Here is a 72,089-nt window from a genome sequence, read left to right as displayed (position 1 = left end):
CTTAATGTCTGGAACCATCTGCAGCCCTTATCAGAAAGGCAAAAAGCTTTAGCAGAGCAGGCAGCAAAGAAATAAAGGCAAAAGGGTCTAACATGGATCAACACCCATCAGGAGACAACATACCTTCTTGCCATAGAACTGTTTTGGAATGACTTAAGTCTAATTTATGTACTTTCCTCTGCAGTAAGACAATTAGTGATGTGACCCACTGAATTTCCCAGTGAGGTTTCAGGCACTGGCTGCACACTTCAAAACTTACTTTGGATTCATGGGGGCTGGACTCTTGTTTTAAAAATATAGTATTAAGTAAAAGGTAAGTGACAGAGTTAGCTTAAAATGTTCTGTATGTATGTTTGGGTAAAATCACCAAATGGATGGAGGAAGTTTATTAAATACCAAGGTGAATAACTTTTTAGTAGTTAATGATCACTCTCAACACTGGTAGATAGTGAAGGTCACTGTGGGTGGAACAATTACGTAACTGTGTCATACACTTGTTTGTACTTATGGGAAACTATCTTTCTTCAGCTCCCTTTAGCTATTTTAGAACCTTCATTATAGTTTGCGTGTGTTTCTCATCTGTACATGGTAGAAGCCTAGACCACTAATTTTTGGCTGTTGCGGTTAGAGGAGACTTTGGATCCAACACAGAAAGACACTGAATCCCTGCATGCATCCTTGGTTATGTATCTCTGTTTTAAGTTGCTCCTGTGCTTGCTTTTTCACCCCCTCTTTCTTAATTGAAAAATGAGCGATGTGAGAACAAACAGGCTTTTCCCCTAAATAATACCTTCTATTGAGCTGGGCTTCAGACGCATATTGCCACTGGATCTTGGCCATGCTATATAGACCATCTGGAGGATGTGAAGTCAGGAAAACCTAAATAGAGATTTTTTTTCCCTATAGATAAAGGGAAGCAGAGCAGCTGCCTAACAAATAATTAATACAGCATTGATTATTACAGGATATGGTGGTGGCACCTCTCTTAACGTAGCTGTAAAGGTCAGGTAAGTTTCAGAAGTTCCAGCAATAAAGCTCTAGGGATTTTCCAAGTATAGAGGCAATCCATCTCAGAATGCTATTTTTATCCTGCCATGTGTGTGTGTACACTCTCTTCTCTCTCCTGTGGGTGGTATGTGTCCTCTTCAATCTCAGATCCTCCACCAACCTGAGGTCTGAAAGTTTGAGAGTTCTGGTAAGTATCTTAGCTGTTCTTGCAAGCTTTTGGGCAGAGAGCTCTGATGTCATTCCAGGGATCTGTTGGAGTCACTCTTACCACAACCCAAAGTGTCTCTAACATCATTGGGACCACTTTGGCCTTTATTTTTATTTATTTATTTATTTGATTTGTCAATTGCTTACAAGATAATAGGTATAAGTATATACATAGTTATGAATACATGAAATGGGTACATATAAGAAAAATAAAAGAAAAAATAGGACAGGGACGGTAGGCACGTTGGTGCGCTTATGCACACCCCCTACAGACCTCTTAGGAAAGGGGTGAGGTCAATAGTAGACAGTCTAAGGTTAAAGTTTTTGGGGTTTGGGGAAGAAACTACAGAGTCAGGTAGAGTATTCCAGACATTGACCACTCTGTTGCTGAAGTCGTATTTCCTGCAATCAAGTTTGGTGCAGTTAACCTTGAGTTTGCATCTGTTGTGTGCTCTTGTGTTGTTATGGTTGAAGCTGAAGTATTCATTGACAGGTAGGACATTGCAATGTATGATTTTATATACCATACTTAGATCAGACCGAAGACGGTATAGTTCTAGGTTTTCTAGGTCTAGAATTTCAAGTCTGGTGGCATAAGGTATTCTGCAATGAGTAGAGAAGTGTAGAACTCTTCTTGTGAAATATTTCTGGACTTTCTCAACTATGTTAATATCAAATACGTAATGTGGGTTCCAGATTGATGAGCTGTATTCGAGTATTGGTCTAGCAAATGTTTTGTATGCTCTAGTTAGTATTGTGATATTACCAGAGAAAAAGCTACATAGGATTAGGTTAACAACTCTTAATGCCTTTTTGGCTGTGTAGTTACAGTGGGCTCTAGCACTTAGATCATTAGAGATGAGTATTCCATCTCTATTTACTTTCTACATCCTCTCTAGTTCTTTCTTCAGGCTGTGGTATTTCTCCAGTTTCTCCCTGTCCTCCTGTCTGTCCAGATCTGGAAGTCCCACAGTATCTTAACCCTCTTATTCTCCACAACCTTCTGTGGAATCTCCCATCTGGACTTGGGAATGTCTATCTCATACATTCTACAGATGTTCCTGTACACAATGGTAGCTACTTGGTTGTATCGTTCAGTGTACGCTGTTCCTGCCTGCATCTTACACCTGCCACTCTGTGTTGGACTGTCTCTGGGGCCTTTCTGCATGGTCTGCATCTCGGGCCCTATCTCGAGTGGTAGATGCCTGCTCTTCTGTGGATCTGGTTCCTGATGTCTTTTCTTGTGCTGCTATGATCAGTACCTAAGTGCTTTTTAATCTAGCCCTTCTCAGCCACTGATTTCAATGCCTACCATCTCAGCTATCTGTCAATGATACAAATCATGCAGGGTCTTATACTGTAAAGGTGCTTACTGTGCTTGATTTTTCTCCCATGAGTGCTGCTGCCCTAGGCATTTTCTCAGCAGCTCATGTACCATCTTACTGATGTTCTCCAGGATGCTTTTGGTTTTTGTTAGTGTTTGGGGATTAACCCCTAGCAGAGTATTGCAGCAGTAGTCAAGCCAGGAAGGGCCCCAGAGTATACACACACTGAACACAAACACTGTTTGTAGTTTAAATAGTTTTTAATCCATTTAGAGTTTAAAGCATTGTCATTCAGTCCATTAAGTCATTCACAGTATTTCCATCCAGTAAGACTCACTAGTATAGTCCAAGTTAAGAGTCCTTACAATATCTTTATCAGCCGATAAAGATATCTTCTCCTCCTCCCGGTGCCTCTCTCCAGAGGGACAAACGCTGGATATTCAGCAAGAAGTTCAAACAGTAGAACAGTAGAATTACGCAGTAAATCAGCAAACAGTAGCAGACAGGAACATCTCAGTCACAGGCACAGTCACAGTAACACAGAGGCAGTCGCAGTAAGACACAGTTAGTCGCAGTAAGACACAGTTAGTCGCATAAGCTTTCCAGCTTCTAATGCTTCCTTATATTGTAACTTCTAACCGCACCCTTAATCGGCTAATTGCCTGCAGCATTGTGCTTAAAGTGATAAGCACTTAAACCATGATATCTAAGTTTTATATATTTATTCACCCAAACCATATTTGGTATCAATGTTATACCTAACAGTTTTATTCATGACAGTGGATTTAACAGTCAACAGACTCTGCCCTCCCTCTTTCCAACTAATGGACAGCCTCTGAATTTTGGACTTGGGATGGAAATCTCCATTCATTATAAGGAGCTTCTGGGTCTTCATATTGGCAGCTGGTCTTTCTTTAACCAGCTCACTATATCGTCAGGGTATCTGATGACTGGAAGGCATATATATGTTCAGGGGATGGTTCTTCCCTGATGATACCTGTCTTATTCTTTGGTGGTACTTGGACATTACTATTTTTCTTGTGTCCTTATTATGGTTCCCATGTGACTTTGGGATATCAAGGTATTTATAAGTGGTCAGTGTGCTTGCTCTGTGGTCCACAGTAGTTCCACCCCATCAATCTTAACTGCCTTAACAGATAATCAGAGTTGGAAGGGACTTTGTAGGTCATCTACTCCAACCCCCATCCAAGCAGGAGACCCTACACCATTTCTGACAGATGGGACTCCAATCTCTTCTTGAAAGTCTCAAGTGATGGCACTCCCACAACTTCCGAGGGCAAGCTGTTCCATTGGTTGATTGTTCTCACTGTCAGAAAGTTTCTCCTTATTTCCAGGTTAAATCTCTTCTTGTTCAGTTTCCATCCATTATTCCTTGTCTGGCCTTTGGGTGCTCTAGAAAATAGGTTGACCCCTTCCTCCCTGTGGCATCCCCTCAAATATTGGAAGACCGCTATCATGTCTCCCATGGTAACTCTACAGTCTTCACTAGACTAACCATGCCCAGTTCCTGTAACTGTTCTTCATATGTTTTGGACTCCAGTCCCCTAATCATCCTGGCTGCTCTTCTCTGTACTTTTTCTAGAGTCTCAACATCTTTTTTAAAGTGTGGTGACCAAAACTGGATGCTGTACTCTAGGTGTGGTCTTACTTCCCTCACTTGACCTTTCTCACTTGACTATCATCCAGCTGTCCTTCGGTCCAAATCACACACACACACCCCACTACCACCACCAGTTTGGTCTAGTGGTTAAGGCACCAGACTACAAACCAGGAGATTGTGAGTTTTAATCCCATCTTGGGCACAAAGCAAGCTGGATAACCTTGGGCCAGTTCCTCTTTCTTAGCCCTTGGAAGGAGGCAATGGCAAAGCACTTCTGGAAAAAAGGTAACCTGTCAGAATTAGCTATGCTTAAATGAAAGAGAGGAAAAATACATTTATACTCTCCCACCACACGCACACAAATGTACACACACACACACACACTCTCGAGGCATGAATTTACGTAATATTCTTGCCTCCTATTTTCTCCACAATGAACTGTGAGCTGGGTTGGGTTGAATAACTGGCCCAGATTCATCCAGCTTTCAAGCCTAACGCAAGTCTAGAAGTCATAGTCTCCTAATCTCTAGGCCAGAACTGCACCAAATGTTTTCTCCTATGGTCCTTAGCCACCATAGAAAACATATTTGTTAATATAATGTTTTCTAACTACTTAATTGTAGTTAAAATATGAGGAATACATGTAGGGAAGTGAAATGGTGCATTTAATTATAAAACTGTACAAGGCCTACTTAGGTGGTTGCTAAGAGTCAACACTGATTTGATGGTACATAATCAAAATAACTGAAATGTGTGGCAGAAAGTATGAATAATATAAGGATATGTAGAGCTGACCTTGGGGACAGAGAAGAAACGAGAGAGCTGCTAAAGGAGAACTTTGAGAAAGTCTTGAGAAAAAGGAGTTGAGTGTTATGTTCTGGGCATGGGCGCAAGGAACGGAGACGAGGCAGTGAACAGTGAATTTCAACTCTTTATTAACGATCAGGAACAGAGCAAAACCCTGGGCAGCAGCAGCTCTTTTATAGGGCTGGCTGCTGTCCCATTACCCAATGACTTACGTTAAAATGTTTAAATTGTACCCAATGAGAGACGTTCCGCTAATAGCCAATCAGGTTGCTCCGTAAGGACCAATCCCAGCTCGCTATCTATGGGCCAATCAAAAGTGCAGGATTACGAGCCTGCTTTTCTATTAAGGTTGTCAAGCTTTATTAAAATACATTTATGTTAGTTCATAACACCCCTCCCCCCTAGTTTCCGTTTGAGGGATGTGGTGATATAATCGCGTAGATATGCAGGTCGTTTCACCTGCCTGTTTGATTTTCGCTGTTCCACCGGTTCCTGTCTGCAGTCTGATTCCGGTGGAATGCTTCTAAGTTTCTCTGGTACGGGTGGTTCCGTTTCGGTGCAGGAGGACTCGGCGCGGCTGCCATTGTTGTTATCCCAGTCCCCAAGGGTTACTTCCGGGTTCCGTGGGCTTGCCTCTCTCGTGGTATTTCCCCGCGGCGAAGCTACCCCGCTTCCTGATTCTTCTTCAGTTGGCGCGCTTCTTTGGGTTGGTTGCTGGGTTTCCCTGATTACATCATTATCTATTTCGTTTTCGGTTCCCTCGATATCCCCTCCCCCCTCAGTTTGCGAATAAGGGGAGTCGCAGGAAATGGGTGGCAATCTGGAGCGAAGCTGATCTATATGGCGTTTCCAAAGTCTCCCGTCATTAGTCTGTAGGCGGTAGGATCTTGGGCCGGTGGGTTGGGTAATGGTTGCAGGGACCCACAATGGGTCGCCGGAGAAGTTCTTAGCAAACACCAAATCGCCTACCTTGAATTCGCGGCACTTCCCGCTAGACCCGAAGGGTTTTTCTGGTGAATAAGAAGGATGTAGACGGTCAAGGTAGGAGCGAAGTCTCCGTCCCATTAACAGTTCGGCAGCCGTTTTATTCGTGACGCTGTGTGGGGTGATGTGTTGAAGAAGCAGGATTCGGTTCAGCTTGTCGTCGATGTCTCCAGAATCCATTTTTTGTAGTGTTTTTTTGACGAATTGGACCATTCGCTCCGCCCGTCCGTTGGCCGCAGGGTGCGCCGGCGAGGTTAGCGCATGGCGGATGCCCCGGTCTGCTAGCTACTGTTCAAATGCCAGGGCAGTGAACTGGGGCCCGTTATCAGAAACTAAAACGTCTGGTAACCCATGCGTTGCGAACAATTTGTTCAGTTTGTTAATGACTGACTCAGTTGTGGTTGTCTTCATTTTATGTATTTCTAGCCAGTTGGAATAGGCATCCACTGTTAGTAGAAAAGTGTGTCCTTTGGTGGGTCCCGCAAAATCAATGTGGATGCGGGACCACGGACCCCGAGGGGTTTCCCACTCGGTTGGTGTCGCTTTAGGTGGGGCGTTGCTGACGTCTTGGCACTTCCGACACGTGGTTACCCAGGCTTCGATCTGTTTGTCGATGCCCGGCCACCACGCGTAGCTCCTTGCGAGCGCCTTCATGCGCACAATGCCAGGGTGTCCATCGTGCAGTACTTATAAAACTGTCTGTTGTAGCCTCTCTGGGACGATGACTCTATCTCCCCAGAGAATGCAGCCCTTCTGAGAGAAAAGTTCTGTCTGCCGGTTTTTGAACGGCGCGAAGTTGTCGTGGAGTTGGTCGAGTGGCCACCCTCGTTCGACCCAGCTGAGAACTCGTGTTAGGACAGGATCCCGTTTAGTCTCGATGGCGATGTCTCTCGCCGTTAGCGGCGGCGAGTGCAGCGTTACAATTTGGAGCGTCGTGAGGGTTGGAGCTGGGTCGTCAACGGCTTCCGGAAGTGGGGAACGGCTTAAAGCGTCAGCGTGGGGAATGGCTTTCCCTGGGCGATGTTGCAGTAGATAATTGTAGGCAGCTAGGAACTCTGACCAGCGAGTCATTCTTGGCGATAATATATAGGGGGTTGGTTTGTCTCCCGCTATAATACCAAGCAATGGCTTGTGATCCGTAATTATAGTAAATGGTCGTCCATACACGTATTCATTAAAACGCTTTACAGGCGATACAACAGCAAGAGCCTCTTTATCAAGTTGGCTATAGTTCCTTTCGGCCCTTGATAATGTACGTGAGAAAAACGCAATAGGTGCTTCATTTCCGTTTGGTAATACATGACTTAAAACTTCTCCTACTCCAAACGGTGAAGCGTCGCATGTAATAGTCAAAGGTAAAGTCTTGTTATACTGCATCAATACAGCGTCGGAGGTTAGTAAGTCTTTCACTTGTCGGAAAGCGCGTTCCTCTCGATGTCCCCAGACCCAGGTTGCTCTTTTGTCGAGAAGTCTGTGTAGGGGCTCAGCTACGGTCGCCTTCTGGGGCAAGAAGATGTTGTAAAAGTTAATGAGCCCCAGAAAGGCTTGGAGGTCTCTTCTATTCTTAGGTGTTGGGGCGTTTTTAATTGCTTTTAGCTTGTTATCAGAGGGATGGATTCCTTGACTATCGAGAAGGTATCCAAGGAATTCCACCCTCTCGGTACACAGTTGACATTTATTTTTTTTAACCTTGAGGCCGGCGTCTTTGAATTTCTGGAGAACCATTCTGAGACGCCTTTCTAAAACTTCTCTATTTGGGGCGGCAATTAACACATCATCAAAATATGGCACGACTCCTTTTATGCCTTGTAAAAGTCTCTCCATCAGACTTTGAAAAATTCCCGGGGCTACGCTCACTCCGAATTGGAGTCTATTGCATTTAAAGGCGCCTCTGTGCGTAACGATAGTTTGTGCTTCCGCAGTTTCCGCATCTACGGGTAACTGTTGGTATGCCTGCGCTAAATCCAATTTTGCAAATATTTTCCCGCCACCCAGAGAATGGAGAAGATGTTGAACCACCGGCACCGGGTAAGCACTCTGCTGAAGTGCGTGGTTCAGGGTGGCCCGATAATCCCCACAAATTCTCAACGACCCATCCGGTTTGATGGGTGTTACTATTGGGGTTTCCCAACGGTCGTGGTCGGTTGGTTCTAAAACACCCTGGGCTATTAATTTATTGAGCTGCTCGTCAATCTTTGGTTTGAGTGCAAAAGGCACCCGACGAGGCTTAAGGCGGATGGGAGCTATTTCAGGATTAAGGCTAAACGATATTGGGGTCCCCTTGTACTTGCCTAGCTCTTCTGAAAAAACATCCTGGAATTCTTGGACGAGAGACTCCTCCCAGTTGTCGCTCTCGGCTCGGTGAACGCCGGCTACCTCGATCCCGAGCGGGGCGAACCATTGTAGGCCTAACAAACTAGGCCGGTCATGATCGACGACGGTCAGCGGTAGTGATGCGGTACGGTTTTTGAAGGAGACTTGGACTTGGCTGGAGCCGACGACTGGGATTCTGTTGCCCTGGTAATCTTTGAGTATGATTCTTTGGGGGCTGAGATCCTGATGACGGATGGCCGGAATTAGTTGTTGGAGGGTCTTCCAGGATACCATTGAGAGAGACGATCCTGAGTCGACTTCCATTATGCAAGGTTGGTTCTCAATGGCGACCCTTACTCGGATCTTTCTCGCATCTAGGGATGATGCGTGACCGATGGTGATAGTCTGGTGTGTTTCTTCCTGTCTAGTTGAGGCGGTAAGTGCTTTATTTCTGTAGTAGTGGTTGTTCCATTGGTGGTTCTGGCGATCTCGGCTCACAGGAGGATTTCCTGTAGACTGGCAGTAGTTATTTTCCTTCTGAATTGGGCTGGAACCTTGCTTGCTTCTACAGACCTTTGCGATGTGGCCTCTCTTTCCACAGGAACGGCAGAGTGCGTCGAGGAATTTGCAATCAGATCGTGGGTGGTTTGCCCCACAACCCGCGCATTGACGCGGGAATCGTTGGTTTCGTTGGTCTCGTTCTGACCGGAGTCAGTTGACCTCTTCCTCATCACTTTCTGATGGGGATTGTAGGTCCTCATGGTGCGCCGTTGTTGAGTGCCTCTCTGGACGAGGCGAAGTATCATTTGCGAGTTGACGGAGCGGTGCGTTGGTGTGGCGCATTTGAGCGGCCGACTTTCTGGTTGCTTCTGCTGCAGTAGCAAGATCAATGGCATCTCCAAGATCAATGTCCCCTTTGGCCATGATTTTGCTCTGCGTTGTGTGGTCATCTAATCCCAGAACTATGCGGTCTCGTAAGGCTTCCTCGAGGTTTGAAAACCCAGAGGCCACCCAAGTTCCAGAGGTCAGCGATGAAGTCTGCAAGGCTTTCGCTTTTCCATTGGTCCCTCTGGTAAAACTCGTGTCTCCAGACAAGCGTTGGCACTGCGGGTGCATAGTGGGCCCGTAGAAGGGGCGCGAGGGTGTCCCAATCCAGCATTTTCACCTCAGCCGGTTTTGCGAGTGCTTTTGCCATCTTAAAGACGGCAGGTCTGCAATGGGTCAGGAACACTGCTCATTTTTTGCCGGTCGTAGCGTCCTTTAAGTTGTTGGTCTCCAGGAACATCTGAAACCTGTCCATATACGAGTCCCAGTCTTCGTTAGCCGGGTCAAATGGAGCGGGTGGTATGGCACCGCTGGACATCTTGCTGTTGTAGGTGCTCCTTCAGCCACGTGCTCTGTTTGTTGCTCTGTAAGTGTTCAGTCAGCTCTGATGTCTCCGCATCCCACCTTCGTCGCCAGTGTTATGTTCTGGGCATGGGCGCAAGGAACAGAGATGAGGCAGTGAACAGTGAACTTCAACTCTTTATTAACGATCAGGAACAGAGCAAAACCCTGGGCAGCAGCAGCTATTTTATAGGGCTGGCTGCTGTCCCATTACCCAATGACTTACGTTAAAACGTTTAAATTGTACCCAATGAGAGACGTTCCGCTAATAGCCAATCATGTTGCTCCGTAAGGACCAATCCCAGCTTGCTATCCACGGGCCAATCAAAAGTGCAGGATTACGAGCCTGCTTTTCTATCAAGGTTGTCAAGCTTTATTAAAATACGTTTATGTTAGTTCATAACATTGAGAAAGAAACTCAGAATAGTTTTTTTAAAATAATGAAATGGGACAAAGAAAAACTTGGGCAGGTATTTTTCCAAATGTGCTTTTTCTGGAGGCAACTGGACTTACTTGTTTTTTTTTTTGAAGACGTTTCATTGGATGACTGAGAATCTCTACAGACTTGAGCAGGCTTTGTTTGTTATTCTACCATGCTACAATAAAGAATACTCATAGAATCCTTCATGTCCCTGGTTCTGGATCTATCCCGAAGGGCTAACATAAAAGCTTTTTTTTCCCCACATAATTATCTTTGTGCACTCGTCAGCCTTGAAAATACTGTCAAAATTGCAAACAATGTTTGGATGGATTTGTTCAGTATTCTACTAGTATTATCATCAGGAAACGTGCCTTGCTATGTTTTGTCCAGATGGTAATCTATTCAGGCTTGTAGTTATAGGGACCAGTTGGATGACTTTAAAAGCAGGTTGAGCCATTTCGTGAAAGATAAGTCCACCCACCTTGATGACTATAAACTACCTTCAGGTTGAGTTACTAAGTGTTGGAGATATAATCCTCATCTTCAGAATTATTACTTGAATGATGCAGAATAGAGAATAGTCCCGTTTTCCATCTCTATTCTGCCATTGGGTATAAAAAAAAAGATTAAGGCTGGAATAATCAAAGGGCCTGTCCTTTCTAAAAATCCATATATTGTTTCCAATGGCTCTGGAAAGTTGTATGTACATATAGAAATATATATAAATTCTTGCTTGTTTTTTTGTATCTCCCTGTGCTTTATCCTGTTTTGATAGTGAACTCTTTTTAATATTTGCTGATGGTTAATAAATAAACATCAATCTATATTTTTGCTAGCTGATAAGAATTTTGTTTGTATGTGTGTGTGTGTGTGTGTGTGTGTGTGTGTGTGTGTGTGTGATTACTCTGATTTGGAGATAGTGTATTTGTTCTGTCTCACTTGTAGCCACAAGGTGAGAGTCCAAATTCCCAAAGGAAAATACTTAAACAGACAGAAACAGGAACGACAGAGTTAACTTCCTTTGGCTGAATTTGTCTTTGGCAGTTTTCCCAGAAGCTGCCTACCAAGTCCGATAACGAGCAAAGCAATAAATCAGAAGCGACCGCCACACAGAATAATTCATCCGAACTGCTAACTCCAATAGACAATTTGACCCGAACAGGGATTCAGAGCTAACACGCCTCCTTATATTCCCTGAGGGGTGTGTCAGTCTCTTTTCTTTTTACGTTGTATGTCACGTTCCTGCCTGCGTCTTTGCCTTGCATCAGACCAGCATTTCTCAGCTTGATCTTGAGCTAATGACTCCGGCACGCTCTCCTGATTATCTGCCGACACCTGAGGCACAATCAGGGAGGAAGTTTCTGGAGAGGAAGACGACTCCGAAACTTCCAGCAAAGCAGGCTCAAATCTCAGAGCCAAGTCCTCCTCTTCCTCCTAACTCCCGTCTATTTCACTCAACAAGGCAGGCTCAAACCTTAATGCCAGATCTTCCTCATCACTCGAGCCTATGTCTTCTGACAGAGCAGGTTCAAACCTCCGAGTCACAACATGTATTGGTACAAGCTAAAATAGAAATTACCCAGTGTAATTCTCCAGTATTCGGATCCATGCCTAATGCAGTCTTGGTTTGGTTTGTAGTGCTGTGGGGTTCCCAGAACCCTCTGGTTTGCCATTGTGGGCACAGAATGGTACACTAAAGAGGGCTTTGGTTTGATGCAGTGCACCATTTCTGCTGCTATCAATTTCTCTGAATTTGCAGGCAAAAGAGATGGTCATGTAAGTGTTGCAAGAAGACAATTGGGCTTTTCCTCATTAACTAGCTGTATCACAGTGCAGATATTTTTCATGTTGAAACATGGTTTTATTAAACCCTTTTATAAATCCACTATAATCACTGAGGTTTCAAAAGTACTACTGATTTTCTTATCCATCGTGGCAGAAAAACAAAATTTCCAGGAAGATTACAGCTGCTATCCTCGGTGAAAGCATTCTGCAGTGGTTGATAATGGCTGGCTTTCCAACAAATATGTTGGTGTTCTAATGTCTATAATTAATCTTTAAATTCATAGCCTGTTCAATCCTGAAAGCCCTGGGCAGGTTAACAGTACATTAATGCATCCATCAACCAGCCAATTTAAACTTACAAAGCAGAACAAAATGTTAAACTGCTGCCAGCAGCAGAAACAGCTCAGCAATCATTGCATAAATTCCGATTCTGGTAAAGATGAGCCAGTTACTCATTACTCTCTCTATTATTACCCCAGAATTCAGGGTCACACAGTTATAATTGAATAGAAAATGCAGGATGTCATGGGGCTTCTTCAGAATTTGAGGCTATTCAGTTCATTGGTTTTGAGAGCAGATGAGTTCAATTTGTCAGACCAAACCCTTTGCTGATAGTTTTAAATCTCTTATGTTCAAGAGCAGTATAGTCTCTGGCCCTAGTCATATGTTTTTAAGTATATATATTTAAGCATATACCGGTATGTAAGAAGTTTTGAAAACTCACTTCTGCATTCCACTGAAGTTATTTTTCTTAGAAACAGAAAGCACGGCCTTGCATAACTGTTTTTTAGCTTGGAAGAGATTATTCCTTCCAGAACACTTGTCAAAAATATATCTTGCAGGGACATTTCCTTTCTTAACTTGCTGGATCTCCAATTTCTCACCTTTCACCCAAGAACAAAGAGTCCAAAGATAGCCCTTGATTCAAGTGAAATTAACGTTGTGATAAAATGCACCAGTAACAACTAAGAAAATGTGAGTTTTACACTGTGAGCCTTGAAACCAGCCAGTTACCTTTGGTCAGTCATCCACTCTTATCCCTAAGAAGGCAGTAACAGAAACTGCTTCTGAGATTATAGTCACAAAAACTATGTGGGCTTGTCCAGATAGTTGCCAGAAGGCACACACCCAAAAATGATTCAAGTTAAGGCTTAAGTTCTCTACTATGACAAAGATATTTCTCTGTACAAACAACAAAAGGCTTTGGAGAGGCTAATAATTGTTGTAAATAAGTGAAGGACATATTAAAAACACGAACGGATAATGGCAAAGGAGAACTAGATTTTGGGAAAACCTTTTTCCATACAGTTCTGATTGCCAATGATTCTCCAATTTTGGCTAAACAATACCAGGGATTGAACCTGGATGTTTTCACATATAAGCATGGTTTGTTTATTTTGCCATTGCACAACTATCCCTTTCTATCAGTCCTACAGCCTTCTTATTTGTTTGTTTGTTTGTTTGTAAAATTTATTAGCTATCCATCTTGTCACATGGCAAATCTGGATGGTGTACAATATTAAAAGATAAAACTGTATAATTTATAATAATATAAATATATAAATATAATACTATGAAATCAACCTAGCTAAAAAGATGAGGAGGTGAGGGAATATGAAGAGAAGGGGAGAGGATGGGATCTGTTGCTAATCTACCAGCAATCCCAATATAAAATCCCTCCATTGGAGGAGCCCCAAGCCAACTGGCAGAGCCAAGTCTTGAAGTTCTTATGGAAGGTAAGAAGGGTTGGAGCCAGGGATGGGATTCAAATTTTTAACAACCAGTTCTGTGGACATGGCTTAGGTGGTGGGTGTGGCTTGGTGGTCACGTGACTGGGTGGACATGGCTTGGTGGTCATGTTATTGGCTGGGTGTGGCCAACTTAATATCACTCACATTGAGGCACGCATCTCCTTGCCTGGCCTCTCATGACTGTGGGGATGTTGCAACAGTTGTAAGTGTGAAAAATGGTCATAAGTCACTTTTTTCAGTGCTATTGTAACTTTGAATGGTCACTCCACACAAGCAAAGTATCAGCAAAGAAGGTGAAAAGAACTCCAGAGAAGTTCCTAAGACAGGAACTCTAGTCCTGCCAAGAATGTAATAAGGGTTAACGGAGAGGCAGTTTCTGTAAGCAACACCAGAATGTTTCCTTCCTGCCTTCCTTACAGGATTAGGCCAGTAATTTCTTCTAACAACAGGTTCTCCGAACTGCTTAGAATGTTAACAACCGATTCTAGCGAATAGGTACGAACTGGTAGAATCCCACCCCTGGTTGGAGCCATCCTGGGGGCAGGATGTCTCAAAGGGAAGGCACAGTGGCAGAAAAAGCTCTTCTCCTGGAACCCAACAGCTGGACTACCCTGGCCGAGGGGCCCCGCAGCAGGTCTCCTCTGCTGCCACAGGTGAGGTGGGCTCTATTCTTACTTAAATGAAAACATTTCCAAACTGTGGGAGCAGCACCACCAGTTCCCCAGAGGTGATGGACTGAGTGGCTCATGCCAGCTCTATTATTTTAATGGGTGTTCATATAACTCTACTCTTAGCTATTACTAGTATATCAAGCAGAACAAAAGAAGCAAATGTCTAATCAGTTTTATAGCAGTTGGATTTTAAAGTGGAATTGCAAACCTAACTCAAGAAAGTTGATGTTACACTTTTAATTTTATAGTGCAATGGTACAAGATAAGTAAAATTGTTGCATGCAGTTAATATTCTGCTAGTAGCTTTTCCACATCTGGCCATTACCAAACTTCCTGCTGTGTTCTCTAGACTTTCATTAAAAGGCCATATCCAAGGACTCCTTTCCATCTCTGGGCAAAATCAGAGAAGTTACAGCCTGTTGAAACATAGCAAGCTTTTCCATCTGCCCCACCCACTCGCCCTTGTTTGTCTTTATCAATACTCAGGAGACCTAATTCAGCTGTTTCTGACAGGGAACTGGAACAATATTGCACTGACAGCAAATTCCGGCTGAGACAGAATAGAATACTACTGTACCATTTTTTTAAAAAAGGCAACAAAATGCAAATGCCATAGGAAAAGAGCACCAGACTCAGCTTTGGCAGGTCCACGCCAATGATCCAGCTATCTCAGCATCCTGTCAGCCAGACGCCAGCCAGATGCCTCAGACACAGTGAAACCTGCTGTTGATAGTACTACCATCACTGACAGCACTAACTGAAAAAGAAAGCTGCATTTGGCAGAATGTAGACAATAGCAATCAAGAGTTGTGACTTCCAGATTCTAACCCACTTCTCTTCTTCCTGCCCTCCCTATCCTGTTCAATAAAGTATGCATGCTTTGGCCAAGATATCGTTTTAGCCAGTTAGATTGTGTATGATCCCTCAAATGTAAGTGGTAGAGTATTTAGTTGAATTTTGCTAATTTTGGAAACTAAACAGGATTGTCCCTGATTAAAACCTGGAGAAGGATCACTTGGGAATTGTTGACTAGATTGGGCAAAACATCCAAGATGAAGTTAATGATAAATCTTTCCAGTAACATGCCAGGAAACTGCATACAAGGTGGATGTGACTATAGTCTGACAATACTGTTTGTCTAGTCAATTCATGGGATTCTCAGAAGTCCCTCCACATCAATCTCATGATGACAAGTGCAGAGGTCAGGACACAGCTAACAAGCAGGCCTGCTTTTCCAGGTCACCTTTAATGCCCAAATACAACGGCCACACAGGGAGGGGATCCTTGTGTGAAAATAGTGACTTTGGTAGAATTCCAGTTATTTAATCTTAAGAAGTTCAGTTGTGGGAAAAGATGAATGGAAACGTTCAAATCTTTGGGTTATAAAATTGCCTTGTAATGAACTTCACAGCTATGTAGAGTTCTGAATTCACACTAGATGCATCCCAGCATTAGCATTCCACACACTAGATGCATCCCAGCATTAATATTCATGTCCATAGGAATGCTGTCTGCTGGGCTGTTTTGCTAATGTAACTAGATAAATGTGGGAAGAAGCTCTTTCTCATTTGCATCTTCACTGCAGCACAGATCTGCCCAAGTTTCTACCTTGTCATGTTGCCTTCATCTGATTCCCCTGTCCTAGGTGATCCTTAGATCCTTACCAATACTGAAAGAATTGTCATAGTTGTTAGCCATTCAGTCGTGTCCGACCCTCAGCTTCTCTATGGACCAGCGCTCTCCATGTCTCTCTATCACACACCACCTCCTTCAGATCTGCCAAGGCCATCCTAGTGTCATCCTTTATAATGTCCAGCCAGCAGATACGAGGGTGACCCCCTTCTCCTTTTTCCACTCATTACTCCCAGCATGATTGACTTTTTGAGTGAGTCTGAAGGAATATTTTCCTCCTTATTCCAATGATCATGATCATGCAAAGGACTGGGGCAAAAGGAACCAATGACTATGTAATTATATTAATGTTGAAATTTATGTTAAGATATAAATTTTATTTGAGGGGCTACCACAGAGAGGAAGGGGTTAAACTACTTTCCAATGTACCCAAAGGCCAGACAAGGAATAATGGATGGAAACTGATCAAGGAGAGATTCAACCTAGAAACAAGGAAAAATTTTCTGACAGTGAGAACATTCAACCAATGGAACAGATGTTGCCTTCAGAAGTTGTGGGAACTTCATTACTAGAGGCTTTCAAGAAGAGATTGGACTGCCATTTGTCAGAAATGGTGTAAGGTCTCCTGCTTGGGTGGGGGGTTGGACTAGATGACCTACAAAGTCCCTTCCAACTCTGTTAATCTGCTGTAAGCATATTTGTGTGATGATGTCACCGTGCATATATCATTTTGATAGTACAGCAGTTAGCTCTAGATGCTGCTGATTCCAACACAGGCTTTAGTGTGGATACAGTGTGACATGTTTCACCAACTCACTGATGATGCCACAGTCAGGGGACTTTTATGAGTGAGATTAGCCTATTAGCTAAACCCATTTTAGGCTGATTCAGGTCATCTTTCTGCTCCAGTACTTCCCGGCTTGTTCTGTTCTGAGTAGCAAGGAGAGGACAAGACAGCATAGCTTTATCTGGCCAAGTGTGATTAGATACACAAGGAATTTGTCTCTGGTGCAGAAGTTCTCGGTATACATGCAATAGGATAGAATAAGCATAATAATAATACCAGTAAGAGGAGGTAGTAAAGAAGATAAGAAGGATAATAATACTACAGCCAAGCAACATGGCTAAATATACTTAGACATAAGACAGTATTGTAAGAGTTAGGTGATGGCCCTGTGTTTAATTGTCTTGGCATGCAATGCCCTATAACAGTATGCCGAGGGGAGGAGTTGAAACAGTTTATGTCCAGGATGAGGGGTCTGCAGATATTTTCTCAGTCCTCCTTCTGATCTGCACAACTCCTATGGAAGGCAGGTTGGTTGCAATTGTTTCTGCAGTCTTAACTAACTGTTGGAGTCTGTACCTCTCCTGTTTGGTTGCAGTACCAAACCAGACAGTCCATTTCTTTCAAGTCAGGCTGCCTCCATATACTTGCAAGATCCCTATGCCAATTTCTCACTTGGATATCAGGCTCAGCCTGAGAGCTGCAACTGCCCAGCTGTGATGATAGCTAACTACAGAGTAACACAGAAGACACAATAGTTTTAATGCTGCTTTATGTTGCAGTTCTCCTTGCCCCTGCCAACAGTTGTTCAAGGAGCTTTTGAAGATGAGTTTAGCCTTATTTTGGGAATATCATGTAATAATTGAGCTCCCTTCAACTGCATCCATGCAAAACCTTTGCGAAAAACCAGAGTGAATTTTAACATTAATCTAATGATGTCAAAATGCATCTCCTCTTACTGTGATTAGGCCTTGACATTACTCCGTCTTGTATATGCCTTGTTCACAAGCCTAGAACAATGGAAAGGACAGTTACACCATTCTCTTAGCATACAAATTCAGACAAACAAGGCAGGCAGCATTATCTCATGGAATCAGGAAGGAAATTGGGGTTGGGTTGGAGACAAGGAAGCTTCTTTCATTGAAGTTGTACCTTAGAATCACTTTTAATAGCAAAGTTACCTTCCTTTCTTTCTTTTTTTAACCACTGGATCTAAATGACCGTGTTGTTGCAAAGCATTTCAAGTTGCCAAAAAGAGCTTGTATACAAACAATGAAAGAAGTTCAGCCATTTACTGTTTCCTTATCCAAATAGAATAGAATAGAATTCTTTATTGGCCAAGTGTGATTGGACACACAAAGAATTTGTCTTGGTGCATGTGATATGGCTACCGATACTATTATTAATCCATCTTCCCTTCAGGAACTTAGTGGCATATGCAAGAATGTCTCATTTTATTCCCAAAATCATCCTGTGATACAGATTGGGACTGAAAATAGCAATACATCCGATGTTATGCTCCATGATTAAGGGAGGATTCAAATCTTCAGTCTCCCTGATCTCTGGGTCTCTGGACCAACTCTCAGAATTCCTCAGTCACCATGCTGGGAATTCTGGAAGTTGAAGTAGAATCATCTTAAGGTTACCAAGGTTGTAAAACACTGGTCTAGCATGTTAATCATGATGTCACACTGACCCTACCTATTTAAGATAATTCCAGTCTCCCTCTCTAAGACAAATTTGATTGGTCATTCTTTTGGAACCACAACATGCAATTTTGCCTGGGGTAGCAGGAGCAAGGAGTGAGGGAGAGGAAAGGGGTTTAAGAGGCAAGAGCTTGTAAGGAAAAATGGGAGGTTTGAAACTGTGCTAGATGGACTATTTCTTGCAACCACATGCTTCTTTTACTTTACACAAAAACACACCCAAAGGTTGCATTCATGTTCTGCACTAAAACTGGGCTTGTTGAATAAGCTTGGTAGTTTGCTCACATAGAATAGTAAGTCATATACCATGGTTTAAAAACCAGAATAGCTTACATATATCCTGTTGAGCCAAAATCCAGCCTTTCATATTATGGTTTAGCATGATACATCAATGGAATCTATGTTGGGAACAAAGCTGCAGTAAATAAAGAGCTCATGTATAATTTCAGAGGTGGACTTAACTGGTAGCACTTAATATAATATGTTCCTTGGTTTTCCTGATTCAATAGAGAACAGCAAGATTGGGAGAGCACAGCATGGAAAGACTGAGGTGCCATTTCTATGTATTCAGATTTGCAGTGTCTAAATTTCCATTCAGTAAACCCTTGGCATTTTCTTTGCTACTAATTGTTGATGGCCAAAAGCTAGTAAAGAGCCTTTCCAGTATTCATCTATGGCAGCAGATTGCAAACCTTTTGCCAGTTTGCCAGGCTTCCCCAGCCAACTTTCTGCCAAAAATTGCACCCTGCTGAAGCCTTATTATGTTCCAGGGTTTGACCAGCATGCCTTGCTCCTGGAGAGATGGCTTCTGTTGTTGCACGCTACAAGGAGAATTGGGATTTAGGGAGTAAAGAAAAGCTACCCTGCCTCTGAAAAGTTGATTGCAATTTGCTGCTGTGTGACACAGAATCTGATAAATTTCCTGAATAACTTCAGAAATCCCGCAAGCATTATTTGAAAATCATTGAACTACAGGTAGGCCTCGACTTATAACCATTTGTTTAGTGACCATTCAAAATGACAGTGGCACTGAAAAAGTGACTTATGACCATTTTCCCCACTTATGACCATTGCAGCATTCCCATGCTCACGTGATCAAAATTCAGGGGCTTGGCAAATGGTATGTGTTTATGACAGCTGCATTGTCCTGGGATCATATGATAATCATTTGTAACAGTGGTGGGATTCACATTTTTTTACTACTGGTTCTGTGGGCGTGGCTTGGGTGTGGCAGGGGAAGGACACTACAAAATCTCCATTTCCACCCCACTCCTGGGGGAAGGTTACTGCAAAAGCTCCACTCCCTCCCCACCCCAATAACCTGGTTTCCAGCTCCATTCTCCTATGCAGGGCAACAAAAGAAGATCCAGCCAATCAGCTGGGACTCGGGAGGCAGAGAATAGATGGGGGCGGGACCAGTCAGAGGAAGTATTTGCCGGTTCTCCAAACTACTCAAAATTTCCGCTACCAGTTCTCCAGAACTGGTCAGAACCTGCTGAATACCACCTCTGATTTGTAACCTTTGTAGCTGACTTCTGACAAGCAGTCAATGGGCAAAGCCAGCTTTGCTTAACGATCACATGTTTCACTAAACAACTGCAGTGATTCACTTAACAACTGTTAGAAAAGATCATAAAATGGGGCAAAACTCACTTAACAACTGCCTTACTTAGCAATGGAAAGTTTGGGGTATTTGTGGTTATAAGTCAAGGACGTCCTGTATGATTTAGCCACAATATTGAAAAATTGCCTTGTTAAGAACCAAATTTCTCTTGTGCCTCTCCAAGAATATAAGAATGGAGAGGCTTTTGACACCCAAGCGTGGCAGACACTTTAAAAATCACATTCTTAATCCAGAAGGCTTAACTATTTCCAGATGGTTGTGTTAATTCTGTGCAAGAAAAACAATAACAATTCTTGTAGCTCCTTGAAACCTCACACATTTTATACTAAAAAGATCACATAGACTGTCCAGTTCACAGACAATAATTATTTAAGGTGTTACACTAAGCTAATTGTAGACAGCACAAGGAGGGGTAATGGGGGATAAAAATCTGCCAACAGGATTGTCAACCCATCGCGTATGTCCTTTGATTTTTCAATTTAGCAGGAACAAAGAGCTGCAAGAATTTACTCCAACTAGTTTAAAATCCTTGTGTCCACCAGGACAGCAGTCAAGCTTGGAAAAGCTCTCTTTGTCTGTTGTGGCATGTCCAGAATTCCTGGGAACACGTTTCCCTCGATCAGCTCTCTAACAGTAGAAGGATACCAAGTAAGAATCAACACATTTTAGACCAGAGTTCTTCAATATCTTCGGATTAATTGCTTGAGAAAAAGTTGAAAAACACGTGCTAAGTGAAACTATTTTGCTAAGTGAAACTATTGTGTGTACTTCTGGCAAGGCTTTGATTTCTTTGACCTTTGAATTCTTTCAATTGTTTCTGTGAGTACTCTGAATTTTATTTCATATTATAAAATGAGGTTGATCTGCTAGACTTTTTCTATTATTCCTGATTTTGGATATTGTTCTTTCCAAAACTGGTGTATTCTTTGCAGATATTTTCTTTTTTTGTCTTTTCACTGGACTTGATTTGTAATATCAAAGGATTATTTCTGTTTTCAGTCTTTGTACACCTGGGACAGGTAGGTAACTTTCCTTCCAGTAGTTCTGCAGCTGCTGGCCCCAGTTATTCAGCCAATCGCCTGAACTCTCTAGCCAATTTGTCACCAATTTCCAGGAACTCCAACACTTTGCACAATCCTTGTTGACTTGATGGTGACTGATCCAGTATGTAGTTTCTGTAAGTTATTTATGAGATTATAAATATGTCTTGTCATATTATTTATTGCAAACACTCCTTCACTTGACTTCTCTGGTGAGACCTGTCCATTAAGATTGTACTTCTGAAGTAGTTCTTATTTTCCTTGCAGTCCCACAACCACATCAAGGTAGTGCCTCGCTGGAGGATTATTATTTGATTGGCTGTGAGGCAACATCAAAATGCAAAATAAAAGGCAATAGTAAGACCAGACATAACAAAATGGTGAAAAGGACAAAATCTAAATAAAATGTATTTCATATTTCACTCCTTAATTTACCCTGATCAGATCTATATCTAATCTACATTATAGTTTTGCATGATTCTAGTCGTATTACTTTATGAATTTTAATAGGCCTATCCTCATCAGTCCCTCCCATGCTGTCGTAATCATTTATGCAGAATTGTTCACAAGTTTGTGCAATGTTTTTTATTTTTATTTTCTGGCCGTCTTGAACTCGGCAACTATTGTTTTTCATAAACTATGATTCATGGCTCCACCCACCCACCCACCAACTTTGAGTGAGTGTTGAGGCCAGGTGGCTGCCTGGACTAGTCTCTGCAGTTTTCTTGCTAAGGTTTTAGAAGAAGGTTGTCCTTGCCTCTTCCTTCCTAGGGCTGAGAGAGAGCGGTGGAACAAGGTCATCCAGCTGGCTTTAGACCAGGGGTGTCCAACCTTGGCAACTTTAAGACTTGTGGACTTCAACTCCCAGAATTCCTCAGCCAGCTTTGCTGGCTGAGGAATTCTGGGAGTTGAAGTCCACAAGTCTTAAAGTTGCCAAGGTTGGACACCCCTGGTTTAGACCTAAGGCAGGACTAGAATTAGTCTGCCAGTTTCTAGCCCGGTATCTGAACCATTAAACCAAAGTGGCTTTGGTGAACCTGGCAGCTATTGTCTTTTCTGCAGTGTTTCATGTCTTTTGATATGCCAATTAGGACAATCTAGTTTGTTTAACAAACCATAACTGAATGCAATTTATGGATTCAAGCTTTATGTATAGAAGACTATCTAAAAAAAAAATCTAACACAGAAACAGCTCTGACAATGGCTCTGAAAAAGATGCTTACACCACTAGCTAGTTTTAATACTTATTCCTTCTTTGCCCACTGTGTCTTGTGATTATGAACACTGTCGACAGCTACATCTAACACAATTGCTAGAATGCTATTGAAGATGTAATTTATTGTGGTAGATGTGAACTGTAAATGTTTGTAAAGCACTGAATATACACATTTCTCTGGAAAATGTATGTGCTAATCTGGGAGAAGACTAGATAGAGTAAGTCTCCTATCTTATACTGCCTCCTTCTGGCATTGGAGAAGTTGGCTATCCCAAAAATAAGTTAATTCTCATGCCCTGCATTGTATATTCTCAGCAGTGGCAGGCTAGACTTGGCTGCCTTTGGCTTTGGAACAGAAAAGAGTCAGATTGTTTTTATTTGTTGGTGTAGTCTCAGAATCCAATAATTCTTGCGTGAAAACCTTCAGGGAATACCTGTGCCACAGGACTGGTTGAGAAATGGAAGAACCCTGTGTGGCAAACCATTTCCATATTGTTGCCAAGAACACATTAATGTATTCTGGAGCTGAGCTTGACTTTGTTTTAACTTTTTCATCTTCTGGTCTCAGTGTGAACCGGGACTGGAATTAAACCCAACAGGCTTAAATCTCAATCCAGTAGGGAAAAAATCAAATATATACGATTCCCTAATCTCTGGTTAAACAGATAGGTTGACTGGTTCACCAGTTTTATCAGGTTTTTGTAGGTAGATTTGTTGACTATGAACAGGTTATATAATCTAATACAAAACCAATGTTTGCATAACAGGCTGAAATGTATAAACCATCTTTACAAATGACAGTGATGAAGCCAAACCCAAATTGTTCACAGTATGGATCCCACAGCATTACAATAAGGAATAAACTCCTTTTGGTGCATATTACACAACCTTTCTGGCGGATTAGTACTGTGGTGTGCAGACAATCCTTGGGTGATAATTCAAACATTGTTATCATTTTATCCCTTGCTCTATGCTCTGTTTGCTGGCTGTGGACTTACCCAAAGCAACGGATGTTGCAAAGGAGTGTTTTGTAAGAGCTCATTAACCCTCTTCAGGCATTATTATTGGAACTCAGCATGTAAGCAGGCCAGCTAGGCATCACCATTCTACATCCACTGATTTCACTCAGATGACATTGGCTCCCCACTGAAGCTGCGCATTGAGTGCGACTGCTTGCAGGGTAGAAACCTGTATGGGTTCATTGGATCCTGGTTTCTTGGAGAAACCTACCTGGGTGGGCCTCTCCTGCAGGTCTTTCTGTTAAACTTGTGATGTCTTCAGGGAGCCATATGCAAGAAACATCAGCAAGAGGTGCTGAAGGTGTGGGGGAGACCCAGGTGCTATTCCATCATAGTCTAAAAATGCTTTCTGGGTAACTTAGAGCTAGTTACTCTCTTAGCCGCACCTACCTCACAGGTCGTTTGCCTTGGGGAAGCCGGAACAACTTCCATCTTCCCGCCGTCTTCCCCATTGAAGCATCAGAAATGCTCCTCCCTCCCTCCCTTCCTTGTCATTCTGTCATTTTCTTCCATGTTTCCCACTTCCTTAGAATTCCTGCCAGCTTCCCCATTTACTTTACTCATGGAAAGCTTGCAGGGAAAAAGCCAATGGGAAGTTTCAGGTCCAAGGCTAGCAGGCAGGTAGGTGGAGAGTCATGAGAGGTGCTGTGTGGTTGGGGAAACATCTCTGGATGTGTGCAAGGGATGCTATGCAGGTTGGAGAGGGTGCACAGGGAGGTGGTGTGGTTCAAGAATAGGGGAGGGTGTTCATGGGGCTGCTTGGGAGAGCATGAGAGGTGCCATGCAGGTCAGGAGGCAGGCAGTGTGGTCCAAGAAGAGGGCGTGGGGTGCCCAAGAGATGCTGCCTGAGTCAGAGAAGGGGCTCGGGGGTGTGGCGCAGGTCAGAAAGGGTGAATGGAAATGTGCAAGAGGTGCTGGGTGGGTTAGGAAAGGCACACAGGGAGGTTGGCACAGGCCAGGGAGGATGTGTGGGGGTCCACAGTAAGTGCTTCATGGTTTTGGGGGAGGTGCAGAGAGCAGTGTGGGCCAAGAAAGTTGCTGGGAGTTTTTCTCTGCTCTGTTCCTCCCTCCCTCCCTCTTCATTTCCTTCCTTTCTTCCCTTCTCCCTGCCCCTCCTTTCCCAGCAGGATGGTGAGCTCATTTATGATACCTTGCTTCAAAAATTGTTGCCCTATGATGCACCATTCTGCCCATTTAGATAGGAAAAAGAGTTCTGGTATATAAATTTTATAATAAAATGTTAATATTAAAACAGGTTTTGCCCAAGAGGTATGCATACAATCATACAAAATCATTCATCTGACATTCTGAGGTTAATGTCTTTCTTTCCTTCTTTCTTTCTTTCTTTCTTTCTTTCTTATTTATTTATTTTTCTTTCTTTCTTTTCTTTTCTTTTTCTTTATCTTTCTTTCTTTCTTTCTCTTCCTTCCTTTTTTTTCTTTTTTCTTTCTTCTACAGCTTGTAGTTCTTTTTCAAGAGAATTGGTTTTTTAAAAAAATCACTTTAGTATAAAACAATATGCTGATTCCCTTCTGGCTGCAGAGATGTTCTGCAGAAAATTTATTAAAAATTCTTTAATTTCCAATTTTCTTCAGAGTTCTTCTGTAAATCAGAGGTCAGAAAACAGCATCAAGGATTTCATGATGAAATATTCTGAAAAACATAGCAAACAATCTGACTGAATCTAACAATCAAAAACAATTCCACTAAAGATTTAACTAAAATGGACTAAAATATTTTGGGAATAAACAGGCATAAAAGAAAACTGGACTTAAGATTGTCAAAAAATAATAATAATAAAGTTTACAAATTGGAGACTGGACTGTCCTGGAATATTGAGGTTCAAAAAACCCTAAATAAAAAAATAGGGGAAAAAGGTGAAGACTTTGTATAATGGAGAGTGCCACCTTTTGACAAAAACTTGAGCTCAAACAAAAGGGAAAGCATCCTGTTTCTGAATGAACTTGTGTGGATATAACATTAAAGAAAGATTGAAACAAATGAAGAATCTTAGAAAGTGAAAGCAGAACCAGAATAAAGAAAAAAGCAAGGAAAGACTGACTGTGGGATTGATTGATGTTTTGGTATAGACCCTGGACTGGAATAACTGAGAACTTTAGAAAAGTGAAAGAAAAAAGAAGGAAAGTAAAAGTGTTTTTTTGTGGACTTTAACGATCATAAAATATAAGAGTGTGTAATGTTGATATCTCTTCGGGAATTAAAAATGGAACTTAAAAATATGAGAGAATTACTACAGGAAAGAGGCGAATCACTTTGCTCTGTGTTAGAAAAAATGGAAATGGCGATTGAAGAACAAGAAGGAAGAGCTTCAGAAGAGGAGGAGTCGACTTAAGGAGAAGACATTTTAGATAGACAATTAACACAAAGAACGCTACAAAGAAGTGGGGAAAGAAGGAAGATTAAAAAGTTGAGATTTAAGAAGGCAATTAAAAGGGGGAATACCTGTGAAGTCAGAAAAGGCAGAAAGACCCAGCAGAAAAGGGGAAAGGAAGATATTAAGAAAGAGAGGGATATAAACTGGAATGAGAAAAGATATGGGGAAAAGAGGGGGAGGAGAAGCAGTAAGAAACAGGTGCATGAAATAAAGAAATACGGAAATAGTAAAATGTTGAAAAGAAATTGTTTTTTCAGAGATAATGGTTGATGAATTAAAAAGGGGATTCTGCCGGGTGACAAGGGGTAATAAGAATATTTCTGCAATTAAAAATATTTAGAAAATAGGGTAGTATAGATACTGATAACTCTTATTAAAAATCAAGGGGGGAAAATATGCTGCGGAATCCAAATGAAAAGATGTAATGATTATTATTGTAACTTCTTAAAAATAATGGTTTATTGGGAATCAAGATGAGGGAATAAAGGTATATTTTAATCATTGAGGTGTCACACTCAAAACAGTAAAAGGGGGGAAACCTATACTTGTTGTTTTTTTTAGTGTTAAAATTTGTATCTAAAATTTATAAAAAGAATGTGTAATGGAAAGGGAATATGACAGACTAAAGAACCAACTAAATTAATAAATTAATACAGACTATTAAAAGCAAGGAGAGACATTGGTAACTTTATTATTATTATTATTATTAGGCAAATACATATTGTTTATCTTTATTTTTAAAATAAATAATAAAGGATTATATTTGAAATAATAGAAATGAAACAAAAAGATGTTTCGATTAACATTAATGAAAGAGGCTAGAATTAATGTGTTTGTTTCTCTCCTCACTGAAAATTTGGAATGGAAAAGGTAATAATAGAATTAAGTATGCATATATGAATGCATAATTGCTGTCATATTTGTATGCAAAGGTGATGACCCGGAAATATGTTGTCCACTAAAAAGAGATTTTTGTTTTTAATGTGAAAAACTGAATAAAATTTGTTTTAAAAAACCCCAAACAATTTCATAATTACATGCCACATACTTTCTTCCCTCAGCCGTGAGTTAATTTGCATTGATGCTATCACACCTAGTCAGCATTTTATCTGCACTAGGACAACATTTTATCCGTAGTGAGTAGTCTGTGAGGCAGTAAGGTTTCCCTCAGATTCAAATGGCTCCCCCTCAACTTGTGTTTCAAAGAACCCTAAAAACTCAGCTTTTCACCTTGGCCTTTGATGAGCATGTTTGAAAAACCCCTTTTTTCTTTTTTTCTTTCCCATCTGATTTTATTTTATCGGTATATCTTTATTCTCTTTTGTTTTGTGGTGTTTTCTTATTTTTAATAATTTCTAAACTGCTCAGTCACTGGAAGTCAGGTGACATATAAATTGAGTATGTAGAAATGGAGGTCAAAAAAGAAAAGAGACAAGAGATTTCAAATGTATGCTATATGTAACTGGAATAAAGATGGATTTGATTTGAAGTAGACAACTCTGAAACTAAATCAGAGTCTCAAATCATTTTTATTCAATCAGCCTGGAAGGAAGGAAGATGGGTTGGTTATAGCAGAGGTCTCCAACCTTGGCAACTTTAAGACCTGTGGACTTCAACTCCCAGAATTCCTCAGCCAGCAAAGCTGGCTGAGGAATTCTGGGAGTTGAAGTCCACAGGTCTTAAAGTTGCCAAGGTTGGAGACCTCTGGGTTATAGGGTCTGCTGCTTGAGCAGGGGATTGGATCTCCAAAGTTACTTCCCGCTCTATTCTGATTGATATCCAGAAAATGTTTAACTCATTTCCAGAACCAGTAAGGCTGATACTTACTATTTTTTTCTTTTGCATGATAAGGATATGAATGTCTTCACTCTGATATTCTTCATCATGTTCATCCAAGGGAACCTTTTGCAACTCAAAGTCCTTCTGAAGAAGCTATGATTTAAAATTATACCAGAATAAGTTCTTAAAAAACACAGTACTCTCAAAATATTATTATTGCTTCTTATGTCTGTTTTAGAAAATAATATGAAGCATGAAATCATTACTCAGTATTTTAGAATCCTGGTTTTGAAAACCTGCCCTTCTACTCTTGCAAATCCCCCTCCCCAGAGAAATTTGATTCCTCCAGATCGAGAAATACTTTAACGTGACTCACCTCAAAGTATTTTTTCTCTACTTCTGGGTTTTGTCCCACAGTCCTTTCTTCATAACAGCAAAGGATGAAAGTATCCAAGCCAGCCAAGTCCCTCAGGGTCTTAATCAATGGTTCCAGTGACTAACCGTGAAAGTTGAATATTTGACATTTAGCCTTCACCTACTGTTTATATATGGCTCATTCCAATCTGTACTTCAAAAAGCTGAATACAAGCAACTGGGTAACTGTATTTGCAAATATTATTATTTCTTTTGATGGCCTCTCAAACTTTAAGTTATTTTGGATAATTACCAGGCAGATAGCAGTAGTAAGTGCAAGTAGAATTCAGAGAAAGATCAGAATATAGACTAGGATGACAATCATGAGGTACTGAAAGGCTATTATTTTTATAGCTATATGGAAATAGCTCCTAAAAGTTCTAAGAAACTTCAGGTCAGTTAATACAAAATGAAACTGTATTGTTAGTTTACACTAATAGCTAAAAGATGTAATGCAGGAATTCAGGAAACAGGCCACAATCACATTTTTTTTTTACTATTGGGGCTGGTTCCACAGTCATCACTCCATCTTATTCACATAATGAAATAGGTGGTAGCGGTTGAATATTCCTAAAGAGTTTGAAGAATCCTGAGAAGGAAATCTCTCCAAGAATTTCTCAGGAAAAAAATATGTTTTAAGCAATAATGCAAGCTACCACAATGGACAGTTATTTGAATAAGCCACAAGTTACTTTACCAGCAGTACCCAAGGAAGCATGAAAATAACAATCCAAAATATTTGAACATTATGTGATTCTATCAGACTGAGATAAGGTGACATAGGAATTACAGAAGGAGAGAACTCTCAATTGCCTAGGTTCCAACTTTCAAAATCATGAATAAATTGTCATGCTGAGTGAGGTTTATGGGAATTGTAGTCTAAACATCACTGGGATCCTTGGCAACTTTAAACGTATAAGCATCTGACCAGAACTGGAAGATCTGGAATCAAAATCTTATTTAGTTATGAAATTCACTGCATAACCTTGGACTACTCACTATCACTGCCTGTATGTACCTCACAGAAACGATGTGAAGACAAGATGGGTGCAAGGACCATAGCCCTTTAACAGAAAGGCAGGGTTTTCTTAAAACCATAATAAATGCAATTTAAAAAAAAATTGGGCAGAGTGGGCTCCTCAAGGTCATTCAGAAATCTTATTTCACAGGCCAGTCAAACTGGGGACCTGTGGGCTGAATGAGTCACATGCAGGCCACGCCCATCCCACCTCCTCAAAAGCAAAAAATGTCGCAATACATCACGATGCACTCAAGTTTGACACCTGTGTTATAGAGTCTCAAGTGTTCAGTTTGCTAAAGTTTCAAAGATGTTCATAGGCTTTGTACACTCTACTGTACAAAGAAAAAATAGCCCACTGATTATCATTTTGCTGTGGCATTTCTACCATGATCTCATCACAACATCAAAATCAGTTCAAAGGATGTCACAAGTTTAATCCCAATTACAAAGCTAGAGATTCTTTGCCTGCCCTCAACTCTACTCTTAGCCCACTGATATTAATGGAATGCAGTTTACCTCTTCGTAGTAGATGCAATCTGCCATCAATATGAAATCAGGTGCAGGAAGAAAATCTGTCACATCTTCCCCCCTAAACATATAAATAAAAGGAGTAAAGGCTTATGGATTACATATTTAACTAGTTTATATGGCCACCTAGCTCACATGCATCTCGGGGGAGGGCTAACAGTTAAAAACAATAAAAACCACCAGAATTAAAAACAAGATGAACAAGATAACAGCTGAGAACACTGATAACATCCCATATTTAATTTAACCATGACCCAGAAAAGACTCATTCACACTATCGTGATCTCAGGCTCAAGGGCAAAACCAAGTTTGTAATGTCTTGCAAAAATGTCTTGCAAAAAAATGTCTTGTTAATCTTGTTATCTTCACTCTGTGAGGGAATGGTTTAAAAATATGATTAAATATATAAAATAAACTAGACTGTTATAACTGTCTGATTAACCAAAATTGGTTTTTAATTTCTTAAAGTGAATAAAATAAAATTTTAATACAAACCATTTCAGTACCTTGGCTTGAATTGAACCTGATACAAGATGTTGATTATTCTCAATGTTCATTTTTAATAAGTCCTGAACTTCCTCCAGATCAGTAACAGTAACATTTGCTCTACAAAAAAGGTGGAAGGAAAACATGTTAGTATTCCTGATCCCCCATTATTATTCAAGCAATACAAGACAGAACACAGCATGAAAATGTTAAACCCACCACTCAATTTCTTCGAAGAATGGCAGCGCCTTTTATGATTAAACAGATTTCATTGAACAGCATAAAGTTTTGTGAGCTTCAGCTCACTTCATCTGATGCAGAGTGGCTGGACCAGGGTTTCTCAAATTTGTATACGCTTACTGAGGAATTCTATGCGTTGAAGTCCACACATCTTCAAGTTGCCAAAGTTAAGAAACACTGGGCTTAGACTAATATGGGATTTAGATTTGTATGCATCTGATAAAATGATCTGCCTTTTAAAAAGATGTGTTAGTTTGAAAAGGTGCTATTAGAATCCCTTCTGATGACTTGCCACAGTGGACAAACATGGCTCCCTTCCACAAAAGTCAATTTTTTAAGAAGTTTGAATTGCCAAAGCAAATCATGTACAGGAAATTGCTGCCAAAGAAAATCATGTACAAAACTAAATGTATTAAGGCAACACAGAGCTAGTTCTCCTGGCAAATGAACTAGATAAAGTTAAGCTGGAAAATATATGTGAAATATGGCCTAGCTTATTTTCAAATAACTGCAATAACCTCTTTATAATAGTCCTAGAGGGGAAATCTGTCCCTTTCTCCCTTCCTTCAATGGGGTAGGCATACAGAGGGAATTTTGCATAATCAATGTTGTCCATATGATCACTATTCACTTGACATCCTAAAGTGTAGGGTGACTTGTTGCTTAACTTTTTGAATGAATACAGCCATTGAGATTTGTAAGCAATTATTTCTGGCTTAATATGAGCCTACCCAGGTTGGATTTATTTAGTAGCCACGATGGGGGGGGAGGACTTTTGCAGTTTGTGTAAGTAGTCTCTGACTTGTGAAACAGTTCCTCTGACTGAGGTGGATGGTTCAGAAACGTGAACTATAAATGAATGGATAGATAAATAAATAAATAAATAAATACATCCCCAAAAGGGCTAAAGAAACACTTTCTTGGTAATAATTTCTGGTCAGGAAGGTTTTTAGATAATATCAGGACTCTCGAGGCGCGCATCATCTCCTTTCTGCTTCCATCAGAAGCCCGGGGGGCTGGAAGAGCTGCTTTCCGCACAGAAGCCCCAGAGTTTGCACCTCGTGGGGGTCGCCCTTTTCTCTGCCAGGACCGAGAGAACATCCAACGCACGGCAGGAGACTAAAACGGGGCAGCGATGCCCAGGGAAGGGCCGGCAGCCCAGGATCTACACCCCACCCCGCCTGCCCTAGCTCCGTACCCGAGGCTGGCGGCCACGAGGCCGACGAGGCCGGTGCCGGCGCCCAATTCGAGCGCGGCCTTGTGGCGGAGAAGGCCCACCGGGCTTCCGCCGCTCTGCTCTGTTTGTGCCGCGTTCTTCTCTAGGAAGCGGGCCAGCACCAGCGCGGCGTCCCACACCACCGAGCCCGTCCCGCCGGCCGAACGCTGCGTCAGCCGAAGGATCCCAGAGCCGTCCCGCCGGGGCAGCTCCCGCTCGAAGAAGACCGCCGATTGCGGCGGCGGCGGCGACAACATGAAGGAAGGGCGGGCAAGGCCGCCTTTGTTTTCCGGCGGCGCCCTCTGACTGGGAGCTAGGAAGGGGGACCGCTCTTTTTTGCTCGCAGCTGCCCGGCAGCGCTCCGAAGGATCACAGCCCGGGAACTTTCTTCCAGTCCCCTCTAATTTTCCTTACTCCGTGAATTCATACGCGAAGGGCGTGTCTCCGGATAAGAATAGACAGACACGTGAGAGTAGCAGCGGCAGCAGTAACGGTATAGCCATCAATGAGGACACTTAGGCAAAAAGCGAAATAGCTGCTTTATGTAACTCTGAATATATGTGCATATGAGGCCCGTGGTCTCTGTCCTCGGGGAACATTCTCTCTGGAGAGATTAGATGGCCCCAATCCTGCTGGCCTTTTGCCAGGCCTTGAAAACCTGGATTTGTGTTTCTTGGTTGTATTGACATGGGTTATTTTTTCTCAGCTGATGTCACATTACTATCCATTTCTTCCTTCTATTTTCCCCACAACAACAATCCCACTAAGTAGTTTGGGCTGAGAAAGAATGACTAGTCCTGCAACGTTGTACTTGGTCTCAACTGATTTGATAGTTGGCTGGCCGGAGGATAGGCAGTTATTGAAATTGAACAAATGCAAACATGCATTGGTTGGTTGGTTGGTTGAACCATTTAGGCGTGTCCAACTTGGCGACATTATAGGCAAATGCTTTCCATGCTATCCTGTCAAACACAGTTTCGTTCAGTTGTTCAACTTTGCATCAGATTTGATGTTATCAAGCCAGCATGTTTGGTTGCTTGCCCTTCTTGGTCCACTACTAGCCATTCCTAGCATCATTGCCTTCTCCAATGAATTTGCATACATGACATGGCTAAAGTAAACCAGACATAGTCTTATGATTTTAGCTTCTAGTGTTGTGTCTGATTTTATACCATGCCTTATTGTTACTCTGGCTGTCCTTGGTATACATAATAATTTATGCCAACGCTACAGTTCAAAGGCGTGAATTCTTCAGCCATTCTTAGTGTCCAACTCTCACACTCATACATCATTATAGAGAAGACTATTGCTCTACCTATATATGTCAAGATATCTGCTTTTCTAGATCTTATTTCTTGTTAATTATTGCAGTGCAGCCTAAGATTATTCTGCATTTGTTTTCAGTACAACTGACATCGTGAACAGTTTTGGATCCAAGGAAGATAAATTCTCAAACTAATTCAATTTCCTCTTTGTTGATTTTAAACGTCTCATGTCCATCTGCAGCTATTATCATTATTTTTGTTTTCTGTACATTTCCTCCTTCCTCCCGATATTAAGACTCAATCCTACCTTTTCACTTTCATCCTTGATTTCCCAGATCATTTTTTCCAGGTCTTCCTCATTTTCAGCCGATAGTGTTGTATCACCTGCGTACCTCAAATTATTTATGGTTCTTCCCCTATCTTCACTCCAACATCAGGCAGTTCCAGATCTAATTTCCACATAATCACTTCAGCATACAGATTGAACAAAAAAGTGATAAAATACATCCCTAACTCCATTACTGATTCTGAATCAATCTGTGTCACCATAAAGTGTTCTCACTATTGCCTCCTGATTCAGTGTACAGTGATCTGATGAATCTGATTGAGTGGAATGGGACACCAAGATCATGCAAAGCCGCCCATAGCCCACATCAAACACACACATGGTTTTGCTATTCTGAATATCTAATTTAGTATTTTTATGTTTGCTGCCTCCTTTTAAGAGAAAGGTGATCACAGATTAAACAGTGTATGTAGAAAGTATTCTGTTCCTCATATTACAAAATAGGAAATGCTATTTTGTTATTTTCAGAGCAATGACCCATTCTGGCTACATAAATACAATACTGTAGGCCAGGGGTCCCCAAACTTGGCAACTTTAAGACTTGTGGACTTCAACTCCCAGAATTCTCCAGCTAGCTATGCTGGAGCTATGAAGTCCACAAGTCTTAAAGTTGCCAAGTTTGAGACCTCTGTTGTAGGCTTTACCTGGTTATTGAATTATTGCATTTCTTGGGCTTGCATAGTACATTCAATCTTGTGCTATCCAAACAGGTTATGCCAAACCATAAAAAAACAGCCAAGGTTATCACAAACTCAGTTTATGCAATTGCACCTGTTGGATCTTCACCTGACTTCATAAAGCATGTTAAGTGAGTGCAACCTTATTGTCTTGAGAACCGATATCACAAATATTCCAAATCACCTTTTATGTATCTTAGAAAGTCTTTCTCATTCATTCCTGGTCTCATCAGAGCAAACTTCCATGAAACTGTAAGGCACTGTGATACATTCTGATGTAGGTTCTATCGAGTTTAAAAATTGGGTATTAAATTATTATCAGAAGCAATCTTTAAATTTCTGATACAGAAAATAAAGCTGAGTTTCCATGAGTTATCAAGACTTGGTTTTAATATTTGAAACTGAACATACAAAAACCTTTTATTAATTATTCATATGAATAGAGCATTAGCCTCTTATGTGCAAATGGGATTCATTTCATAGGACCTGATTTCAAATATGTTGGATGTTACAATAAACCATGTATTGTTTAACAACAGTTTCTTGAATAAGCCACTGTTGAATGGATTCACATGTAATATGAGTCAGAATTGTTAATTGTATAACAAAATAGTTGGGTGCACATGACATCTTAACTCAGAACAAAACATGCCATAATAATGGTGTAGTTTTCTTTACTACCAAATACATTCTTCCCCCTCCTATCGGTTGCCCTAATATTAGTTTTAACTTGCAAGCTAGGCATATTTTATGTTTTCTGGCTCTAAGGGCATAATAAAGATTAAAATAAGGCCTGCAAACTTCTAATGGCTACATGCACCAATAATAGAGCATAAATAACAACTGGTAAGGAGTAGTACATTTTTAGTAGCCCTTTTAGTTTTCTTTGTTGTTAGGGAATGTGTATCTTATGCAATACCTAGTAAAAATTATCCATAGCAAGACGTCCCAAAGATTCTTCCTGAAAAAGCATCTTTGGGACAACCATGACCTAGATGACTGAGAATCTCCATAGACGTGTCAAAGATACTTTTCAAAAGGCAACTGGACTTCCATATTTTTTTTCCTTGAAAATGTTTCACTTCTCATCCAAGAAGTTTCTTTAGTTCTTGGATAAGAAGTGAAATGTTTTAAAGAAAAAAAAAAACCAAGGAAGTCCAGTTGCCTTTTGAAAAGCACCTTTGTGACAACCATGATTTAGATGATTTGAGAATCTCCATAGGCATCCTTAGCAAGAGTACAGATAAGTTTTTAGTGAAATCTTTTGATTTCCAAAACTTAAAAGAGTTTCCCTAGTTTTTCTCTAGCATTAGTCTCTGTATTTACACAAATTTATAACCACTCGTGCATTTTGAACTGATACCACATCTGAGCTTGAAACTTCCCATTTTGAAATAGTAGATATTCCAACTTTCCAAAACACTCTGGAAACGTTCCAACTGGCCTTGTTTCTAATCTGAAAAGTCCTGGTTTACTTTGAGAACATTCTGTTTTACACAGCTCTATTCAGAATTATTTTTCCCAAAAAAGTAATATAAGAGTGTCTTGTAATTTTATGAATGACGGTTTTCACTGTTTTCTGAACCACCATCGTCCCTTGGAATTTTTGGCTTAAATATTACATAGGGTGAAAGAATTTACCGCAACCATGAAAATTATTGGGCAAATAATCAACTTGTTTAATCTCTGTAGTAGTGGAAAGGAGGAGTGCACCATGTTGGATTTTCTGGCTTCGGCACCAACTTGCCTAAAGCCATTTCTAAGGAGTTTCATTTGTTTTTCTTAATATGATAATCTTTGCAAGAATAATATAACTTGAACAAGCTTCTTTAAAAATTAAGATCAGGTGATTTATTAGTCTGGTTAAGAACTCTGATACAAAGAACAGTAAAAAGCCACAGAGCAGTCCAGAGAAGGCTTTTGGATTCTACAGTACTTGAACATTGTGAAAGACCCGAGTCACAAAAAAATCCCAAGGAAGCCTGGTAGCACCTATTTCAACTAACCCATTTTAAAGCCACCATTGAGCAAGTGATTGCTGAATGCGCATACAGTAGTCCTCGGCTTACGATAGTTTTACAGTTGTTCAAAAGTTACAATGACCTTGGAAAAAGGGACTTATGACCTGCACTTACAACCATTGTACCATCCCTATAGTCAAGTGATCGTAATTTGAGTGGTTGGTAACCGGTTCACATTTATGACCAGTGGTAGCATCCTATGGTCACGTGATTGTACTTTATGATCTTTTTGCCAATTTCTGGCAAAAAACACCCATTGGAGAAGCTGGATTTGCTTAACAATTGTGTGATTTGTTTAATTCCTACTTTAAAAATAGTCATAAAATTGGGTTTGACTAGACTTATGATTACAATGACTTAGAACACACGTTCCAGTCACAATTGTGGTCATTTATCTGTATTACCTATACATCAAAAGATTTCAGGCAAGCTCAAGATATTAACAAATACAAAGGGGTTTTAACACAACAATTGTTAATCAATAAGATACTGCTAATCTGCCTCACAGGTAACCTGTATCTACATAACCAAACTGTCATCCCCTCCTTTCCCACCATCCCTATTTAAATCCTATATCCTATCCCACTGTTTCCCAACCTTAGCTATGGTTGTGTGGACTGGCTGATCCAGCATGCTGACTAGGGATTCTGGAAGTTGAAGTCCACCCATCTTAAAATGGGCAAGTTCTAGCCACTCTACACATCTGATAAAGGGGAGCTATGGTTCATGAAAGCGTATGCTTTTTAAAAAAAAGTTAATTGAAAAAGGTGCTGCCAGACCCTCTCCAGATCTTTTTAAATGTGTGAACCAGTCTCATTTAACATGCCAGCTTGAATGAAAAAGAACAGAGTTCAACTGGCCAGAGGAAGGTCTCATGTAAGTTTCCAAGAGTCCAAAATAGCATTCTTCAATATCTGCTAGTTTAAACACTACATTTTCAGAAGAGACCCCATAATGACAGCAAAGCGCTAATTTAAGGAAAGAAGGGTAATTATAATATGATTTTCATCACTAATATGTAGAGAAATGCTTACAATAGTATAATGCACAGAAAGAACAGATTGCAGAAGAGGCCTTAAGTCACAGAAATGTATACAGGTTATTACGCTGTAAATTATACATTATAAACAACTGTACATAATATGGTGCAATAGCTTTGTTCGCCAAACAGCAGGCAACTTTTTAGCTTAAGACACCTCCGCTTGTTTAAACAATGAAGGCACAACTGAATAGGACACACGTGCTAAATTCTCCTTGAACAGGTGGGTGAAGCAGATCCTTTTCTGCTTCTCACTTAATCGGGCCAATTGTAGTGCACTCTCTTGGTTTAGTCACTTATCTTTTCCCAATTTCAGCAGCAAAACTACAAAAATTAAGACATGATGTCACCTAACATTTGAAAACAACAGTAATACAATGGTCTAAATAAACCTCTTGATTTTAATTTTTTTTTCCTGAAAAGAAAGTATCTGAAGAGGTTTATAAAAACAAAATTAGAAATACGATGTATGTCTTCATGTTTGGTGGGAAATCCATCAATTATGGCATCAATTGGGCACATCCACTTGAAAATTCTCCCAGGTAAATCACATTGAAATGAATATTCACTGCAACTCAGTTTGGGTGAGAACGCTTCATGAACATTTCTCAGTGCATCTTACCTGGCGCTTTCTAGAAGGCCTTATTGGCTAGGATTGCAGTCCTGATAACAGCTTAAAGACACCAGTTTGGAGAAGCTTCTCCAATTAATTGCACCTTTAAAACACACACACACACACACACACACACACACACACACGGAGAGAAAAGGCTGCTCATGCTCCAGTTTGGAAATAAAAAACCCACAGCAACCACTTTTGTTTTGGCTCAGTGCAATGAACTGATGTCAGTTTAAAATTAATGTAGTGTGTCATTTACAGTGCAAAATATGGTACTCTCTGTCACAGCACTGAAGAGGAAGAGGAGAAGGCAGTATTACTGATCCCCTGAGGAGAAGATTGATGGTGTGAGTAAACAGGCTAGAGTGAGTCTGAAGGCTGTTGTTGTTCCAATGCTTGAGGATGAGTCTTGATCTGCAGCACTCTGGTGCATGTGTTTGCCTGACAATGGGCTCAAATACACGGTGTCATTGGAATAAATTAAGGAGCAACTGTAAAGTTAGGAGCTGCTATTCCAGTGTCAATGACTACCATAATGAAGGTCATTGATGAGCTTCTGCATTTTCTAGCAGAGAGTGTCTGTGCAACGGAGGGTGAGAAAGTTCCCTCTTGTAAGTCTTTGGTGGCAGTTTTGGTAGCTGAGGACTGGAATTCTGGCGAGGTGGGACTGGAGGTGCTGCAAGGCTATTAAGATTTGGGCTCAGCATGCACCAGCGACGCAATATTCTAGGTGATGGGGTGCCAGGAGGAGTGTTGGGGGAGTTTGGGCATGTGCTCACTTCCCGGAGCCAGTCGGGCTCTCTGTGAAAGTGTCCCACAGGTGGTGGCTGAAGATTGAATGAGCAGTTCACAAAGTGCTCTGGAGGGCGAAGGGGTACTGGAGGAGGAGTGTCAGGCAGAGGGTCTCTTGGTGGAGGTGGTGGAGGGCTTTGCAGTGGCTGATCAAACAAACCAGTGTAAGCTGGGACTCGTGGTTGTATCTTTGGAGGAGGTGGCTGTCTCGGGGGGACAGCAGGAGGATCATCATCAGATCTGGAACCACCCTGAAACACATATGAGCGGAATCATCCAAACTGTTCCCAATGTAAATTACTTTGAGCAAGAACCTGCATTAACCCTCATGTGTCTCATCTTCAAATTTCCTTCCTGGATCAGAACACTGAATATTCTCAAAATACAACATTCCATATCTTTTTTTCATCATTCTTCAACTTGAATATTAACCCCTCAGACAGTAAAAGAGTTTGATTTAAAGTTAATGGTTTAACGTTCCACCAAAATGAATGGAATTCAGCTCTAAAACAGGTATTTCAAAATGCCTGATAACATCAACAAGCAGACATGAAATTGGCCTGATTAACAAGCAAGTGGGTAGGTGATGGTTTGAGAGGAGGCACTTGCAGATGCACAAACACAGAAGAAACTAGACTGAGCAGTGGGAAATAAAATCACACACAGCTACAAGATCTCTGCTTTGCTCATAATCTACAGGTAATGTACACTTAAAAGAAGTTTATTTTAAATAGAAGATTACCTTTGAGTTAGAAAGCTCCTGATCAAATTTCTTGCGAGGAGGCAGAGGGGGAGGAACCAGAGGCTCTTCACTTAATTTATGCAAACTTCCACAGGAATTAAAGAATGATTCTGAAGAACAAAACAGACAGAATTAAGAGTTAAGAATTAAGAGATTGCATGCTGAATCTTTTGAAACTTTATTTCTTAAATGTATAAGGCCAAGCAATTATTTTTCTATTTTCAATACAGATAGTCCTTGAGTTACAACCACAATTGAGACTAGAATTTCTAAACAAGGCGGTTGCTAAGTGAGTCATACTCAAATTTACAATGCTTTTTGCCAGGGTTAAGCAAATCACTGCAATTAAAGTGGATGGTGTGGTCATTCAGCGAATCTGGCTTCCATTATTGACTTTGCTTGTTGAAGCTAACTGGGAGGGCTGCAAAAGGTGATCACATGATTCCAGGATGATCAACTGTCATAAATGTATCCTGGTTGCCAAGAGCCCAAATTTTGATCACATGATTGCGGGAATGCTGTGACATTGTAAGTGTGAGGAATGGTTGTAAGTTGCTTTTCTGAGTGCTGTTGTAACTCCAAATCGTCGCTAAATAAATGGTTGTAAGTTGAGGACTACCTGTATATCCTTGTTTATTGTTGTTTTCTCTTCCTATATTTTAATAGCTTCTGTCTTTAGGACAGGATGAGAACATCTATGGGCAGTTTTCTATGGTGAATGAAGCTGACATTTTGGGACCCTTTTTGTGTGTGTTTTGGAGGTTTACAACAGTGAGGTCAAGGAAAACAACTGCAAAGGTTTTGGGTACCTAACTGGCTTTTGGCCACAAGCCTGCAAGCATTTAGAAAGGCAGTTAAGAGCTGGGCATTTCCACAAGCACCGGATCAGAATGAGCACATTTCTGGATAGGATAGGATGCATTTTAGTTCTGATAGCCATTTAATTGTTTCGTTTAGTGTGCTTTATATTTTTGTTTAATGATATTGTATACCATCTAGAGTCATATTGTTTGAGGTGGGTGGCCATATTATTACACACACACAAACACACACACGTCAAATCAATAGTGAACATGCCTCCTATTTTCCCACAACAATCCTATGAGGTGGGTTGGGCTGAGACCAAGTGATTGGTTCACAGTCATCCAGCTGCTTTCATAGAGGGAGGCCTAGAACTCAGTTTCTTCATTTCAAGGCCAGCACCTTAACCACTACACCAAACTGGCCAAATATAAATGTTATCAATAAATCATTGTGCACATTAAACCTAAAAAAAAACAGGAAGAAATTGCTCTAATTTTGTGGGAGGTTTGGCATTTTCTGAAGTCTCACCAAGCTTTAAGGCACCCATATTTTCCCTCAAAACTGCCCCCAAAGCCCCAGAAGAATCTGAAAATCACCCCCAAGAAATATTAATTGGATCATTGGTTATTCCCCTTGTCAGCTGTTGACAGGGCCAAAGATCATACATCTTTAGGGTTAGAGTGACTCTTGCTGTTCTTTTGCCTATATATACAAAGAAACAATGGAATTCTAAGGAACAACTGGAGTACTTACTTGACTGTGGCAAAAGGACAGGAGCAAATATGCTGTTGTTGCTACCTGTGGAAAAAAGGCAGAAAGGACACAATCAGGAACTTTTCCCTGCTGAAATATTGTTTAGAACTGAAAATACAGCTAAGTGTAAAAGTGTATTTTTAATTGTAAGTGACACAACTTTTTTCACCTGAACTTGACAAAAGAGCATTAGTAGTAGTCTTGGTCTTTTTACAGCCTTTCTCAATCTGCATTATCAAATGTGCCAGGGGTGGGATTCAACCGGCATTACTACAGGTTCGGTATTTGCGTGCATCCTTTCCTACCTGACAGCAGTCCACTTACCTGTCCATTGGCTGCTTGGGAGCTGTTTGGGACTTGCAATTTCCTGCCAGCATCCCTTTTGTTTTTTGGAAGTCAGCAGGAAGTTGTGAGTAGGTGTTTACTTAATGACCCGTGATCTTGGCTTAACAAGGGCATCAGGGAGTGCCATGACTGCCATCAGTAAGTGAGGCAGCCATATGATGTCATGTTTTATAACCACATTGAAAAAGGACATTCTGTTCCCAATTGTCATCATAATTCAAGGACTACCTGTACAGCATTTTTCAAGACTCAAGTGGCTGTGACAAAAATGCCTGGATCTCCATGCATGTGAAGAAAGTGATGCAAAGGCTCTGCAGGCTCATCCATGACAGATGGGAACTGCTGAAGCCGCATATGAGCTTTGCAAAACACGGAGTGGCTTTAATGATTCAAAGAGGGCTCTTTGTTTAAAAGTTTTGCATGGGCCTAATAAAAAGTCAAGGAATAGAAAAGAAATGGTGAGTATAAAGATTTGGGGGTTACATCATCAATCTCCATTGTGCCATTAACACTTGAGTTCAGTATAAATGGCATAAAAAGAAATATATCTTGTTCCAGGTCTCGAAAGTTAAAAGACAAAAATGCTGCATTCAAAATACATTAACTCAGTAACTAGAATCTTTCAGAACAAGTATTCCCATCCACCTCTCACTATCTAAACCAGACAAATTATCAGAGATAATTTTAGTTTAATTTTATTATTGTAATTTAAGAATATAAGGTCATTCAGAATACTTACCATAGGAGCTATTGAGATCAATGTCTATGAATACACTGATTTCTGATGATGCAGACACTGGAGGAGTGGATGGTATGTTTGGTGAAGTTGGTGCTGAGGCTGCAGACTCCTGTTCAGTTTCAGTGATTCTGCTAAAACTAATCTTATACGGTTCCTTTTCAAGAGGAGTTGGATGGCCTCTCAAAGTGCCAGATGTGGAGCTGTGCCTGCCAGCATTTGGCCTTATTCCAGGAGATTTTAGAGAGTAGCTGGTTTTTCTAGGCTAAAAGAGAGAGAAAAGAATCCCAGAGTTTTATCCCCTTTTGTTTCTCTGAGCTATTTTGCTTTATGTTTAGAAATACAAGGAAATAAATCAGTGCAAAAAAGACTAAACTAAGAAAATTGCTTTTTTCCTTCCTAAGGCATTTTTGCTTAAAAATGAAATGTTAATTTCAACAATACCTCCCTTTAAAGTACATTGGATTGCATGCCTTTGATATCTCATCTGATAGAGAAGGAAGCAAAATTTTCATTTTGCTTTGAAATACAGTTCTCCATTGGAAACAAAACAAAACATCTTTTGAGGTCTTAGATTAATGTAAGCATTAATTATGCTTACATTAATTATGTGGAATAATTCAGAACACTCCACAGTAAAGTGCCATTTAACACCACAAAGTAATTTTGTGGTGCTAATAATCAGCCATTGATATTATTATTCTTTTTCCTAGAAACCTTGCCAGGTTTGAGGAAAGAGCAGTATCTCTGCAAATGGCACACATCTCTCAGCACACACCATTATTTTTTCTACAAATTAAATACCATGTTTCCCACAAAATAAGGCCGACCCCTTTTTTTTTTTGACCCCCGAAAAAATGGCTAGGCCGTGTTTTCAGGAGGTGACTTAATTCCCCCCCCTTGCATCCTCGGGTGGGTGGGCAGCAACGGCTTGAATGTTGACCTCGGCGTTGGTGGGGCACTTCGTATCGGGAGACCTTCCGCCACCGTTGCTTTCCCTTCTCTCTTGCTGCCATGGCGTTTAGAGCAATGCCGTGGCGTTTGGCGCAGCCACATGTGGCCAGCCAGGGCTCCTCCCTGCAGCCAGAGCCCGGCGGAGACACTCGGCTTCAGGCGCTCCTCTCGCCGCCTTTGCCTTCGAAGGTAAAGCCAATTATTTTAAAAACGACACCCTACTACAACAAAGCCTCCCCTGCCCGAGAGGGCAGCCCAACCCCACGTGGGGAGACAAATCTCCCGGGGCTGCAGCGCAGGATCGGCCCACCTCGGGAGAAGCGCCCAGCCGCCATCCCTGCCTGGCGCCGGGCAGAGCGCGAAGAGCTTCGCCTGGGGCGCCCAGCGCAGGTGACAGGCAGGCCCTCCTTCCTGGCAGCAGAGCTCTCACCAAGGCAGCGAGCGCCTCCCTGCCAGACCCTCCACTCATCCCGCCAGGGCCGTGCCAGAGCCGTATGGGCTGGGCAGAGCCAGGAAAGCAAGCCGCGGGTGCACGCCCGCCTGCCAAGCAAAAGAGCCGGGCTGACCTGAGCTTGGCTTCCTTCCCAAGTCCCTCCAGCGCAAACCCGAAGGGGCCACGGGAAGAGGCTGCCCGAGGCAGTGAGAGCGCCCACCCATCCGCGGACAGGGAGGCGAGGTGATGGCAGCGCTGCTTCCCTGGCTGGCGGAGAGACCCCAAAGCCGCCCATCCTTTCCACCCCTCGCCCAGCCCGTCCCCGTCCCCACGCATCTCCAAATGCACCAGCAGCTCCAAACGCTGCAGCGGAATGGGCATCAGGCAGAGGCGCTGACTCGGTGGGGCTCAGCTCGGAGGAGGACGTGGCGCAGGCCATCGCCTTGCCTCCCTGTCCACGGATGGGTGGGCGCTATCACTGCCTTGGGCAGCCTCTCCCGGTGGCCCCTTCGGGTTCGGGCTGGAGGGACTTGGGAAGGAAGCCAAGCTTGGGTCGGCCCGGCTCTTTCACTTGGCAGGCGGGCGCTTTCCCGGCTCTGCCCAGCCCGCACGGCTCTGGCGCGGCCCTGACAGGATGAGCAGAGGGTCCAGCGGGGAGGCGCTCGCTGCCTTGGCCAGAGCTCTGCCGCCAGGCAGAAGGGCCCGCCTGTCAGTTGCGCTGGGTGCCCCAGGCGAAGCTCTTCGCACTCTGCCCGGTGCCAGGCAGGGATGGTGGCTGGGTGCTTCTCCCGGGGTGGGCCGATCCTATGCTGCGGCCCTGGGAGATTCACCTCCCTATGTGGGGTTGGGCTGCCCTCTCGGGCAGGGGAGGCTTTGTCGTACCGGTAGTAGGGTGTTGTTTTTAAAAGAATTGGCTTTGCCTTTGAAGGCAAAGAGAAGGCGGCGACAGGAGCGCCTTGAAGCCGAGTGTCTCCGCCGGGCTCCGGTTGCAGGGAGGAGCCCTGGCTGGCTGCGTGTGGCTGCGCCAAACGCCGCGGCGTTGCTCTAAACGCCGTGGCAGCAAGGGAGAAGGGAAAGCACCGGTGGAGGAAGGTCTCCTGATATGAAGTGCTCCATCAACCCCAAAGTCAACGCAGGCAGCACCATATCCGGGTATGCAACAAAAGTACTTCCTAACGGCAAGCCCCCCCACCATTCCCCCCCATTTCGCATGTTTAATATAGGCCTTAATTTGGGGGAGGGGCTTAATTTGATTTTATGCCGATAAAACATGCTGGGCCTTCCTATTGGTGGAGGCCGTATTGTTAGAGAAACACGGTATATACACTATCAAATGGAATCCTATACAGGTAGTCTTCACTGATCAACCAGTTGTTCAGTGACTGATGTTATGATGGTGCTAAAAAAGATTTATAATGTCCTCAAAGTTCCAGCCCTCACAGTACCACCATAGTCATGTGACTGCAATGTGGGCACTTGGCAACCAGCTCACACTGATGTATATCACCTTTCTGTAGTCACATGTTCATTATCTGCAACCTTCCCACAAACAAAGTCAATGGGAAAGCCAGCAGAAAGAATCACAAGTCGCTCCAGTAAGTTGCTTACCTGGCAGCAGGCAACACCCAACCCTGCCATACTAGTGGGCCATTTGTGCACTCTCCTGGCTGGCATTAGTTATTCTTGGCCCTGATGTGCTCACGATATGCCTCGTGGGCCATTGCCCCACCTGGTAGTAGCCTTTCCCTGTCCTGTTGCAATCGTAGCACACCTTGCCTGCCTGCCATCCTGCTTGTGAGCTACCTAGGATTCAGTGATCCTTGATCATTGCTTAACAATGGCAATGGAGATTTCTGGAGTTGCTGTTGCTAAATGATGCAGTCATGTGATTTTGTGCATCGCATCTGTATCACTTAGTAACAGAAATTCCAGTCTCAATTACTGTCATTAACTGAGAACTATCAGTACATTATTTGAATACTTACATATCTAGAGGGCTGCTTGCAATTTCGGGGCTCAATCTCTTGAGATTTATTGAATAAATAGTCTGTGAATTCTTTTTCTGGGTAATTTCCCATGGGGTTCAAATTTTCAAAGAATCTCTGAAAAAAAACAGAAAAGTAACCTTTCAACTAACTATATCATAACAAAAAGTTCCAGTAAGTGTCAGCATATGCCAACCTCCCCACCCCATCCCAGCAAGATTCTAGAAATTGTATTTGTTCCTAGGGTCTCAATCAGTTTATACTGTGTCATATTTTATTTCCTCACATAGTCTTAGCAATGTTGGGATTATTTATGGATGGGACTGCATTATGTACAGAGTATATGCGAAATGGACAAATAGCTCTACAGGAAGTCCTCAACTTACAATCACAATTGGGATTGGAATTTTGGTCAGTAAGTAATGCATTCATTAAGCAAGTATCACATGACAAACCCAATTTTATGATCATTTTTACTGAGATCACTAAGAGAATTATAAGGTCATTAAGCAAATCCAGCTTCTCCAATTAATTTTGTCAAAAACCAGCTGAGAAGGTAGCAAATTAGAATCATGTGAGTGTAGGCAACCAGTTAGAAAGACAAGCAGGCTGCCAAATGCCTGAACTGGGTAGTGCAACAGTCATGTGAAAACAGGTTTCAATCATTTTTCTGAAGGCATCAGAAGTTTGAATTGCTGTTAAACGAATGGTCATAAGTCAAGGACTACCTATATTTCAATACATTTTAAACTGAAAGCAAAAATCCTGTCCAGGATATGAAAGTTAGTTTAATTTAATGGCTGCAGGGTACTCTCATCTAATTTTACAAGCTGATATTTCCATAAAGAAAATCTAAGAACTTGGTGACTTTGAGTTACTGCTAAATCTAATCCTCACTGTTGTAGAAGACACTAATATACAAACACACAATTGGAAGGGACTTTAGAAAGATATACAACTCTCCACTTAAACCCTCTGAAAAATTACTCTCCAACCTTCTTTGAAGACCTGTAGCAAAGACAACCCACTTATTTATGTGGCAGCTTGTTCCACTGGCTGGTAGCTCTTACCATAAGGAGATTTCTTCTGAAATCTAGCCTGAATCCACTTCCCCATACTTTTAACACATTGGTTTTAGTGCTACTTTTTAGACATTAGAAATATGTCTACTCCGCTTCGATGTGACAACCCTTCAGATATTTTGAAGGGGCTATCATATCTCTGCAGAGTTTATTTTCTGAGGGCTAAAAATATCCAGATAATTTAACGGTTCCTCATAAGGGTTTCCGGGTAGCCCTCCTCTGGATTTGCTCCTATTTGTTGCTGTATGTTATGAAACGTGGTGCTCAGAACTTGGGACAGCAGTGTGGAAAATTTTTGGTGATCTGCCCACTTTGTCCGCATTAATGCACCCTAGGATAGCATTTGTCTTTTTTGCAGCTGCATTACACTCATGGCTTAATTATCAGTAAAGTACACAAATACAATCTGTCATCTTATCAAATCCAGAGGGAACTCTCTCTTGCAGTGCTGTCCAATTACCCGGATGTCTGGTTCAATGCATAAACAGTAAGGTTGGTTCTGATACTGTTGGATTTCTCCTGTGATTTCAGCCACCTTCCTCCGTTTACTAAAGTTGATCAGTCCTTTCCCTTGTCTTTTTAGGAAGTCAGGATTCCCTTCTTCTGTCTTTAGAATATTTGTTAAGTATATCCCTACATAGAGAGAAAGGGCAAAAGGTTATTAGTTTCTTCACACCCATGCCTTCTTTTTCATTTATGATCATAAGAGAGACGCTTCCTTTAGAAAAATTAGCCTTAAATGATAACTATACATTAATTATTGCATTACCTTTTTCAGGTTTAGAACATCTAGCAGAAGAAGTTGACATTTCAGATTATGAAAACTCAAAGGAAATTTTAGGGAAGTGTTTTTTTTTAATTTGTTGCATCCAGGTAATAACTCAACCTATTTTCATGGGTTGTTGCACTGTGTAATAAATTATCAAAACCAATCATAAATAAGGGGCAAGATTCTTCATAAGTCACATGCAACCCCTATCAAGTCAGAATGTAAAATAACACGTTATGAACACAATTTATAGCACATTTTACAGTGAGACATACTGTTATACCCATGCCTGTTCACTAGAAAAAGACACAAAGATTCCCCTTCAGACCCTACACATTTTCACCCAAGCCTGAGAAAACGTTTGATACATTTCTGAAGAGTGAGAGGGAAGTGAAAGTTTTGCTGTTCCAACTCCAAGTAGCAAATGAAAAGAAAAAACTACCTTCTGTTGGATCAACCATAATTTAAGAATGACTCAATTTCCTGACAAAATTAACTCAGTGAAACCTCAGAGAAGCCACATCACTAAATCATTTTGGACTATTAAGTAATAAGCTTGCTAACTTCTAGTATGCCTTCCAGTAATATGTTATATCCTTAGATGCCCTCCCCCAAAGTGGGCTGAAATGTGCAAAAATAGATAGCATTTGATGGCATACTAAATAAATTTACTTAGCATGGTACTTCTTTGGAACCATACTCTGAGGCAATTTCAGCTATCATTTCAAATCTAAATACATTTTGATTTTCATACAAAAATTAGTAAAGGAAAGAAACATATTCAGCAGAAAAGCACGCTCTCAAAAGATACTGCAAAATACCCTAAAAAGAATGTCATAATTTCCCAAACCATTTATGAATTAACCAGAATATAAGAAGCAGTCATTTGTTCTGTCTCTGTTGAGTAACTTACCAAAGAAAGGCACACATGGTGGATTGATTGATTTGAGTTTAGCAAGATATTTTTTAAAGTGATCTTGACTTAATTCTACTGCTTCATCTAAAATTTTCTTCTTTCTTTCTTGAAGTGCCTGATATTAGATAGGGAAAAAAATCCACATTTTGATATTGTAGGACATATCTGTGTAATATTTAGTGTTGACCAGAAATTGTGAAATCTTCACATCTCTCTGTTCTATATAATTTCTCATAATTACTTGTCTTTGCTGTCCAAATGCCTTACACATAATCATCTTGGTTGCTATATATTCTCTTTTTTGTTATTAAAATGCATGTTTTAAGGATAGAAATAAATGGCTGTAGTAAAGTAAAATGTACATTTTTTTCTTTAAGTATAATGCAAAATAATTCAATAATTGGTAAACACAGAGTAAAATGGAACAATGAACATTGAGCTAGGATTTACTTTACATTATCACAGATTGGAAACCTTATTTAACCCCCCCCCCCCAAAAAAAACTCATCATGGTTTATTATACTATATTGTGATGTGACATGAAATATGCGTTGAGGTCCTATACAAAGAGATGCAAAGTTGACAAACAAAGAAAGCGTTATTTTATCCAATGCCTTGTACATAGCTTGTTTTTTTCTATTTTCTTATTCCTTTCCCTCCTTCCCAGAATTTCTTATCTTGCAAAGGAGAGATTGCTTGGATAAGCTGTCTTCCTATGCTGCTTTTCTTTGTGTGTAGGCAAAAATGCTACTTGCAAGTTACCTCAGCTCTGCAAACCTTGATTAGTTAATTAGCACCCAGACCCAGCTTGCACTGCTATTTGAAATGGGCATGATCCTAATCAATTTGATCCCAAAGGCTTCCTTTTATATCCTTAAGTGGTCTGGCTAGGAGCATGTCAAGCCTGATGGTGTCAATACACATACTTTCAAAGTGTATTCCCCACTGTGTGCTTGCTTACTCTCTTGTAATCTCTTCCTTTCCAATGAGTATAAACACAGACATTGATTTTTCCTTGCTAATTAGCCCAGAGCTAAGGTGAGGATTCCAAAGGGTGGGGGACTGGGAGGGGCGCGAAGAAGCACTGTAAGAGTTGTCCCTTTTTCCCAGCTTCCTTGTGAGAGATTAACCTTCCCTGCAGTTAGGGTTCATCTGGCTGATTGAGGTCATAACCTGCTGACACTGTAAATATTTATGGGCTATTTCTTAATAAATATTTTCTAAGCTTTATTAAAGATATGGTCTTTAATAGAGTCTTTCTTGGTCTTCTCCTTCTTTGGTATCCACCCTGGAAATTATAAATTATAAATTAATCAATATAAATATAATTATAAGAAATTATGAATTAACACAGATTATCAGAAACACTTAGTTTGGGAAATAATTCTCATCATGTTATTCACATTTGTATTGAACTGCAGCTGCCATTAGGATGAAACAACTGTAGTTTAAAACCAATGGTCACACTTTGATTATTGGCCAGTCACCAAGACTTACTTCAAAGGTGTGGTCTAATCTGTACACGGAGACCGAATTCATTGCACTGACTATTTCAAGAACTCCATTGAAATTATTTAAATCCTGGAAAACCTGCAAGATTTCTATAATCCTGCTTAACACAGCCACTCGCTCTTCAAAGTTTTCCATTTCTACTATACACCTAATTTAGAAAAAGAAGAAAAAAAACCAGTAAAGGGGCTTGTTGGATGCTATTTTAAAACTATGGTCATATTCTTGTTTTGCTTCTCCCCCAACATTAATTCAGATGTACTGTATGAATATCATCATATTTTCATTTATTAAGTACCTATTTCTGAAAGAATTATTTTCTTTTTGTTTAACTTTCTTCAAACTTTCCACTACAAATCTGCCCCATCTTTAGCTTAACTTAATGGGCATTCCTTTTCAACCCCTGGCAAACATGGTTCCTTCTCTATGTCACTTTATTCTGTGCAAATTCTGGCTCTTTAGCTGATACAAATTGCATATCTTGATTTTACTCACTTTTCAAACCAAAGTGTAAGATTTGTTGTATGGCGAATCATTTTCAGTAGATTTGGGGAATTAATTTCTTTATCTTCTTTTGTCCACACACTCCCAACAAGTTCTGAAGGCTGGACAGCCCTGGTACAGAAAAAAGAAAAGAAAAAAAGACTGGGTATGTAGGAAGGTGCAGATGTACACAGTAGTTACGAGTATAATATATAGAAAAATCAGAAAGTGCTCCAAGCATTGCATTTAGTGAAATTACAGTGTAATAATCTGTGTAGATGCTATAGGTTCTTCACTTTTTACTTGCTAAGCAATATGATGGCATACAACTGTCATTCCAAGTGGTCATTTTTTAAATGATAATAAATGTAGCTACCCTATTTGTTTGACTTTTACATCACTCAAACAATAAAATAGTAAACATAAGTTGGATCCACAGCTTGAACATAAATTATTTTTACTTTCTTCTAGAAATAGCAACATATTGTTCAAGTGCTCAGTTATAAATATATTTAGCTGTATTTTAGGTGAATTAAAGCATGTTAAGTATATTGTCTCAGGACTTAGTACTCTTACTTCTGAAAGTTACTTCAGTATCTTTTTTCACATTACTTTGAAGGAAATGGACTGCAGATACAACTTCTGAGATCTGAGACTTACTGGATCGATTTCACATATAAACTATCCTAAGATGAATCCAAACATTGTCTCTTATCTTATCCTCAAGATGTGATGGACTGAAACTCCCATTAACCCAATAACATGATTCAATGAAAGGGATAATAGGAACTGTACTCAGGACACCCTTTATGAAGTACTTCAATGGACAGAACTAAAATTTCAGACAGGAACCCTTTTCAAAGCTTCTATCTAAAATCCTTTTAACAGAAATTATCAATGATAAAACTTGCAGACACAAAATCTATCCTCTACTACCAAAATCTGTTTACTTCAGGGTTTACTATTATTGCTAACACACTTCAATCAGTATGTTACATTAGCTTATTACTGAAGGACTACTTATATAGTGCTATAAATATCAAGCCAGACAGCACTGGTATTGCAATTGTGATATTGCTCTGTACTGTACTATAGTGTACTGTATGTTTCAAATTGACTTTGCACAATGTATTTGATTAACAAAGAAATAGTTTGCTATTTGACTTATGCAATGGAAGGAGTTGTCAATCCAACAAAATGGTGGTCTACCTGTAGAGATCAGATTCCAGGAGAGTTAGCTGCCGAGCAATCTCTATGGGATGCAATGTCATGAGGTCAAATGTCTCAAGCTGACGGCTGATATGCCACTCAATTGGAGGGGGAGGGCTCTCAAATGTTATATTATGGCTTATGCCATTTGCATGAGCTTGTTTTTTCCTCCTGATAATCTTTGCAATGGATTCCACCCACTTCTTCATGGATTTGCCTGGAAAACACATCAGACATTGCTGGTAGATTGTATAAAGGCTTTCAATAGCAGAAATACACAGCACAAATTCATTGCTATTTCATGCAGCAAGTGTGAAACAGAACAAGCTTCCATTACAGGTGGCCTTGGCTTACAACAGTTCATTTAGAGATTGTTCAAAGTTACAAAGCCCCTGAAAAAACTAACATGACAATTTTTCACACTTACAACCATTGCAAGCATCCCATGGTCACATGATCAAAATTCAGATACTTGGCAACTAATTCATATTTATAATGCTTGCAGTGTTCCAGGGTCACGTGATCACCTTTTGTGACCTTCTGACAAGCAAAATCAATGGGGAAGCAAGATTCACTCAAAAACCATATTACTAATTTAACAACTGCAATGATTCACTTAACAACTGTGGCAAGAAAGGTAGTAAAATGGCACAAAACTCACTTAACAAATGCCTTGCTTAGCAACATAACTTTTGGGCTTAATTAAGTCGAGGACTACCTGTATTAATAAATAACATCAAATTTGGGGAAAATATTTTATAAATCAAATCTGACATAAATTGTTTCACAAATATATAATATGCACTTCTTAAAATGTATTCTACACAAAAATGCAGTGTAAAAGGAGACAGTTGAGATAAATTATTAGGTTCTTCTCATTTTTTAGTGACAATCAGTTTTAATACACTGTAGCAAAATACATATAATTTTTACAACCGGGTCAACAGAATTTAAATTGCAAAAGTAAGGAAAACCTTCAAGGCTGGACTTCTAATTTAGCATTATAGTGGGCAATGAGATATGCAGGCTAATACCCAAACGTATCAGAAGAAATCACTACCACTGAATTTAAATTTGCGCTAAGAAAAAGCAGCATTCTGCCAATTCTAGACTATTGAAAGAAATCTCCTATGCCTTATTTGCACATTTCTTTCTGCTTTTTGTCTGTCTTCTCAACCACCACCATTATTGAAGGACTATACTTTGGAACGGTAGGCATTTAATCCCCAAGCTCTTTAGCAGATGAATTTCTGAGCTAAGTGAAGATATCAGGGACGTTCTACACTCCAAGGACATCATTTCTTATTTTATAAAACATCCCTCCCATGGAAATCTTGTTCAACAACAAAATATTGTCCAGGAAAATTATGTTAGAATTATGACACAAAATTAAAGACAATAATCCCAAACTGCATTTAATGGCCCTAGATATGCCAGAAATTATAGCAAATACTGGAGCTGGATGCTACTACATGACTGCAATACTCCAAATTAAATGTAATGATATATCTTTTATTCTGATGGAAACAACTTTAAATTTCAGGCTATAAGCAAAGCTCATTTAAACAATCTTTCCACAGATATCCATATGTCAGAATTGCTTTACTACAGTATTAGATATTCTACATAAAATGGCATGTGTGATTTTACGTTTATTTATCTATATGGAAGCATGAATGATTTAGACTCGGCTCTTCTCATTACATGTAATAATGAACATAGGTTTCCTAAAAATGCATGAAATTAGGATAAGAAATGTTATTCACACTCTAATTTTTAATGAAAGAAGCAAGGCACAAAAGCAGAAGCATTCAGAACAGTTATGTAATGCTTTCTTTGTACACAGAAAAAGGAAATTGATATAATAACGTCTCATAATAACTGGAACTATCATTGTTTTCTGATCCATGAATAAGTGCAGATCAAAGGACATTCAAGATTTGTAAAAGGCTAAAGACTGGGATTTAAGAAATAACTGTGAAATAATGCTGAGTGCTCACATTTAAAGAAAATTATCAACTAAAATTGTATACCTCTTACAGTGGAAATAAATGTCTCCAGTCTATCGAGTAATTCCTGGTCTCTCTCAAAGTCATAAAAATGATGTTCTACCCAGTGCCGAAACACATTCAATACCCTTAAGGCAAAAGAGAGAGGGGGGGGGAAAAATTATTATTTTTAATTTTTCACAAACTGAAGCTGGGATTTGCTAACTGATGGTGAAATAGATATAATTAAGTGAGATGGCATCTGAAAGTTTCCTCAGTTGAGAAAAAGGACAGATCATAGTTTTGTTGGAATTGTTGGAACTATAAAATGCAACATTGTAAACTTCCCAGAATAAATCTAATCTAAGACATACTTAGTCAAAGGAATAATTGAAGACTACAACAAGCTATTTGACAAAATAAATGAAAATAATACCACTGCGGTATACTGTTTGTGGTATAGTTCTTTTTCCCCTCATTATGTCTTCATAAATGTTCTAGTATCATGTGATGGCATGTATTTATTTTTGAAATTTATATAGTTGCCCTTCTTTCAAAATAAGAGACTCTTTTTAGATATTTCATCTTTAAATATTTTATAGCTTTGTAAACTGGTTCTGTGCCTAAGACAGGACTAGAATTCAGCCTCGCAGTTTATAGCCTGGTGTCTCAACCACAATGCCAGATTGGCTCTCATATATAATCTGAACTGTTTAAATTGTATTTACAAGTGTTATATATTTTTGTTTTAATTTCAATCTTACCAATAATATATATATTTTTTTAAAAAAACCAGAATATAAACTCTAGATAAGGTTTCAGAGTCCCCTATTTTCATATAAAGAACTTATTTTCAAGCAAAGAGAACTTTATGTTTCTCATGTGAAGTGATCACCTTGGTGTTCCCCCACTTAATAATGCAGTTAAAAACATGAAGGAGATAAAAGCTCAAACCTGAGTTGTACTGGCTGGACATATTCCTTGCGAAATCGTTTAAGGTCTGCACTGATGGGTTGTTCTCCTTTCTCTATTGCCTGCCTATCAGCTTCAGTTGGTTCAGGTTCAGGGATTTCAAATCTAATAAAGACAAAGAAGTTGGAACATAGTTACAACAGATCCAGAATACAAAGAAAAGAGAAAGATTTGGAAACATATTCTTGATGATAACTTGAACAAGGGATAAGAGAAAAATTTGTTCATTTAGTTTTCTTATATTTATTCAATAAGACTCTCAGTGCTTTATAGTGTTCTAATCAGTAACAAAACAGATACATAAAATACATCCAGTAGAACTGTAACTCCCTGGCACTGATATCAAGATTTTAGTCATCAGGCTTAAAAATTCAGAATGCTTAAAAGAAGTTTGATCTTAATTCTTTTTAAATATTGCATTCTTTACATTGTTCAGGATTTATTAATCCAATTCATTTTAATAGTTTAATCTGTATCAGCAGTAAGTATCAAATAAAGTATTTCTATTTCTTTTCAAAGAGTTCAAATTATCTTCAATAACTTTGATTTGGGTCCCACTTTATACATCAGCAACAGGATACATGCCATTTTTGGTCACTACTGATTTTTCTATTGTAATGGAAGCCTAATCAGCAGCGTAATGTACAAATGGAATACAGCTGCCAATTATAGTAGAGTAATTTCTTTGTCATTGGACTGAGCTTGAATGTAGGCAATTCAATCATTTCACTCACAAAACATTTTTGTCATAAAACATAACAATTACTAAAATTCAGATTATTTCAGTTTCTTTTGACCTATTTTTCTAGTCTTTGTTTTCTTCATAGTCGGGAAGTTTGCAAACCAAACAAATGATCTAAAGGATTCCGAGACAGTCAACATTTAGGTTACAGGTCAATATTTGTACCTTCATCTTTCCAATAGACTGTATGCAATAGTGTAATTCTGAAATTGTACTGTTTCTGAAAGCCCATTTTCATCCTTTCATCCTAGTATCAAATTCCAAACTTGTATTCTGCTTAGGCAAAACACTATGAAAACTGTTGTCACAGTTTACAGTTTATGCTATATGCTGCATGTAATATTTGCTCCAGCTGTTCCACCAGAACTTAAACAATTATTAGTAGTATACCACCAATTATCCAAACATTAATGCAATGTTTAATTATTTACAAGAAAATAAATCTTTGTACAGTAGACTTTCTTCATGATCTATTTTTAACTGAATCCAAACTGTTTCAGCTTTATATTGCCAAACCATGTAAATCTTTCTAAAAGCTTTATATAATTAAGTATGTAATGAATTCTGGAAAAGAGGAGATAGGAAATGCCATTAAAATAGATTGCTCAAAAATAAATGTGCCAATGTTTAAATTATCACAATAGCTTATCGATATGATTTTATAATAGTTTACTATGAGATCAAAATTCATCACAAAGGAATTGGGAAGATTTTTTATTTACCTTTCTATTAACAAACTTAGGAGCTCTTGTGGCTTACAAAAGGAGCGATATGTGGTAAGGAAAGTACGCACAAAATTAGGATCTAGAAAGGCAAGCACAATTCCAAATTAAGTATTTCATAAGTCATAACGCCCATAAGTCAATAATATGAAAACATTATATTGGAAATCCAGGTACCTGCATACATGTGGTAAGTTAGTCTTTCAATGAGTTTCACCACAGTTCCACCTTTGATGATTGGAATCCCATTCCTGCTCTGAAGATTGTCCTCAAAAACTATGTTCTCCTCAGAGTCTTCTACTGCAAAACGATAGATACTTGGACTGGGAAGTCGCAGGGGCTGCTCATTCTCTTCTTGCAATAGTACGGCATCCAACATTCGGTCTAGGGTGCTGCGATACTGGAGGGAAATCAGGGCTGCCATCCAGTTGTTCTTCTCTTCAGCAGACTTGGCAGCAAAGATAAAGCTGTTCTCATCCTTAGGCACCAGCTCAAACGCATTTTTGTATTCACAAGTGTCATCTTTATCAACTATATGGACTTTCCTCATAATAATCTTTTCTTTGAGTCGGTATTCTGTGTTGCTATAACCTGGAAGTCGTGACTGCCCATGGTTGGCTTTGCAGCAGATCATTAAACCATCAAAGAGAAATACATGCCGTTCATGCTTGGCTCCTACTCTTGCCAGTGTGCCTTCCATTATAAATTCATTACAACACTGACCAATATCTTTACCTTCCCAACCATCAATGTTTTTCTGGATCTCATTCATCTTTTTTATGGCCAGATGCTTGCTTCTTATTTGGCGGTTGTAGAACCAAGACACAGGCTCCCTAAAAGCATAGTTTATCAGATTAAACTTGGCAGTTATCAGCTGTAGTCTGTGTAAAGCAGATATGCTTACTTTTAAAACAAAATGTGTAAAAAGGCCTTAACAGAAGGAAAAGAAAGTGTCAGGGTGCTGACTCACAGCACTAATTCTTTGTGACATTATCTGCCTTTCTCTTCAAATGTCAACATATTTGCTAATGCTCCTAAAGACTTTAAACCGCAGCTAGAACAATGCCATGACTAATTTTCTTACCCAGGCCGACGTCTAGGTGAATGTTTGTTATAAATGCGTTCCATACTACATTGGAGATTCAGGAGAGCTGTGATGGCTTGTTTTAAACATTCACAGTCTTCTTCATCTTCACTGCATTCTTGAAGTTGCTGAAAAGAACAAATATTTCAATTTTATAGGGAGGTCATTTAGGAGAGAAGAATTTATAGAAATATCTGAGTAACCAAAATACGAATTGTACACAACCTAAAAATACATTTCCAGGCACACTGAACAAAACAATTATTTTAGCACTTCAAGTGAACAAATATGATTAGTTCAAAGATAAAAGTCTGTGTTTATTTCAGGCAGTTGCATATACAAATAATTCATCCTGTTGATACTTACAACTTCTTAAAATTTTTCTAAAAGCATAATTGAAATAGGTGTCAGAATATATTTCCAAACAGAGTTACTAATCACTTTTTGCTATGTTTTCGTGGATAAGCATAAATTAAAAATCACCATGATTGGAGAGGACATCTGACAAAAGACATACAATGGGTTTTTCTAATTCTATATTTAAATTTTGAGCAGCAGTGATAAAGAGCATTTTTGAAGCTGAATAGTCAAATGTTGGACACTTTCTCTTGCACATATTACAAGTTCATTCTCAATTACAATACTGAAAAGGAAATAAGATTTTAAGGTAGCTACAATAAAGAGAAGTTAAGGATGCACAAAATGTTTCACTTCAAATGTTTTCAAGACAAAAAAAGCTGATATAAACATTTTAGGAACATTTCAACCTTGAAATTATTCCAGAACTCTTGAAATATGAAAACATCATGAAGTTTCATGCTACAAGCATTTCAGAACAAAACATTTTGCACTTTTAATGAAAACAAATACCGTATAAACTCGAGTATAAGTCGACCCGAATATAAGCTGAGGCACCTAATTTTACACAAAAAAACCTGGGAAAACTTATTGACTCGAGTATAAGCCGAGGGTGGGAAATGCAGCAGCTACTGGTAAATTTCAAAAATAAAAATAATTAATTTGGGAAACGATCTCACTATCATGAAAGGTTTAATTGATTCACTAACCCAAAAGAAGATGATGATGACAGCGGGAGGCAGGAGTCACTCTCTTCCCCTCCCTCGGAGGCCCCCTGAGTCAGGAGTCGCTACCGCCGGCGCGGCCCCAGTCCCGCCGCCTCGGGAAGGGAAAGGCAAAGCGCTTTTTGCCTTTCCCTTCCCGGCTGGGGCTGTTGGGAGTCGCTGCCGCCGGCGCGCCCCAGTCCCGCCGCCTCGGGAAGGGAAAGGCAAAGCGCTTTTGCCTTTCCCTTCCCGGCTGGGGCTGTTGGGAGTCGCTGCCGCCGGCGCTGCCCCAGTCCCGCCGCCTCGGGAAGGGAAAGGCAAAGCGCTTTTGCCTTTCCCTTCCCGGCTGGCTGTTGGGAGTCGCTGCCGCCGGGGCCTCAGTCCCGCCGCCTCGGGAAGGGAAAGGCAAAAGCGCTTTGCCTTTCCCTTCCCGAAGGCTGGACGCGCGCGGGACCAGTCCCGCGGAAGGGAAAGGCAAAAGCCTTGCCTTTCCTTCCCCGCGGCGCGGCAGCGACTCCACACCATTTTTTCAGAGGGAATCTGACTCGAGTATAAGCCGAGGGGGATTTTTTCAGCACAAAAAATGGGCTGAAAAACTCGGCTTATACTCGAGTATATACGGTAGTTCTGAGATATGCTAAATTTAATATACTAATTATTAAGGCCTTGTTCATATTTCTCTTAGACCTGACTGACATTGTGTACTAATGTATTCTTATTACATATCAGTATACATCTATTATATACTAATTTATTTTCTTTAAATCAGGAAGCAACAAGAAAGTGAATTACATAGTAACCATTCACTACATTCCAGGGAATTTAAAATTCAATCTGATTGGTACACTGAAATAAGAAGAGCAAGATTTCTTACAGTAGTCCTAAATATTTTGCATTTAATATTGTTATGAATCTGCTATCTTACATAATGTAGGACATATCCTGGATCATTTAGACAACATCCTTTGCAAAAATTGAAGCAACTAAGTAGCACCAAGTACTTAGAATATAACACTTTATTAACCTAGTGTGATGAGACACACAAGGAATTTGTCTCTGGTGCAGGACCTCTCCGTGTACATGCAAAGCAACAGAATCATCATAATCCCAATACCAATAAGAGGGGGAAGTAAAGAAGATAATAAGAAAGATAAATGATAATACTACAGCCATACTATACGGGTAAATACAGACATTAGACAACACTATGAGAATTATGTATTTAGCAGACTGATGGTGTGAGATAAATAACTGTCCCTGTGACTAAGTTATTTTGGCATGTAGTGCCTTGTAGTGCCATCCTGAAGGGAAGAGTTGAAGCAATTTATGTCCAGATGTGAGGGGTCTGTAGAGATCTTCTCAGTCCTCCTCCTGACCCATATAATATAAAGGTCTTCTGCTTCCTTTCAATACTCTCAAATGGCTATCAATCGACCACCAACTGGTTATCCATCCATGGTTAATTGCCTTAAATGTATTTATACCTAATATTATGCAAGTTGTGTATATATATATTTTGATTATGGAAGAATATCTTTTAGCTGTTATACAAAATGGATAATAAAATGTAATTGTCCTTTTAATGTATCTATAACTTGCTGGCAGATACAGTAAATCCACATTTTATTTTTTAAACTCCAGTATTAACACCAGTCAAGCTAAAATGAAACATAAAAAAACAACAATAATAGTAAATAGTTTACATGTTTAAATGACCAAATTTGGTGTATGAAACAGATGCAACATTTTTATTTAATCCAGATTTAGTATATTTGCATGTTCAATTTGTATATGGAATTTACTTGTAGTTTATTTTAAACAGAATACCTCACCTGTAGCAATTCAAAATAGTGCTGACAGTGATAAACAGGAACTAACATGAGACGTGGTAGGACATATTGTACTGCTTCTTTAAAGCCATCAGCAGTTGACTGAAGGGAAAAAAAGTTACCGTAAGTCTGGTTTCAATGATTGTCATAGGAAGAAGAGACAGAAGACATTGAAAATTATACTGGGAGCAGCCTAGAAGCTGTGAGAGGATGACATATATGTTTTGTGAAAAAAATAGAAAGGCAGACAAACATCCTCCCTATAGGCCATCCTAACATTAAAAGTCTTTAGGACAATTTATTGCATCTAATAGGATGGGAGGAAGGTTTTATGAACATTTGAACACAGTAAACCTTTCAAACCACAGATTACCCACGTTTTGTCTCTTTAGAACAGGGGTCCCCATTACTGGGCCATGGCCTATTCAGAACTGGGTCATGCGAAAGGTGGGCTGGTGTGCGGGCTCAGCTCCACTTGCACATGCAGAGCCCAAAAGGCTTCTTTTCTCTCTTACATGAATGGAACTATGTGTGTGCACCAGCCCACTACTCACACATCCTGGTTCCCCTCTCTCCCCCCAGTTGGGCTGCCAAGCTGCCTACTCCCGATACTCCAAAAGCAGAGTGGTGAGAGTAGAGGCTGAGTGGGACAAGCATGTTCTGCTTAGCTTTGCTGATTCACCAAAGCTGCCTGCATAGGACACCAAATACATTTTTGGAGCGTTGAGCAGCCTCAATGAGTCTGAAGGAGCATGAGACCATGTCCCCCAAAGGCTTCTCTTCGCGCCAATTTTTTTTTTGCTAATGGATGAAAGGCTTTCGGGGGAGCAATCTCATGCTGCTTCAGGCCTTCCATCCTTTTGTAAAAGCTTTTGGCACAGAGAAGCCTATATGAGGGCCGTGGCCTATTCGGAACCAGGCCACATGAGTGGCGGGACAGTGCATGCTTGAAGCTCCACTCACACAAGTGGTGCCCCAAAGAGCTTTCATTCTCTCTTGTGTGAGTGCCACAAAACTTGGGACCGCTGCTCTAGAGATTCTATGGAATATTCATTCAGTACTCAAGAACTTAGTTCAGTGACAGATAAATAATTAAACTGTACAGACTAATTCAATCATTGAGATCTTAACTAAAAAATCATGGTAAGGGTCAGCAAATGTTTGCCTGTCAGACAATACCACACTTGAGAAAACAATATAGCCCATTGAAGACCACAAACTTGATAAATCATAGATATAATCTATAGTATACCCTTAGCCAAAGCAGTTATATGGCAGTATAGGTAATCTTCAACTGAAGAAAGGAAAAATATCATTATTAAACCAAGGAAAATTATTAATTGCAAGCTTTCAAAAATTCTTATAAGTCTTCATTAGACAGAAGAGCTGAAATCCAGAAAACAAGAGGTGGAAAGTTATATGGCTAATTTTTTGTATTATGTCTGTGTACATGATGGTGCTTAAAAGTTTGTTAATCCTTTTGAATGTTCAATATTTCTGCAAAAATATTCGTTAAATCATACTAGCTTTACTCTAGAACAAAGAGGACCCAATTAAATTAGTCAAAAAATATTATACTTTATTATTTATTGAGGAAATTGATCCAAAGCTACGTATATGCATGTGGAAAGGTATATGAACCTCTAGGATTATGAGTCATTTGAAGGGAAAATTAAAATCAGATGTTTCAATCAATAGAATGATAATCAGGTGTGAGTGTGGAGAGTCCTGCCTTAAAGAACAGAGTTCTGGGAATTAACTATCAAATCTGATCTTTACAAAGCAGGTATGTGGAAGCGTGCCAAGGCTTGAACAAAGGAGTTTCTGAATACATCTGAAAAATAGTTGCTCGCAAGGCAGGGAAAGGTTTTAAAACTATTTACAAAATCTGCTGTCAGGCAGATTGTGTACATAGGGGGCAATTTAATGCTATTTTTGCCCTTCCTAGGAATGATTGAACAAGATCACACCAAACAAGGTATTTAATGCTACATGAGGTCTTAAAGAACCCAGGTAATATCTAAGGAACAAAAAAAATCTCTCTTCTAATGGCAAATGCCAGAGCTCATGAAACCATCATCAGGAGAACACTGAACAACAATAGAGTGCATGGAAGTGTTATAAGGAGAAAGCCACTACTCTCCAAAAAGAATACTTCTGTTCATCTACAGTTTTGACCTCCCAACATTGCAAATTTACAATCCTAGCAATACAGGTGTGAAATAATAAGGGTTGGAATTCAACAATATCCGGATTCTACAATTTAAATTATTCTATCAAGATTGCTAACAAATGAGATAGAGATCTTTTCTGTTTTATTTTTATGTTAGAACTTTCCAATCTGTATATATACCTGGAAGTGTAAGGCCACAGCAGGTTTAGCCATTACATTATTAAAATGTTCTTGATATTGTGGTGAAAGGATTTCCTGCGACAAGGTTTCATATGGGTCAAAGGCTTGTTCCTAGAAGAATAGAATAAGCATTGTAAAATATGTGATTTGAGAAACTACTAATTACATAAGAGAAGTTTTAATAGTTCTACTTTTATACATTTAATGGAATATCATCTATCCAACTTGGATAATGAACAGCCATTCAAATTAAATAGCACTAATTTTTCAACAAATATTTTTTTAAAGGGCATCTAAATCACCTAATCCAATACAGGTATTGGACCAATATATTGGAAGGATAACTTTATCCAAACACATTTAAACAATATACAACTGTAAGTATAGTATATAGAACACAAATAATTAGAAATCTTTCATCTGAAAATGAATCCAGTGATAATTTAAAACACCCAGTTCATCTTAACAACATGCTATAGTTTAGAAATGCTTAGAAATCAATAGTTTAGAAATCAAAATGACTATGCAATTGTTGATATACAACAATTACATAGTCCAACAGTTCTATTTAGTTCTTGTTTTTCCATTAGCTAAGCGTGAATTGATAAATCATAGTTGGAAAATTCATCAAATTGTTTTTTGAAACATGGCATTAAATAGCAGAAAATTCCAGTTATTGAAAACTAGGAAATGGAGAAATGAATTCATGTGTTAAAGGGAAGAAAGAAGAGCAATGCAAGGACATTTCTATAAACAAACGATGTTTTAATATTATTTGAAAACTGAGTTACACCCAATTTTATCAAAATCTGGTTCTTCTTAAAGATAATATTTATGTTTAATTGATCTTGTGTTTAATTAAGCCTGAAAATATATCTTAGGGGATATCAACAAGCTATCCAAAGGAATGCTCTACATATCATAGTTTTAAGAAAATGATTAAATCAGTAAAGACTTTTAAAGTAGAAAGGCAAACTATTAGTATGTTCTAATAAATTACAGAAAAGGAAGCTATGACCACATACTGTATGGTATATTCTGCAACAAACCAGTACTTCAGAAAGAGCACAAGCCATTTCACCATTGCTTTCTGCAAGAATATTTTGTCATCACTTGTGATAAAAGAAACCACTACAGTAACTTACCAATTATTAAAACATAACTTTGACATTCTTTAATTGCTAATAAGCTAAGACAACATGATACCTGAATTAGTACTTTCCCATTTAAGATATCATATCATTAACTTTATCTTTTTAAAAATTCAGACAAACACTGGAGGAACTCATAACGAATAAGTAGTTTAAAGAAAAAAGATTTTTTAGGTTTACCCACCATGTATATTCTTCAAGTCTGTATTCCCAGTTATAAAAAAGTTTTATAATAAATTATATATACCTGCACTTTAATAGGCTAATTATATATTTGTAGGTAGAGAGGAAAACCGAGTAATCCTCCATAGCAGAAGAAATTCATTCATAAACCCACCGAAAAATCTGAATTAGTCATGCCCCACTGAATAATAAATGGACCGACATTGCTAACTCACTTCTGCTAGATCTTCAAAACAACTGCCAACCAGGGGATGAGGACTACTTTCATCAGTCATTTCAACTGTGTCCTCAATTAATCCCAAGAGCTTCACTGTCAATTCATGGATATCTGTGATGTTGCTGAATATCATATCAATATCCTGAGGAAAAGAAAATCCATTCTGAATGTGCATCTTTTTACATTTATGTTTTAAATATTCTGCTAATTGATTAAAAATTGATACAGTAATTTAATTTAAACCAAAAGATTAAGGAAGATTTTGTATCATTTTAGACCAGTGATTCTCAATTTTAGCAACATTAAGATGTCTGAACTTCAATTCCCAGAATTGGTTGAAGAATTCTGGGAGTTGAAGTATGGGTATTTGAATGTTGGTAAGTCAAATCTAAACAATTTTATACTTGATGAATTATTGTATATATTCTCTTTTTCTACACAAACTTCTTATCTGTTATAAAATGCTTGCCTCAGCTACTTTTCCTTAAACAGACATTTATGGTAAAAGTGGTATATGGAAAGCATTCACAGAACTGAACTTCTCCATGTATTGTGCTACCAAGTCTCAAAATACCTTTAAAAGATTTGCAGTTGTAATAGTATATGGCAAGATTTCAATTGCAATTTTTATGCATTATTTATGATTTGCATCAGTATAAGGTAATTCATTTTGATTCCCTGAAGAAAGAATTTGTTTGCATTTTTGAAAAAGAATACTTTAAAAAAAAGATAAACTAGAAAACTAACATGCAATAAAGCATGTTGGTTACCTGTTGGTCATTAAAATAAGATTTGAAGAGAGGGGAGTTTTTACCATAATTAAATTTATTTCAAAGCACACATTGTATCACAACAAAGGGCCAATTTGGCAAAAGACTGACTTACATTGGGCATGAACAGCTTTTTGTTAGATAGAAAAGCTTCTCGAAATACTTTTATGATCAAATTCAGCTCCCGTAGATACTGTCTTTCATCTGCAATTTCAGTCCTGACAAGATCATAGTAATTAAGTTCACCAGAAGAAGAAGGTTCTTCCTCACATAAGGAAATCAAACCAATGTCATCTTGATCAAACATATCCATTAACACCTAAATAGAAAAGAAATATTTTACACATGAGCAAATATTTTATAACCCAATATAAAGTTATGGCCTTTTTGAAAAACAATCAAATTCAATATTTTATTGTTTAATAAATTAATAATACAATTTTTTGAGAGAAATGTCATAATTTCTTTGAGTAGATGTTATTGACACAGAAATGTAATTTAAAGCTGCTCTATAACAAAGATACTACTTATGGCAAGATGAAATAACAACCATTAACAACCAGCTGAAATATTTACATAAATTTGGGATTTCGGTAGAACCTCACCTTATCAGCACACATGGATACTTTAATGTCCTGTTGGGAAATCTCAAAATGTCGTATGTTGAAAACATAATTGCCAGCCAATTTTAAGATGTCAGCAGAGATGTATTCCAGGACAGCCACAATGTAAAGAGACATGTGATAATCTATTTTATAACCAAGAACCTCCTGAAAATTAACACAAAAGAATATGTATAAAATCCCATATATTATGCTTTTAGGGTTAGTTAGTTCATTAGATGACACCTGGGCCCAAAAAGAATGTTACTTCATGATGGAAAGAGTGCAAAGGACACACACTTTAATTTGGAGTCAATGATCCTGCAGAACAAATACAAGTCTCGAAAAAAAGAAGTATAACCTCCATGTATAAGACTTTACATACTATCGTAAGTCTGGTACCATTTTGGGTTTCTTTACCCGCAATTAGAAATGATATTTCTTTCTCTGATTGAACCTTTTCCCCTTTTCTAACCACAGGACACACACTTTTCTTCAAAGAAAGGGTATATTTTTCTGCATGTTTAGTTATATTCTGCTATTTCACAATTACTTCATATTTTTTAGGGAAGAGTGAGTGAAGGATGGGAGAGGAATTATTAAATTTAGCAGATTAAAAATGTCATATTATATCACCAATATTTTTGTCCCAGTATACCTTTAATAAAGGATGTATTTTGTCTACTGGCAGCAGGAGAGGATTTCTTCGTTTTCGCTTCTCAATAGCTGACTGTGCATCAGCGATTGCCCACTTGTCAATTGGATGAGGAAATGTCTTTTGAACACGCTCCTGTCCAAGTGCAAAAAAATCAGCTGTCAAATTCTCAAAAAAAAAAGGGGAAAAAAAGAGAGAGCCAGACTTCTTTCTTTCAATTTTGGCTAGAGTATATCACTTATTTCTCTGAGTATTCTTTTCCCTTCCAAACAACAGCCATGCAGCACTGCATTGGCTCAAAATACTTTTCAAAATATTATTTTAATTTTCTGCTTGAGTGGAAAACAGCATAATGCAAAGGAACTGAACACACCATTAGGAATTAAGAAAAATGATTCTCTGTCACAAACTTTTTATAAGTTTATTTGTAATAACCATGCAATTTCTCTTGTATTGCTTTAATGTAGAAGAACATTGGTAGTCGTTGACTTACAATCACAATTGGGACCAAACTCTTGATCGTTGACTGAAGCAATTACTAAGCAAGATGCCCACCTGACCAATTTGCTCCATGATTGCAATGCCATTCTCCCAATTGTGGCATTAAACTATTGAGATATTAAGAGCCATGGTGGCACAGTGGTTAGAATGCAGTATTGCAGAATAATTCTGCTGACTGCCGACTGTTAGTAGTTCAGCAGTTCGAATCTCACCGGTTGACTCAGCCTTCCATCCTTCTGAGGGCCCAGATTGTTGGGGAAAATATGCAGATTCTGTAAACTGCTTAGAGAGGGCTATAAAACACTGTGAAGCGGTATATAAGTCTAAGTGCTATTGCTATCGTGCAGGTCATTAAGCAATTCTACAGCACTGAAACAAGTTACTTATAACCATTTTTCACATTTACAATTGTTTCAGCACCCCTGTGGTCAACATCTGGACACTTGGCAACGAGCATGTATTTATGATGGTTGCAGTGTCCCAGGGTCATGTGATCACTTTTTGTCACATTCTGACAAGCAAAGTCCATGGGAAAGCCAGGTTCACTTAACTACTGTATTACCAACAAGACAACTGCAGTGATTCACTTAACAACTGTGGCAAGAAAAACAACTCTGGCAAGTAAAATGGGGCAAATTCACTTAACAACTGTCTTCAATTGTGGTGACAAGTCAAGGACTTCCTGTAAAGATCTACTGTCAGTAAACTATCTCTCTAAACTATCTCTCTAAAAAGAAAGTTTTTCTGGTTTTATTTTTATTATGTACAACAGCTCATACCAGATAATATTGATCACTATATCCACATACCAATTTTAAAATTCTCCATATTTCATGATCTACGTTATTAGTTTACAGAAGTAATACTCTTTCCATTACATGATTTGTTTCATTTTTCAGTTCCTCTTTTCATACTAGCATTGTTTTTTGAGGAAACACCTGCATTTTTTCCCTCCTCACATGTACTGCATTCATACCTCTACATCTTGAAATGTCCGTGGCTGTGCAATGCATAACTTATTTAACAGTTGAAGAATTAGTTCCTCGATGTAAAAGAGGGAATCTTCCTTGGCTGAAAGGTTGGGATGGACTTGCTGCTGAACCTGCAGAAAGATATATTTGTTATGTTCAATCAGAAGACAAATTAATGAGTACAGAGATACTGATAACTATATCATATCTCTTATAATTTTAAAAGACTAATTTTTCTTAGTGCTCCACAATAAAATGTCCAATAATGAATATTTATGTAAAATGATACAGGTAAGCTTTTATTTCATTAACTAATAACTTGTGTTACCATCTTCTGTAATTGTTCAAAGCCTTGGTATGTGAAAGGGAATGGAAAAAATGCTGCTAAATTTAGAACTGTGAATCATGCAGAAATATTTTTACCCAGTACTTTCTTGCAATTCCCTCATTCTGGAAAACACCCTTTTTTTAGATGATTAAATTTCTGAAGATATAGGGCTTTCTGAAGTTTATCCATCAAACGAATGTGTGCATGCCTACATCTTCACCCCAGTTGAAATAAGTTATTTTGAAGCTTGTATTAAAATTAATTTAGCAGTTATTTATAACATTCCTCACAAACTCTGACAAGTTGCAGTTATTTATAACTTTCCTCACAAACTTTGAAAAGCTGATGCTTTCATTCAGGCACATAATCAGAAGTAGAAATACAAAGTAGCCCTCCCTAGGGATGGCATGTCATACTTACAGAAGAGTCCTAAAAAAGCCATTACTGAATCACTCATTATATTAGCCATATCAGCATATGAAGTTATTTAAGAATAGGCCTCCAAGTGCCTTTTCCTTCGACTCAAAGCCACGGAGGACTTAACAGGTTACATACAATCCTGACATGATATGATCATCTCCCATAACCAATCAGGACCTTTGGCACCACGTTCTTTACTAAAATATATTTCTGAATTTTCTTCAAGGGGAACACCACATAAAATGTATTGTAATAATAAATTCCCTTCCCCCTGAATTTTCTACTGATAACTCATTTCATTGTGTGAAAAAAAATATTTTGCCAAATAATTGCATGGGAATTTTTTGATTAACTCTCTCTTACCATTTGTACCTCATAGCAATAAGGAGCTACAGGGCTTCAAGACAATAAAAGGCCCCTGCAAGGAGTAGAATGCTTGTGTATAACCAGATTCAAAAGACAACTCCCGATAATTTACATCAGTAAATATGTACACACAGAACAAATATAAAAACCTATAAATACTAAAGATGAGCAGTTTCTAATGAATTATTTAAGCGCTGAAGGGTTAAAAATAAAAAACAGCATAGTATTAAAAATATGTCCTTTAGTTAATTTCAATTCCTGTTGACAGTCTCCAAATACTTTTCTTGGCTAAGTTAGGAAAGTGGCTTGCCACTGTCGCCTTCTAGGATGTTATTTTCACTCAACCAAGAGAAAGCTATTTTTATTTTATTGCCAAGAAAACTGCTGGATGTTCTGTCACTTGGAGTTGAGACTGACTCAAACACTCCTTTATCTTTTTAATTTAGCCTTAGTGATATGTGTCCAATTCAATTACTTTCTAAACCCACTCCAGTTAATTTTTTGAAAAGTAAATCTTCCTACATGCAGACTTATATTGTAACTGAGAAAAAAATGGACAAACATTTGTCCATTTAGCTCTATAACAAAAATAGCAGACAGATGAAAGATAATACAGGAAAAACAATTTTTGCCTCTGTTACCTCAAATGGTTAATCCTCATAAAATTTATGGAAGGGAGAAGAAATAATCTTTTTGTAATTTTAATGAACAGAAATAACACTTATATAATACAAATTGTAATAATTTAAAATTATCAGAATAGCAAGTACCTTCTCACTGAAATTATTGTTTTGGCATCTCTCACATGTTAAGCCAAGTCCAAAGCATTGCTCTTGGAACAATAATATATTCCTTGAAATCTGCCAGGCTTGCCAATTTTATTTTATTCTTTTAAGTAAAAAAATGAATGGAAAGCATGTTGCAAAGCAAAGTATCATCCTCAAACCTAACTTGTATTTCCATAATTTCTCTGAGTATTTGGAGGCATCCTTAAGGAAAAAAAGTGTGTGTGTACACACATAAATGCATATATATACAAATATACATATCTATTAGTAACAACAAAGTACCCAATTTATCTTCTTTGCAAAGAGCCAAAATATGAAATTTTGTGACAGTGCCTATGACATGTTACCAACATTCCAAATATGCTCACTTGCCATAAAATATGGAGATGGGGGAGAGGGATGTATACTCCCAAAGTATAAATGATGGTTTACAAATTACAATAACTTTGTGGACAAAATAAATTAGGCCAAATATATATATTTGGGTTCACATACAATGTTAAGCCACTTGACTTGATTTACTAAGCAATCCACAAATGATTGAGTACACAAAGTACACTAAGCCATAAAGTATGTGTTATAGACTCCTAGGTTCATGCAACATAATAAATCAAATAAATCCATTATGTCTTAGTTCCACACATGAACTAGGTCAAAGAAAAATGCTTATATAGTTCTCCTGCTTGTCTTTTTCTGAGTGTTGAAAACTATTTAAAAAAGAAATAGATACTGCTAATGGTACAATTAGAATCACATCATGACTTCTTAATACAGGAAAGCTCCATCTCAGTTCAAGCACAAAACTCTTGCGCTTTTCCTGAAATGTAATACTATGTTATAAAAATCAAACTATACTAAACCATACAATCAAGGCAATTCTCAGTTTCTTAGAAGAAAGGCAGATTCTGTGACTAGACTTTGACTAGTAACAAATACCCTAGAGTATGGAAGGATACAAAAATTGGTGTGTGCGCAGACAGGTAAGTCAATGACTCAGATTACTAATTCATTCACCATGCTAGGCTTACTATGAATCCATCAGAGCAAAAGGACTCATTCTTGTTGAGTCAAAAACAAATACACAAATCACATTACATTGTCTGGACCAGCATCATACCTAGACTGAATTCTTTATTCAAACAATAGTCAACATCATGCAGTACAAACATCTCAAATTCCGCAGTTTGTGTCTTCCTTTCATATCTTTATAGTGTGTTTGAGTATGCCTAGTATATCTGTAATTTCCATACACATGCAAATCTACTCAACTGCCTTCCTTTCAAAAAAATTTACAGCAGCATGATGATCAATATGATGACATCAATGTGCATACAGAAGAGGTAAATACAAGGCAGGAAGCGGGTCTATACAAGGAGCCAACTAAAGAATAATATCGAATGATCTGTGTAATTGTACAGAAGAACATCTGAATCACATGGTGAGAGAAGATGTCTTTTGGCAGTTCCATGTAAAAAGATGGGAACATACAACATACAGTTACTATAATCTTCCTCAGTATGGTTCCCAGGTACTGGACTGAAACTTATATTATGCCAGCAAGAAAGGAATGCTTGGTAAGATAATTTAATATAACTGAAAAGGTACTGAGTCAAAAGAAGTTGAGTTACAAGATTAGTATGTATATACAAGAAAAAAGAAACAAAAAAACCCACATTATCATGATTTATGAATTAATGTCCACTTTCTCTATTAACTCTACCTGTCACAAACTGGTTGAGAAGCACCTCAATGGTGATCATGTGACTGCAGGATACTGCAATGATCATAACTGTGAGAACAGATTACAATTATTTTTAGGGTCATCGTAATTTCAGTCACTCCATGAGGTAGTCAGTAAGCAAGTATTACCTGCATTATATTGTTCATTGTTAGAAAGAAACCCTGTACCTCCTCCTGGAGTTTTTAGCCAATGTACAGAACAGTCTCTATTCTCACCCCCCACCCCCATAGCAATAATACACAGAAGTGGGAAACTCCACTGCAAGCAACTGAATGCAGTTGTTCTCAATTTGCAATTACAAGATGGACAGGTCCTAAAAGCAAAAACCAGCGGGACCCTGCAGACATCAACCCAAAGTCCTTGGAAATAAGGCAGCATACAAGTTTAATTATCAACAAGAAAGAAAGTTTCTCTTGGGAAAGCATAGGGAATTTCCACACTGCCACAGCTTCCCTCTTCTAACCCTGCAGATAAGTCGTTGGGTATGAACTTGACGTTGAACTCCAGGAACGCACAACGAATATTCTCACAAGAACCTTGCGAGGTGAGGTGAGCTGAGGCGGCCACCGACCCCAAAGCCCCTCAGTCCATTCGCACGATAACAGAGCAGACTCTGAAGCCCTAGCATCACGCCTGCACCGCAATGTGCGTTGTGAGAAATCGGTGGCAGAAAAAGAAAGCTCCTCAACATGACCTCCTGGCGCCTGAGGGGGGAACGGAGAGCATTTGGCTTAGGCAGGGCAGCTTTATGGAGAGGTTAAAGGGGGCGTGCCCTGACGGGGGCGGCTCCCTCAGGCTCGGAAAGGGACCCTTCGCGTGAGGTAAACTGAAGCACGCCGAAGGCGGGGGGGCAGGGAGGGAGCGAGAGCACTTTGCCGACTGACAAGAGGAAAGATCCCGCTGTCCGGGAGACGCCTGGCAACGGAGGCGGGCGGGCGGGGGGGGGGGTGTTGCTCCGCAGCTCCCCACCTTGAAGAACCGTGTGCGAGAGCGCGCGCCCGCATTGACAGCACGCCGCCGCCGCCACCAGGAGGGACTGACCTTACGCAGGGCCGGCACGAGGAGCCCTCGCCATTTCTGCCCGTTCTCCTCGCTGAGGAACTCGTAGGAGGGCGGCTGAGGCGGCTGCATAGCCCCTCTTCTTCCTCCCGCGCCTTGGGATGGATGACGGGGCAGGGGAAGGAGCACGGAAGCTGTTCAATTGCTCCCCGGCCCTGCCCGCAGGCCCGGCCAACCGCGGTCACATCCGCGTCTCCCAAGCCGCCGGCCCCGCCGCAAGCCGCAGCAGGCGCCGCCGCCGCCGCTCCACTTTCCCAAGCCTGGGCCGCGGCTGCTTCGGTCTCACGCGCACTGCGCAAACGCAGAGGCCGGCCTAAAGCAACCGGGCAGGGTCCAGTTGCGCTCTCTAGCGGCCCGGGAAGAGGACCGGAGGAAGAGGGAGTCGGCCTGTCGGGCAAGTGCCAATGGGAAAAGAAGGCGGCCCCTTCGGATACTCTATGGAGGTGGGGCCGCCGGCTTGCCTTGCTTTCCCCGAGGTTGGCTTTTTGCTCCACAGCCGCTCAAACGAAGTGCAGGCGGAGAGCGATTATAGTACCAGGAAGGCCGAGGCTAGTAAGAAATCTGAGGCTTCGTGGTTAGGCGGCCCGGCCGTCACGCTTTCATACCAGAAGTTGCCTAACCCTTTGCCGCCCTCTCCTTCGATCGAGTTTTCCGTTAGTTATGTTGCCAGTGTATTACGGAGAGTTGGAGTTCAACACATTTACGGTCTGCGTCTCCAATCCATATCT

The 72,089-nt window shown here is 39.8% G+C and overlaps 2 protein-coding genes across 2 annotated transcripts; both read right to left on the bottom strand.

Annotated features, from left to right (window-relative positions):
* Positions 1–24,825: 24,825 nt before the first annotated feature.
* VCPKMT (valosin containing protein lysine methyltransferase) lies at positions 24,826–31,826 on the bottom strand. The gene is made up of 6 exons (XM_087952456.1): positions 31,362–31,826; positions 29,933–30,043; positions 29,426–29,498; positions 27,851–27,970; positions 27,523–27,627; positions 24,826–24,953 (listed from the first exon to the last, which is right to left on the bottom strand). Exons 1-6 carry the CDS (start codon positions 31,634–31,636, stop codon positions 24,939–24,941), a joined length of 699 nt encoding a protein of 232 aa, XP_087808582.1. The 5' UTR covers positions 31,637–31,826; the 3' UTR covers positions 24,826–24,938.
* Positions 31,827–35,492: 3,666 nt separating this feature from the next.
* On the bottom strand, positions 35,493–71,681 carry SOS2 (SOS Ras/Rho guanine nucleotide exchange factor 2). The gene is made up of 23 exons (XM_026670863.2): positions 71,344–71,681; positions 66,665–66,790; positions 65,191–65,322; positions 64,536–64,700; positions 64,046–64,249; positions 63,159–63,302; positions 61,610–61,720; positions 59,260–59,358; positions 56,367–56,494; positions 55,460–56,115; positions 55,283–55,364; positions 53,801–53,923; positions 52,892–52,995; positions 50,859–51,075; positions 49,662–49,781; positions 49,155–49,317; positions 47,655–47,772; positions 46,433–46,605; positions 44,891–45,007; positions 41,522–41,783; positions 40,438–40,482; positions 38,881–38,990; positions 35,493–38,389 (listed from the first exon to the last, which is right to left on the bottom strand). Exons 1-23 carry the CDS (start codon positions 71,431–71,433, stop codon positions 37,889–37,891), a joined length of 3,990 nt encoding a protein of 1,329 aa, XP_026526648.1. The 5' UTR covers positions 71,434–71,681; the 3' UTR covers positions 35,493–37,888.
* Between the last annotated feature and the right edge of the window lie 408 nt (positions 71,682–72,089).

Source organism: Notechis scutatus, chromosome 1, assembly GCF_049901735.1.
Source record: "Notechis scutatus isolate UNSWTSFEM ecotype Mainland chromosome 1, rNotScu1.2, whole genome shotgun sequence".
Classification (NCBI taxonomy): domain Eukaryota; kingdom Metazoa; phylum Chordata; class Lepidosauria; order Squamata; family Elapidae; genus Notechis; species Notechis scutatus.
This window is presented reverse-complemented; position numbering and strand designations above follow the sequence as displayed.

Coding starts and splice junctions, on each gene's coding strand:
- SOS2 (XM_026670863.2), bottom strand. CDS start 71,433: ATGCAGCCGCCTCAGCCGCCCTCCTACGAGTTCCTCAGCGAGGAGAAC. Junction 46,606..47,654: donor ACCATGTGTGCCTTTCTTTG/GTAAGTTACTCA, acceptor CTCTCTATGTAG/GGATATACTTAACAAATATT. Junction 38,991..40,437: donor TGTCCTTTTGCCACAGTCAA/GTAAGTACTCCA, acceptor TTTGTTCTTCAG/AATCATTCTTTAATTCCTGT.
- VCPKMT (XM_087952456.1), bottom strand. CDS start 31,636: ATGTTGTCGCCGCCGCCGCCGCAATCGGCGGTCTTCTTCGAGCGGGAG. Junction 30,044..31,361: donor CTCGTGGCCGCCAGCCTCGG/GTACGGAGCTAG, acceptor CCTTTTTTGTAG/AGCAAATGTTACTGTTACTG. Junction 29,499..29,932: donor CAAGCCAAGGTACTGAAATG/GTTTGTATTAAA, acceptor TTATATGTTTAG/GGGGGAAGATGTGACAGATT.